Here is a 72089-nt window from a genome sequence, read left to right on the forward strand (position 1 = left end):
CCACATACTACCTTCAGGGCTCAAGAATATTTTGATTCATAGAGACACTAATCTATGTTAGAACTTTTAATTTTTGGTTGAACTTATGCAAGACATATAACTTGTAGAACTTATCAATGTACTCACTAAGGTTATTTTGTTTTAAAACAATTTAAGCTAAATGAGGCATGTTTGAATTATGTATGTTTTTGCATATTATATAAATGTAGACTTGCTTATTAAAATAGTTAATATATTAGTTAATTTAAAAAATAATTTAATAAATTATGCATGCAATTTGTATTAAAAAATTATTACAAAATAATTATTTTGCTTTTGTAACTAAAGAAAAAAACGTTACAAAATCAAGTTACATTTTGTAACAAAATTTTATGATAGGAAAAAATAGATTGTCACTAAAAATACCTTGAAGATCAAAATTTGTTACCACTTTTGTAACGACTTCTGGTTTTTTGTATCAGGACAATTTGTTACAAAATATCACTTTGAATTTTAACAGTTCCATTTTTTGTTACAAAAACTTTTTGTAACGGGACATACTACAACGGCCCCCTTTTTTTGTTACAAAATCTATTTGTTTCAAAATTTCGATTTTTTGTAACAATTTTTTTTGTTACAAATATTGCTTTTTCTTGTAGTGCCAGTTTTTGGACTTTCTGATGCTGATTCTTCCTATATTAAGCAAGGCCTCACTCCATATGAAGGGGAAAGCAATTAGGGTTAGATTTTAGTCATATAGTTCATTTTCTAGAGAAAGAAGCTCCTCATTCTCTCTAGAACCTAGGGTTTTTAGTTTAATTTCCTTATAATTGCTACTTTTAACTCTTGTTTTAATCTAGTCTCTTCTACCTTTCCTTGTTCTATTGCCTTAATTTCCTTGTTTATCTTGTTAATTTCTCATTTTAGTTGTCTTTTATGTTCATGCACAATCTTGTCACTTTAATTTACAATTAATGCAAATTTATGTTTCCATGTCATTTATTGCTTTCTTTAGTTGTTATTGTTATTTTCTTGCTTGGAAGTTGTAGCATTTATTATTTTTTGTTATTTTATCATGCCTTCTTTACATGCCCACCAAGTGTTTGACAAAATGCTTGGTTGGGTTTTTGCTTAGTTTTTCTCACTCTTGGTTGAGAAATTGTGTGATTTAGGTGAACTTGAGTGGTGGATGTCCATTCCACATTGTGTGTGGATTGTTAATTAATTTGGTTTCCCTTGACTCTATGTGACCCCTTAATGTTGACATAGGACTTAGGGATTGAAATTAACTATGCCTATTTGACTTATCTTCGATGTAAGGTTGACTAAGTAGGATTAACTCTTCATAATTATCATATGTTTGTGGTCAATGACTAGGATAGGTAGCCTTAGCTCTCAATTACTTGCCAAGAGGTTTTCTTGCATTTGAAGTTTTCTTTCCTTGCATTTAATTACTTTGACTTTTATTTCTTTGACTTTTAATTCCTTGCATGTTTTATTGTTTTGATGTTTAAATTTATGCATGTTTAATTTTCCCACTCTTGGTTGAGAAATTGGATGTTTTGGTGGAATTGAGTTGTGGATGTCCATTCCGCATTGTGTGAGAATAGTTAATTGGTTTGGTTTCCATTGACGCTAGTCTTTCACTAAGCAATTAGTGAGTTGACTAGGACTTATGGATTGAGATCAATTATGGCTTTTTGACAAATTCTCAAGGAGGATTGATTGATTTGGATTGATTCCACACAATTGCCATGTTTGTGGTCCATAACTAGGATAGGAATCATAAACTCCCCAATTCTTACCAAGAGTCCTTTAATTGATTTCCTTTAAATTCCTTGCATGCTTGTTTCAATTCCGTGCTATTTACATTTCTTGCTCTTGCTTTCATTCCCAATCCCCATGCTCTCTCTCTCTCTCTCTCTCTCTCTCTCTCTCTCTCTCTCTCTCTCTCTCTCTCTCTCTCTCTCTCTTTTATAGCCAATGACATTACATTTCATTGCAACTCCTAGGGAAGACGACCCGGGAGTTAAATACTCTCGGTTTATATTTTGTATTGTGACATTTATTATTTGATCGTGAGAATTCATTATTGGTTTGGACTATGTAACCAACTAATTGATGCTTGTTTTGATGATTGATTCCAAACCATACAAGAATTCTCACGTTGTCAACCACATTGCGAAACTAATGGAGGTTTATGTAGACGATATGTTGGTAAAAACACAAAGTGAGGAATCCTTGTTGCCCGACCTCACCAAAGTGTTCGACACCATAAGAAAGCATGGTATGAGACTTAATCCTGCAAAATGAACCTTTGCGGTAGAAGCTGGCAAATTCTTGGGCTTCATGTTCACGCAAAGAGGAAATGAGGTGAACCTAGATAAATGCCGGGCTATACTCGACATGAAAAATCCGACCTGCGTCAAAGAGGTACAACAGCTCAACGGAAGACTGGCAGCCCTGTCCAGGTTTCTAGCCGGGTCATCCATAAAATCTCTCCCCTTTTACGCCACATTAAGGAAAGGAAAGAGGTTTGAATGGAACACAGAGTGCGAGAAAGCCTTCCAAGATTTCAAAAAATTCTTGGGACAACCACCCATTCTTACTCGACCACGGGAAGGAGAAGCACTCATATTATACCTCGGTTTGCAAAGAATAATGAAAGGGTAAGGCCTTATGGGTATGTAAGCTAAGTGAAACAAAGGCCTCAATCATATAAGTGCATGCATACATTAAACAATGGAAATATAGAATCAAGCAAGACAAAGATCACAATTTTAGAGAGAAAAACACACACCAAAAATAAAATATTGGTTGGTAAAATGCAACCAATTCAAATAGGCTCAAAAATCTCACAGGTTTTGTATGTTCGAGCTCTAAACCATGTTCCAAATATAATATTTCTTTAAGCAAGTTTAACATTAAATTTTATTCAAATTAGTGAAATACTTTAAAAAAGTTTCTTGAAAAAGAAAATATTTCTTCAACCAAGTGGTAAAATATGCACAAAATCAAACAAATATGCAATCAAACATGTAAATGCAACAACTAACAAGGAAAATAAACCATTGGTGTTGAGATAGAAGAGTAACTAACCCATGGAGATTGATATCGACCTCCCCACACTTAAAGATTTCACCGTCCTCGGTGCATGCTAAGATGTACAAGTGGATGGGTGGCTCCAACTGATGCTTTTCTCTGAAGATTTTGCAGATGGACTTGTCTGTCTCCCCATGTAAACGTCTTTCGGTTCCCTTCCGGGTGGCCATCCTGAAAGAAAAAGGGAAGAAGAGTAACCCAGAAATAAAGATAAGAAAATAAATGAAGTATGGGTGGGTTAATGCCAAATGATAAGGGTCTCAATTACATGGTAGCTACAACATGCAAGTGAGAAAACAATAGAAGTACGTGGCATATCAATAGTGCAAACATTGCAACAAAGGGGAAGAAACAGCAAATATTGAAGGACAATATAAATATAAATGCATGTCAATACAAAAAGGAACACAGATATCATAAAAGATTGGCGTTGACAGATAAATATCATCCAACAGTGTAAAACAAGTCACTAAGCACCAAATAATACCAGAAAAGATATAATAGCTGAATAAGAACATTTAACACCAATGGAAAAATAAATTTAGAAAAGAAAAAAAATATGCGCAAAATTAAAATGCAATGAGTGAAAGTAGGCAAATAAATTAAATAAAATAGAATGGAAGTGGAGAAGGATGATGAAGAAAAAAAAAGTAGGAAAGAAAGAAGAAAGAAAAAAAGATAGAAGAAATTAGGATTAGAGAAGAAAAGATAAGATAATTGGCACTAATTTGGATAGGTTGTGCGACGCGGACGCGTGGGGTACGCGTTCGCACGAATTGCGCTTGTAGGATTCGACGCGAATGAGTCGGTCAGGCGGACGCGTGACTCGTTCTGTACTACTGGCGTGAGGGCAGCCTCGCGCCCGCACAACTCTCTGTTCAAAACTCATTGTTGCCAATTTTCGAGGTAATGCGTTCACTTGATGGACGCGATCGCGTGAATGGCCAAGATTGGAGGATGACGCGGACGCGTGGGGTACGCGTTCGCGTGGTAAGGCTTGTGCGTCTAGCTCCAGTCCAGCCCTACTCCAACACAACATTCGGCCATGCACCCCTTTTACGTCGATTTGTTGGAGCACGCGTTCGCGTGGGTGATGCGGATGCGTGGGAGGCTATTTTTCCAAATGACGCGGCCGTGTGGATCACGCGGACACGTGGGCATGTTTGTGCCTAAAGCGCGCCTCCAGCCACGCTTTCGCGTGACTTTCTGTTTACTTTCTTTTCTTCACAACGCACTGGTGACGCGGACGCGTCAACGACACTGCCGCGTCGCGTGCGTGTTTTTTTTTTTAATAATGTAGTATGCAGAATGCAGTGCTAATATGAATGTTATGCAAAACTCCAGGTTCAATACAATAAAATAAAATAAAACTCGAAAACAAATAAAAATAAATAAAAAATAAAAAAGGAACGATCATACCATGGTGGGTTGTCTCCCACCTAGCACTTTTAGTTAAAGTCCTTAAGTTGGACATTTGGTGAGCTCCTTGTCATGGAGGCTTGCACTTGAACTCATCCTGAAACTGCCACCAATGCTTGGACTTCCAATGGCCTCCGGGATCCCAAATCTTGTTTCTACACCCGTCTTCAAGTTGATTATCATGATTCCATCCGGGTGGTTCAGCCTTAGAATTCTCACTAAAGTGTCCAAACAACCTCCCAGACCCATTCAATTGAGCTCTACACCAACTTTTGCGTTTAAACTTAAAGCTTCCAACCATAATGAACCTTGCAGGACAATTCTTACCACTGACCATCTTCCTCTTACTCTTAATGCCACAAAGAGCTCTAAGTTGACCATCCGTCTCCAGTAGCCCATATTCAAGTGGGAAGGTAAAGGTCAAGGGTAGGAATTTTACCCACTTCAACGTTGTGTTGGACGGTAATGGCCTTGGGAGAGGTGTTTCTAATGAACTTGCAAGCTCCACTCCCTTGTGCTCTTCTCTAACAGCTTCCACCTCCTTGTAAGCTTCTTCAATTTCAACCTCTTCCTCTTGGTAGCTTTCTTCCAATTCAATCTCCTCTTCACTACTTTCCAAGGGCATGGGAGGTTGTGCTTCTTCTTCTTGAATCTCCATCTCTTGATTGACCTCTTCTAAGTCCTTAACCATGACATGCCTTGGAGGTTGTACACCCTCCTCAACATCAAATGCAACCGTCTTGGAAAGAGGCTCTATGTCTTGACTTTCCCATGGAGGTTCAGCATATCCCAAGTCTTTAACCACTTCTTCCTCTTCAATAATTACTGCTTTGTCCAGTAGTTTTAATATAAAATCGTACTCATCCTTGATGATTTTCTTTCCATGACAATTCCTTTCAACTACTCTTTCATCTTCAAGGGTCTCTCCTATCTCCACATTTTGGGCCTCCTCTTGCTCTAAGACAAAATCAGACTCCTCCTTGATGTCTTCCTTCACTGATTCTTCAACCACTCCTTCGACTTCAAGGGTCTTTACTACCTTCACCTTTAGGGCCTCCTCTAGCTCCTTATGAAGTATGGATTCGTGAAGATGATCCCTTCTCTCTTGTTCCATGTCAATAGCAACATTGGGATCATGTTGCTCTTGGATTGATGGATGTGGGTACTCTTCCATGGATGGTGGTGATGGGATGGAGAGATCATTCTGTGGTTGGAAAGGAAGTGCACCAGAGCTTGAGGGTTGATTGTTGAAGGTATTTGGTGATCCGATTTGGGCGACGAGAGCTTGTATAGTAGAGTTTAGATCGGTAAGTACTTTCTCCAAGGAGGTTTGGGGTGGATAGGAGGGTTCATTTGTTGGGAGAAAGGGTTCATGGTAGGAAGGTGGTTCATCTTGATAATGATAAAGAGATAGTGTATATTGAGGTGGTGGTTCATGAGAGTAGTTATGTTGGAATGGAGGTGGTTCTGTGTATGGTTCATTTGGCTCATAAGGTGGTTGGTATGGTGAATACGGGTTAAGGTCATGTGGAGGTGAATGGTGGAAAGGGGCTTGTGAGTATGGTAGTCCAAAGCTATTTTGAGGAGGTGGTTCATTGGCATATGATGAAGCTTGCTGGTAACTACAAGGGGGTCCACCATATCTATTGTCTTGGCATGCATTGTAGGATGGTCGTTGTCCATGGTATCTTGAAAGGTGATGTTGCCAAAAGGGTTGATCAGATCCTCGTGGCTCCTTCCATCTCGGATTGTTTTGACCTTGATGCATGTTCTTGTTATAATTTTTATTCCTTGCAACAGCATTGGGACCAAACTCAAAGCGATGGAGGTGAGAACTCATAATAGCAAATAAAAATTAAAAACAAAAATAAAAACAAATTTAAATTAAAAGGTTATTGAAATTTAAATTTTGAATTTGAAAATTAAATTTTGAATTTTGAATTTTAAATTTTGAAATTTGAATTTTGAAATTTGAGATTTGAAATTTTTAAATTTGAATTTTGAATTTTGAATTTTGAAATTTGAAATTTGAAAATTTTTAAATTTGAATTTTTTTAAATTTTGAAATTTGATTTTTGAAATAAGATAAGATAAGATTTTGAAAAAGATATGAATTTTGAAAAATATTTGAATTTTGAAATTTAAAACTAAGATAAGATAAGATAAAAATTTTAAAATAGAAATCTGAAATTTTTTTTTAATGCAAATTTCGAAAATTCAATTAAAATAAGGAGAAAATATATTTTTGAATTAAATGAGGAAAACAACTAAGAACAACTAAGAAAACAACTAAGAACAACTCGAAGGTCAAGATGAACACGAAGAACAATTTTTTTGAAAAAATTTTAATAACTAATTAAAAACCAATAACCTCTTAATTTATGAAAAAGCAAAAATAAAAACAAAAATAAAAACAAATAAACAAGCAATAAGCAAATATTTACAATAACCAGTAATATGGCACACGTTTGCAATTCCCCGGCAACGGCGCCATTTTGAAGAACTGAAGATTGATGGTTTAGAATTCAGAATAAATTCCCGTTGCAAGTATAGTTTCTAAACCGAGCAATTGACCTTTCTTACAAAAGTTTTGGTTGTCACAAGTAACAAACCCCTTTAAAATTGATAACCGAAGTATTCAAACCTCGGGTCGTCTTCTCAAGAAATTGCAGGGAGGTATGTTCTTATTATTGGTTATGAGTTTTGTAAATTAGGGGTTTTGAAAGTAAGGAGCAATTAATTTAAATGACAAGTAAAATAAATGAATAACTATAAAATAAACTCTTGGCAAAGTATGAAAATTCGGAAGTCCTATCCTAGTTACTCCTATGAGAATGGAAGTTAATCCCACTTAGTTAACCCTTATGAAAGCAAGGGAAAGTCAAGTGAACTAATTAGTTAGATTCCCAAGTCCTAGCCAACTCCTAAGGAAAGACTAGAGTTAGTGGAATACCAGTCAATTTAGCCGACATAACAACCAATCACGGATAGTTGATAACTCAAGAGCTTCCAGTTAATCAATTAAAGCCAATAACATAAAAAGTTAAATAAGAATCAATGATTTGAAATACCTCAATTGCATTAATAAGAGAAAATCAATTTAAACATAAAGAGTTCATAAGCCAATCTGGCAACATAAGTAATTAAAGAATAGCATTAAAATATCTGAAAGTAAAAGAGAAATATAAAGTAAAAGGAATATTGAACCTGATGAAGAGTTGAAATTCTAAATCCTTTAAGAGGAATCCTAATCCGAAAAACCTAAGAGAGAGGAGAGAACCTCTCTCTCTAAAAACTACATCTAAACTATGAAAAGTAAATTATGAGTTGATATGAGTTGTATGAATGCATTCCCCCACTTTATAGCCTCTAATCTATGTTTTTCGGGCCAAAAACTGGTTCAAAAACAGCCCAGAAATCGCCCCCAGCGTATTCTAGTACGTTCAGGTCGCGGCAAAGTGACGCGGAGGTGTCGTCCATGCGTTTGCGCGGATTGCACTTTTGTCAGGTCACGTGTCCGCGTAATCCACGCGTTCGCGTCGCCTGGCTTCGGGGCAGCTATGGCAAATTATATATCAAATCGAAGCTCCAGACGTTAGCTTTCCAACGCAACTGAAACCATCTCATTTGGACCTCTGTAGCTCAAGTTATGACCGTTTGAGTGTGAAGAGGTTAGGCTAGACAGCTTAGCAATTTCTTCAACTTCTTGTATTCCTTCCATTTTTGCATGCTTCCTTTCCATCCTCTAAGCCATTCCTGCCCTATAATCTCTGAAGTCACTTAACACACATATCAAGGCATCTAATGGTAATAAGAGAGGATTAATATTAGCAATTTAAAGGCCCAGGAAACATGTTTTCAATCATAGCACAGAATTAGGAAGGAAAATGTAAAACCATGCAAATAGTATGAATAAGTGGGTAAAGAGTTTATAAAAATCACTCAATTCAGCACAAGATAAACCATAAAATAGTGGTTTATCAACTATGCATGCCAAGTGTTTGTGAAAAAGCCCGTATGGCACCGTGCATTATTTTAAATTATTCTATCATACTACTTTAATGCCTGTCTTTCACAAAATCTCTTTTATATTTTATTAATTAAATATAATTATCAATACAAACAGATTATTAGTTTGAAAGACTTGGTAATCTAACTTGGACATTGAATGCTTGATCTATGCTACTCATGCCTTTACCGGCATGCCAATAAACATCTTGCATTTAATTGACATCATATGCACTTGCTATATCTCCTTTGATGAACTTTTCACATGTAGTCTAGACCATGTGTTAACGACATCCTTCTTTACCGTGCATTGATTATCACCCTTAATATTCGCTCCCTTGCTCAAACCCTTAGCTTTACATGTACTTACCTCTTTCCTTTTTTAGGATGGCCACCAAGAAAGGTAAAGAGAAAGCTACTCCCAAACCACCAGCAAGGAGAGGAACAAAAAGAGCATTAGTGGAAGAGCCTTCTTCAACAGCGGTGAAACCCTCAACAAAAAGAATGAAGAGGATCATCAAGGTCGATGAAAAAGAGAAAGCCTTCCCAGCAAAGGACACTGTGCGGTTCACTAACCGCTACTGTGAGCAGATGTTCTCCATCCTGGTAGCAAGGAACTATAACAATGAGCACCTTCTCATCCTCCCAACCCGCATTGCTGACATTGTTGAGCCCCGCATTGAGCGAAGACAATGGGAATTCCTACGGAGACAGCCACGACAAGTTAATCTATCATGGGTAGTTGAATTCTACTCCAATTTTTACTCACCAACCCTGCAGTCTGTTTATGTCCGTCAGAAGCAAGTCCCCATAACTGAAGAGGCCATCGAACAAGATTTAGATCTTCCCCCTGCTCCAGAAGGATTGGACGCATTTCAAGAAGTCTCACTCAAGCGCCAGACATACCAATTTAACTGGGACGCCGTTCTTAGAGTTATCACACAACCTAGCAGCATATGGATCTACGGATATAATGAGCGGATAATTTATACGCTTTCTGGCATTATTTTTAGTATGTTTTTGGTATATTTTAGTTAGTTTTTATTATGTTTTTATTAGTTTTTATTTAAAAATCACATTTCTGGGCTTTACTATGAGTTTGTGTATTTTTCTGTGATTTCAGGTATTTTCTGGCTGAAATTGAGGGACTTGAGCAAAAATCTGATTCAGAGGCTGAAAAAGGATTGTAGATGCTGTTGGATTCTGACCTCCCTGCACTCAAAGTGGCTTTTCTGGAGCTACAGAATCCCAATTGGCACGCTCTCAATTGCGTTGAAACGTAGACATTCTGGGCTTTCCAGAAATATATAATAGTCCATACTTTGCCCGAGATTTGATGGCCTAAACCGGCGTTCCAAGTCAGCATAGAAATTCTGGCGTCAAAACGCCAGAACTGGCATGAAAACTGGAGTTAAACGCTCAAACTGGCACAAAAGCTGGCGTTTGACTCCAAGAAAGGTCTCTACATGTGAAAGCTTCAATGCTCAGCCCAAGCACACACCAAGTGAGCCCCGGAAGTGGATTTTTACACTAACTATTCTAGCTTACTCATTTTCTGTAACCCTAGGTCACTAGTTTATTATAAAAACTACTTTTAGTGATTCATCTTGTACCTCATGACACTCTACACATTTCATATTGTATCTTCTACGGCATGAGTCTCTAAACCCCATGGTTGGGGGTGAGGAGCTCTGCTGTGTTTTGATGAATTAATACAATTACTACTGTTTTCCATTCAATCACGCTTGCTTCCATTCTAAGATATTCACTCGTACTTCAACTTGATGAATGTGATGATCTGTGACACTCATCACCATTCTCAACCTATGAACGCGTGCCTGACAACCACCTCCGTTCTACCTTAGACTGAGTGCTTATCTCTTAGCCTCCTAGTTCAGATCAGAGTCTTCGTGGTATAAGCTAGAATCAATTGGAAGCATTCTTGAGATCCGGAACGTCTAAACCTTGTCTGTGGTATTCTGAGTAGGATCTGGGATAGGATGACTGTGACGAGCTTCAAACTCACAAGTGCTTGGCGTAGTGACAGACGCAAAAGGATCAATGGATCCTATTCCAGCATGAGTGAGAACCGACAGATGATTAGCCATGCGGTGACAGCGCATTTGGACCATTTTCACTGAGAGGACGGATGGTAGCCATTGACAACGGTGATCCACCAACATACAGCTTGCCATGGAAGGAACCTTGCGTGTATGAAGAAGAAGACAGTAGGAAAGCAGAAATTTAGAAGACAGAGCATCTCCAAAACCTCAACCTGTTCTCCATTACTGCATAACAAGTATTTATTTCATGTTCTTTTACTTTTTACAATTAAATCTAAGAACTATTGATATCCTGACTAAGAGTTACAAGATAACCATAGCTTGCTTCAAGCCGACAATCTCCGTGGGATCGACCCTTACTCACGTAAGGTATTACTTGGACGACCCAGTGTACTTGCTGGTTAGTTGTACGGAATTACAAAGGTGTGATTGTGATTTCGTGCACCAGGATACCATCGTTCCTGACCTAAGGGCATATCGGCTTCAGCACTTACTTTGGATGCTCGGGTATGGGAACAAATCATGTCCCATTACGTCTTTCCGAGCACTCACGAGTCCTCCTTCACCGCAGACATGGCTGTTTTACTCTGGTGTATCCTTACAGAACAACACCTCAATTTACCAAGACACATTTGGCATGCTATGGGACACGTACAGATTGCGGGTAACTTACCCTTCCCCGCCTTGGTTTCAGATCTCGTCTCAGCAGTCAGAGTCTCCTACAGAGCTGGGGACACCAAGGCCATGATTCCACGAGATGATCAATACATCCCTAACGGGAAGTATATCAGACCTCCAGCAGCAACTATCAACCGGAGCACAGAACCAGCAAAAGATATTCCTTCTTCTTCCACACCACAAGCACCTTCAATAAACCAACTGCTTCACAAGATCCTTGAGAAGCTAGAACGGCTTGAATGGAAAGGAAAGCAAAGAGAGGGTCGTAACAAGCGCAGATTTACATACCTCAAGGAGCTACTTGTTGGTAACCAACCACCTAGAGAAGACCCAGACACCCCGGACTCCACTTTATTTACCAGCAAAGGGAGCCATGACGGTTCCGATGGTGGAGATGCTGCTACCAACCCCCCTTTGTTCCTGACAGATGGCACCGAGGACGATGCAAAGCTTTAAGTGTGGGGAGGTCGGTCAGTACCTGACTTCCAGAGGTAATTTCTTTTCCTTAAACACCAATAATACAGGATATTTAGTTAATTTTTCTGTTGTAGAATAGGATAGATTACATAGAAATAGGTTAATTGCATGCATGTTCTACTTGATTGAAAAAATAATAAGTTTCTTTTTAAGACCTTATTTTTTTTGAAAAATTTCATTAATTTAAAATAAATCTTTTGTGTTAAACTTGCTTGAAGTTGTATTTGGAACATAGTTTAAAAAGCTAAGAACACACAACCCGCGAGATTTTGAGCCTAATTACATGGTTACATTATTTAACCATAAATATTTTATTCCTGTGTGTTCACTTCTTTATGATTGTAATATTTATTTTGTTTCATCCTATATATCCAATGTTTAATGTATTTATATGGATGCACACGATTGAAGCCATTATTTGTTTAAGCTCACTTATCCCAAACAAGCCTACCCTTTAAATTACCTTTGTTAGCCACTTTGAGCGTTTTAAATCCCATTTGTTCTATATTTTACCACAGTACTAGCCTTAAGCAGAAAAACAATTAAATATCCCAATTGAATCTTTGGTTAGCTTAAGATAGAAATTGTGTGTTAATCAAGCATGGGAAAATTGTGGGAACATGGGTTAATAAGAGAATGTGTCATGATAAAATAATGGGAATTTGGGTACCTACTCATGTGAAACTACAAAAAAATTTTAAATCTATGTGCATTGATAAGCTATGTTTATTTTCCTAGTTAAAAAAAATAATATATATATATATATATATATATATAGTAGTAATTAAGTAAATAAATAAGGGGACAAAATTACCCCAATTCTAAATTAAGTTAAGTTCAAAGATCAATGCATATGTGATAAAAATTTAAGGAAAAGTTAATACATGAGTATATAATGCAAAAGTGAAAATTATGGGTAGCTAGGCATGATTCTAGAATTACATAGAGTATATGTATGTTAGATAAGAGCTTAGGTTAGTCAAAGATTCAATTTATAGCTCACTTAGCCATATGTATACCCTTACCCTTACCTTAGTCCCATTACAACCTTGAAAAAGACCTCATGATGTTGCATTAGTACATTAAATATTGTTGATTGATTAGGTAAAAAATAAAGTTTAGAAAGCATGATTAGAGAAGAGTAGAGTGATTACCCTATACACTTGAGAGACTAGAGTGAACATACACCATCAGTAAGGGTTCATTGCTTAATTCTATGTTCCCTGCTTTCATGAGCTGTCTTCTTACAATGTTACCTATTTTTACTATATAATTTGAATTACTGAAACCTAATTTATATTTGTCTTGAAGAGCTTATTTATTTTAACCAAGTAGACAAGAATCATATAGGTTGCATTGCATTGCATAACATGAGTTTTACATTTCCCTACTTATTTATTTTATCTCCTTAAGCTAAGCATGAGGACATGCTAATGTTTAAGTGTGGGGAGGTTGATAAACCATTATTTTATGATTTATATTGTGTTTAATTGAGTGGTTTTATCAAGTCTTTACCTACTTATTCATATGATTAGCATGATATTACAATTCCTTCCCAAAATTGTTCCATGGTTGAAAATTTTGCTTCCAAGAGATCTTTTAATTATACATTTTAATTCGCCTTTATCCCATTCGATGCCGTGATCCGTGTGTTAAGTGTTTCAGGCTTCATAGGGCAGGAATGGCTTAGAGAATGGAGAGGAAGCTTGCAAAAATGGAAGGAACACAAGAAACCAAGGAGATGACCAGCGAACAATGACGCGAGCGCATGGCCCGCGCGAGCGCGTGAAATGAAGAAATAACAGCGACGCGAATGCGTGCCTGACGCAAACGCGTGGATTGAAGTTTGCATGAATGACGCGAACACGTGGACGACGCAAACGCGTGGACGACTCGAACACGTGACAAGGAAAATCGCTGAATGGCGCGAACGCGTGACCTGCACGATCTGCAAAAATAACAGAATACGCTGGGGGCAATTTCGGGCCACATTTTGACCCAGTTTTCGGCCGAGAAACACAGATTAAAGCTAGGGAACATGTAGAAACTCAACACGCATCCACACACATTCAAATTCATTGAGATTAGGATTACTCTTAGTTTTAGATCTGAATCTAGATTAACTTTACATTAGTAGTTTATTCTTTTGTTTTGGATTTTTGGATGCTAAAGAATCATTACCTCCGTGAATACATCACTTTCGTTTGTTTTCTTATTCCTTTACTCTTTTCAGTTGATTATTGATCCTATTCAAATAAGTATGTTGCATTTTAAATTTATTAATATATAGAGTTACTTTTATTTTTAATTAATTTTAATTCTCTATTTTATTTTATTTCATTTAATTATGTCTTCTTATATATTTTATGAATAATAATTCCATGTCAATGGAGTAGAAAATTCCACTTGACATGGGAGTTGAATAAGAGGTGACACTTGAGTTGGAATGCTCAAGTGCTTAGTTAATTTGAACTTTGTTGGCTAATTCTATATCTACTAATGCTAGACCTTCCCAAGAGAAAGGACTATGATCTACGGATAAGAATCAGTCCAGTCACTTGACTTTCCTTTACTCAGTGAGGGTTAACTAAGTGAAAACAACAACCGCTTAACATTACACTTGAGAAGATTCCAACAACGATAGAACTTTCAATTAATCAACTCCCTAGTCAAGGCTTTTTATATTAATAATAATTCTTAGTTTTATAGCTTCAATTTATAATTATTTTAATTACTTATTATCCAATTCAAACCTTCTAGAAAATTTCTAATTGATAAATTAGCACTATTTCCTGCAACTCGTTGGGAGACGACCTGGGACTCATACTCCCAGTATCTTTAATTTTAATTTTCATGACAACCCCTTTTAAATTGAGAAGGCGGATCTTAGTTGGTTAAGAACTGTACTTGCAACGCATTTTGTTTATTAAATTTCTTATCTGGTCGATTTCCGACACCATCAGTCTCACTCCTTCTCAATCATGTAAGATAGATCTACGGTCGATTATGATTAATTAAACCCCAATCTCTTAGTGATTTAATTTCTCTTCACATAATCAATTGCCAATCTCTTGATCTAATTGCTCATGAGAAGAGGTGAAGTTCAGTTTCTAATCCAAAAGCCACACAACCTTCAAGTCCTCAACTCAAAGAGGTTACATCTCACATACCAACTAAGAGTATATTAATCAGGAGGATTATGAGACAAGAGCCTCAAACTGAATTCCATGATCCCTCTCTCGAGGCTCACATGAAATTCTAATAGACTCAGTCCCTCTATCGATGATGATTGAATCTTTGAAGCACAAAAGCTCTTTCTTAAAAAAAACAAACATGATTTCTAATTTTATACTACATAAATCCAAAGACCCCAATATTAGAGAGGTTACATGTCACAATACCAACTCTAAATCAAAATCAACTTCATTATGCCAAGAGAGCTCAAACAGAACCTTATGATCCCTCTTTCGAGGCTCACAATAGGATTCTAATAGATCCAAGGATCTTTGAAGAACAAAACTCTCTTGCAAGTATTCTAATATATATCCAAGTATGAAGATAGAATGAAGAAGAGAAGAAGAAATAAACATCAATTCATTCAAAATTGAAACAGAGATCCTATCCCAAATGCAGAGGAATTTAAATAGTCATTGCCCTCAAATGAACAAAACTAAATTGCATGAAACTAAAGTGCATGAAAATAGAAATTACGAATTCAAAACTGGAAATAAAAATTTAATATTCATAAATGAAAACTACAAACTAAAAACTAAGCTACTACAAAACAAGAAAAAGAAGAGAAATGGAAGAAGAGTGTATGAGGGGAGGGGTCCAAAGACCCACTCCCCTTGGAGTGTGTCAATTCACATAACTTCGAATTGGTCTTCACTCTCTCCCCCTTCCTTCAATTTTCCGTTCTTCTTTGTGTTCTCTCTCTATGAAAACTAATGCCTATATATAGGCTTTCCTAAAATACAAACTAAAATGAAAATCAAATTACAATTGAATGAAAATTCCTATTCTAGATGCTTCTTGTGGCCTTGATTGAGTGTGTTAATGGGCTCTGCTTGCTTAAGAGGCTAGGATGGACTTAGGATGCATTTGAACCAATATTCTGCTCCCAGGCTGGCGTAGCATTTTTTTGGAAAGCGTAGCGCTCGTGCACTCACGCGTACACGTCACCCACGCGTGCGCGCATCACTATTTTCAGCACTTGTCACGCGTACCCGTCACCCACGTGTACGCGTCATCTTCAGCGTTGACGTCAAAGGCCTAGCGTTAGTGTCAAAGGCTCTCTTCCACATGTACGTGTCACCCATGCGTACGCGTGGTCTTCAAAAATAACACTTTCGCGCATACGCTTTATCCATGCGTGCGTGTGGTCTTCAGCGCTTTTGAGAAAAGCGTAGCGTTGGAACCAAAGGCGCTCTTCCACGCGTACGTGTAGCCTTTCAAAAATACCACTTTCTCGCTGCCGCTTCATCCATGCGTCCGCATGCTCCTTCAAAAACATCGCCCTCACGCGTACGCGTCGCCAGCTAAATTTTCCCTCTTCGATATCGCAGGCGCTCTTGGAACAAACGTAGCGCCAAAGGCGCTCTTCCTGGAGATGCAAAACGCTTTTCTCAAAAGCGTAGCGCCAAAGGCGCTTTCCTGGTTCTTCTCTTCTCTGCTTCAGCCTTTACCTATCGTCAAGCAAATAAGTGCATCAAGGTAATATACAAGATGATCTTTATATACTAAGTGCGCTAATAATACTCAAAATTAAAACTTCACTTAGTGTGATCTATTTTATCATATTGATCCTGTATATTAGCTAAATTTAACCTATGCTTCAGATTTTATTTCATGCAGAGATATTTCATGCTATTACTTATTTATTAACAAAATTTTTATAAAAAACTAAACTAAAATCTACTAAAATAACAACTGAAAATAGGCAATGATGCACCCGCATCACAACACCAAACGTAAACCTTGCTTGTCACCAAGCAAGAAAAGAACTATACACAAAGAATTCTCTTTATGGGAATGCGCTGAGGAATTGCTTATGATGCTTTAATGAATGAAGTGACTAAGTGATAATAGGAGCTAACCTCAATTGTATGCTTATGCAAGGATTCCAGTGCTCATTAGTCCTTACATCTTGGAAGTCTTAGATCTTAGGAGTTTCATTTAGATGGTATTATGGAATCCTCTTTATAGATTATCACCTTGAAAAGCAGCACTTATTTATCTTGGCCTCGACTCTAGGTGTCATGTCTCAAAGCGGCCCTTTATGATAAGTTTTCAATCAATACTCCCAACCCAGTTGGGTTAAGGTATTAGGTGATGAAGCACCCCTTAGGATTTACTCGCTCAGGCCTCTCTCTTTGACACAATTCCACTACAAGCATTTAACTAGGATAATAACTCTTTGAGTTTTTGTATCCTTCTTTTTCTTCCTAGTAATTAAGCTCAGAGCCTTGGGCTTATTCTTTGTTTTTCTTTTTCTTTTGTTTCCTTTTATTAATGCTTCTTGGATCAATAGATTTTTGAGAATTTTCATAACACTTTTCCAAATTTTAATTCCTGTCTATGAGCTCCCATGCAAGTTTTCACAAACATGAAACTTCAATACACAATCACACAATCAGACCATTTCTCTTAATCTTTAGCTTGCCTCAAAATTGATAAAATTCCTCAACACTTTCCTTTCAAAAGAATGATTTGCATTTTAAGTGTAATGGGTGCAAGCAAATGCAAAAGCAAGGTGCAATGAGAAGGACTGAATCATGCTTATTACTAGAAGAAACTAAAACAGAATAGAAAACAGAATAGAGAACTTCAAAGCAAAGGACATTCATGATTGCATTTAAGCATACTGGGAGTAAATGAGAAGGAAAGGAACTTTACAACCTTTGTAGCTCATCTTCACCCTTGTTGTCCTTTCTTGCAGACTTTTTCCCTCCAATCACCATCTTAGAATGAGTGCTTTGCCGGCAAGCAACAAGTAGGAGTAGTGGTGCTAGGATTGTGAGTCACTCATGAATGTCAAAAAGAAACAAAATATAAGTAGTGAATGAATTTAAGCAAGCTTGGTTAAAGATAACACTGCAGGCCTAAGAAGCAAAAGGCATTATGATTGTACAAACAAGTGGTGTTGCTGGATACATTGCATAGAAAAATAAGTGGCATACCAAACTTAGTGTGACACTTTCTCTTGGAATTGATACAAGCATTCAAAAAGATTGAAAACAGATTATTGCGAGGCAACACCAAACTTAGAAAGTAATCATATGCCCATTTTATTTGAAAGAAAGTTAAGTAAAACAAACTGTTGTATTAATAGCACAATCACCAAGAGCCAGAGGTGTCATGAACAGGGGCTTCTTGGTGAGGCATTAACACAAACAGTCAAAGAGCATAGAAAACAAAGAACAAAAGCAATTAAATGAACAAGCCAAAACAAAAAAAATGTCTACTCTAGGTAATCAACCACCAGTAGATTGTCAATCACATTTAATCCTTGGCAACGGCGCCAAAAACTTGATACGTAAAAAATTAATTTTCATTTCACGTATTAACTACCGGCAAGTATACCGGGTCGTATCAAGTAGTAATACTCACAAGAGTGAGGTCGATCCCACAGAGATTGGTGGATTAAGCAATTTTAGTTAAATGGCACTCTAGTTAGACGAACAATCTGTGAATTCTTGGTGTATTCAACATGAAACTTGACATGAAAGTAAAAATGCAATGAAATAAATGAAAATGAATTGAAATAACTGAAAGTAAAAGAATGAAATAAATGACTGAAAATGTAAGAGCGGAAACTTAAAGTGCAAGAAAGTAAGAACTGAAATGTAAATAACTGAAGTGTAAATTGCAAGTAAGAGCAGAAATATAAATGGCAGGAATTATAAATTGCAGGAATGTAAAGAGGGAAATTGGGTAGTGGGTAATTAGAAAGGAACAGAAGTAAAGATTTATGATGGGTGAGATCACTAGGGATCAGAGATGTTGATTTCTCATGAATTAATGGTGATCAATTCCTTCTCAATCATGTGAATAGATCTATGACGGATTGTGAATAATTGGATCCCAATCTCTTGGTGATTCAATTTCTCTTATCACAAACAATTGCCAATCTCTTTATCTAATTGCTCATGAGAAGAGGTGAAGTTCAGTTTCTAATCCAAAAGCCACACAACCCTCAAGACCTTAACTCAAAGAGGTTACATCTCACATACCAACTAAGAGTGTATTGATCGGGAGGATTATGAGACAAGAGCCTCAAACTGAATTCCATGATCCCTCTCTCGAGGCTCACATGAAATTCTAATAGACTCAGTCCCTCTCTCGATGGTGATTGAATCTTTGAAGCACAAAAGCTCTTTCTTAGAAAAACAAATATGATTTCTAATTTCATACTACATAAATCCAAAGACCCCAATATTAAAGAGGTTACATGTCACAATACCAACTCTAAATCAAAATCAACTTCATTATGCCAAGAGAGCTCAAACAGAACCTTATGATCCCTCTCTCGAGGCTCACAATAGGATTCTAATAGATCCAAGGATCTTTGAAGAACAAAACTCTCTTTCAAGGATTCTAATAGATATCCAAGTATGAAGATAGAATGAAGAAGAGAAGAAATAAACATCAATTCAGTCAAAATTGAAACAGAGCTCCTGTCCCAAATACAGAGGAATTTAAATAGTCATTGCCCTCAAATGAATAAAACTAAATTGCATGAAACTAAAGTGCATGAAAATAGAGATTACGAATTCAAAACTGGAAATGAAAATTTAATATTCATAAATGAAAACTACAAACTAAAAACTAAGCTACTACAAAGGAAGAAAAAGAAGAGAAACAGAAGAAGAGTGTATGAGGGGAGGGGTCCGAAGACCCACTCCCCTTGGAGTGTGCCAATTCACATAACTTCGAATTGGTCTTCACTCTCTCCCCCTTCCTTCAATTTTCCGTTCTTCTGTGTGTTCTCTCTCTATGAAAACTAATGCCTATATATAGGCTTTCCTAAAATACAAACTAAAATGAAAAGCAAATTACAATTGAATGAAAATTCCTATTCTAGATGCTTCTTGTGGCCTTGATTGAGTGTCTGCTTGCTTAAGAGGTTAGGGTGGACTTGGGATGCATTTGAACCAATATTCTGCTCCTAGGCTGGCGTAGCGTCTTTCTGGAAGTGTAGCGCTCCTGCACTCACGCGTACGCGTCACCCACGTGTACGCGTCATCTTCAGCGTTGGCATCAAAGGTGTAGCGTTAGTGTCAAAGGCGCTCTTCCACGCATACGCGTCACCCATGCGTGCGTGTGGTCTTCAAAAATAACACTTTCATGCGTATGCTTTATCCATGCGTGCGCGTGGTCTTCAGCACTTTTGTGAAAAGTGTAGCATTGGCGCCAAAGGCGCTCTTCCACGCGTACGCGTCATCCACGCGTACGCGTTGCTGATAAACCCCGTTTTCAGGGTTTATCTTGTGTTGGATTTAGAGTATTTTGCTAACCTTTTCTCACATTTAGCCAATGATTTAGCATGATTTTGTGATCTCTCTCTTATTTGTGCCTAAGTGTAAAAAGCATGCTTTTTGGTCTTTGATTAGATAACTTTAACTTCTCCTTGATTCCATAAGATGCCTTGATGTGTTTGTTAGTAATCTCATGTTGGAAAAGGCTAGGAATGAATCAAGGGAGCAAGGAAGGAAAAATGCAAGTGGAGAATATCATGAAAAGCCCAAGAGTACGCGTACGCGCTTACGCGCACCTTGCGAAGTCGCCCATGGACGCGTACGCGTGCTGTGCGTGTACACGTCGGTGCTTATATATGATTTTTTTAATGAAAACGTGGCCAGCGAATTCTCAAGGCCTATGGGGCCCAATTCAAGCCAACTTTGGCGCCAAAACACTCAAAAGGACTAAGGATTGAGGGGAGAAGGGGGATCATCTATCATAACACACATTAGGCTAGTTTTAGTTTTAGTTTTAGAGAGAGAAGCTCTCACTTCTCTCTAGGATTAGAATTAGGATTAGGTTTAGTTCAATAATTTAGACCTAGGTTTCAATTCATACTTTCTTCTTCTTCTACCTCTCAATTCTATGTTGTTACATTCATTATTCTTCTATTGTTGTTATTACTTTCTTCTACTTTGTTTGTAGATCTACTCTTATTCATTCTATTTTCTCTTAATGCAATTTGAGGTAATTCATGTAGATCTTGTTTTCTTTGATTGTTGTTGTTAATTTCCTACATTCAATTGTTGCTAGATTCTATTCTTGATATCAATTTACTATGCTTTTCTTTTGTGCCTCCCAAGTGTTTGATGAAATGCTTCGTTGGACTTTAGTATAGATTTTATCACTCTTGGCTTTGGTAGAGTAATTAGTAACGCTTGAGTTATCTAATTCCTTTGTTGATCAATAATTAGAAGTTGCTAATTGATTTGGATATCACTAACGCTAGTCTTTCCCTTGGGAGTTGACTAGGACTTGTGGAATCAAGTTTATTCATCCACTTAATGTTCCTCCATTATAGAGGTTAACTAGGTGGTAGCAATGGACAATTCTTTATCACAATTGAGGAGGATAACTAGGATAGGACTTCTAATTCTCACAACCTTACCAAGAGCTTTCATAGTTATTAGTTTACTTTCATTGCCATTTACATTTCTTGTCTAAAATCTCAAAAACCCCAAATATAACTCATGACCAATAACAAGACACTTTATTGCAATTCCTAAGGAGAACGACCCGAGGTTCAATACTTCGGTTTATAAATTTAGGGTTTTGTTACTTGTGACAAACAATTTTTTGTATGAAAGGACTATTGTTGGTTTAGAAACTATATTGCAACGAGAATCCATTTGTGAATTCTAAACCACACAAAAGTCCAGTCATCAGTGGCCTTTCAAAAATACCACTTTCTCGCCGCCGCTTCATCCTTGCGTGCGCATGCTCCTTCAAAAATGTCACCCTCATGCGTACGCGTCGCCAACTAAATTTCCCCTCTCCGATATCGCAGGAGCTCTTGGAACAAACGTAGCGCCAAAGGTGCTTTCCTGGTTCTTCTCTTCTCTGCTTCAGCCTTTACCTATCATCAATCAAATAAGTGCATCAAGGTAATCTACAAGATGATCTTTATATACTAAGTGTGCTAATAATACTCAAAATCAAAACTTCACTTAGTGTGATCTATTTTGCCATATTTATCCTGTATATTAGCTAAAATTCACCTATGCTTGAGATTTTATTTCATACAGAGATATTTCATGCTATTACTTATTTTTTAACAAAATTTGTATGAAAACTAAACTAAAATATACTAAAATAACAACTAAAAATAGGCAATGATGCACCCGCATCACCCACGCCAATTGAAGCCATCAACGCAGATTTTATTTTTTATTTTGATTACAATTTTATTTTATTTATAAATAGGAAAAGATATTATTTAGTTTTATAAAATATAGTTTACATTAATTAGGATTAGATATAAAAGGGAAAAGAATCAGCCGTTCGGGCTCATCTCTTCTCTCAGACCTCATTCTGCAATTTACAGTTTTTCTGAATCCTAGTTTTCTCTCTGAACCCTGAGCAGCTAAACCTCCACTGTTAAGGTTAGGAGCTCTGTCTATTGTATGGATTGATACTATTATTTTTCTATTTTAATTCATGTACTGATTTCTATTTCAAGAATTGTTTTCGTTCTTTATCTTATGAATCTGGGTGGAACGGAAGTATGACCCGTGTTCTAATTGAGTTCTTGTAAAAGTTGGAAAAACTCTTTACTTGAACAACAGTTTGAAAATAATTTCTCCTAAATTTCTAATTATCTGGACTTAACGGGATACGTGATATATAATCCTCTTATATTTGGGTAATTAGGGTTTCTGTGGCATATAAACTAGAATTGAACTTAACCCTCTAATTGGAATCAAGTAACCAAGGAATTGGCGGTTGATGAAGGTTAAAGGAGACTAAAAAGGTCTAAGGAATTAGGGTTTAGTCACATATAGTTTTCCATGAATTGAATCTTGCATGATTAAAATAGTTGGTAAGAAAAGTCAACTCGAAAGATAGATATCTTTGAAACCTTAACTGTTTTCTCCCATATTATTCACACCAATTTACTGCTTGCATTCTGATTTTCTGAATTTACTGTTTGATGCAATTGAACTCCCAACACTCTTTTCTATTTGTATAACTAAGTAAATCACTCAATCATTGTTGCTTAGTCCATCAATCCTCGTAGGATCGACCCTCATTCACTTGAGGTACTACTTGGTACGACCCGGTGTACTTGCCGGTTAGTTTGTGGGTTATAAATTCCACACTAATTACCCGTATATCTACGAGGACCTGGTGCATCGTAGTTTCTATGTAGTGATAGTCGAGCCTCAAGTACGCATGTATCTATTACGTAGTCACCCTTTTCAGCACCCAACAAACACTCTCTACTTTGATTCTGATGCACCATATGAATTTTCACTATCGAGGCTTCACCCAGACGCAGCTCACCATTCTTTTTCAGATGGACCTGTACACCCTCATCCAGCACAACAAGGGGATCAGATAGTCCCTCAGCTTGTCCCAGCTGACGAGTATGTTCCCTTACCTCAGCCTGATGGGGATCTTCCTTCCAAATTGATTGCTACACTTTCATCGGAGGTGCCATCAAGAGATCAGTCAGGTCCTTTAGTAGAGGGACTAGAGCAAATGCCAGCAGACGGACCTGTGTTTGCTAATGGACCTATACACATGGATCAGTGTCGTGACAGCGGTACCCGAGATTCCTGTGAGATCATAGAGATATCTGATGATGACGAGGAGGACCCTGAGGAATATCTGGAGGTTGTGGAGATTTTGTCTTCTAACAGCGATGCTTGACTGCAGACAATTTGAAATATGGTAGCTCGTTTTGACGGCACTTTAGATTACCATCAATATTTTAGGTTTAGACTCTCACTTTTGATTAGACCCACAAAGAGGCTAGTATTTTGTTAGACTTGCTAGGCTTGTTCTAGCTCTAGACTAGGGGCTTCTTCTATGGGCCAGGCCCCAAAGTGTCTAGTGTTTATATATGTATGTTTTCGACAAAAGGGTGTATAAGAATGTATTAACTTGTTTTTTTTATGACGTCTCTGTATATATGTACATGATGTATATCATTATGACTACTTTTCTTATTGCTGTACTTTATTTTTTGTACTGTTATTCATGTATGTTAATTTATTTCTCCATATCCTTTTGTATAAAGAAAAAGTTTTCTCCGAAAAATTGAGTATGCGCTAACAAGATTACATGCTTACTACAAAATAATAATAATTATATCTAGAAAGCAAGTTGATAACACTCCATTTTCGATATGATTATGACGTACTAGGAATTAGGTCGTTACACCTTTGAAATAATCAGTAATCAATAAATAGCAACAGCAGAAACCAAAGTAAATCAATAAACCAAAAAAAATAAAGAACAAGCGAAGAAAAAGTGAGCACTGAGCCACTGACCTTTGAAGACGATGCTGACAGACCGTAGACGTTGACCAGATGACGGCGAGCAGCTGATGACGATGGATGGGCCGAGCTCGTGGAAGAAGAGAGCAGGGGTTGGACTTTGGAGACTTGGGGGGCAGTGGCTCGATGGATGGACGGCAGCAGTAACTCGACAAATAGATGGCGACAGAGACTCAAAGAAAGGCTAGGGTTAGAGAATGATGTGTTTGGGTTTCTGCTTGGCTTGAATGAGAGAGACTGAAAGGACCAAGTAATTTATTCAGTGATCAAAATGACTCCATCTCCTTCAAACCGGCCGATTTCCATTTCGGTCCAACTGGCTAGTTCTCGGCCGATTTAGCGGCTCGCCACCAGTTTTCTGCTCAACAATTTTTCAGAAGGCTAACCGGACTGTTATTATTGCCGGTTCACAATTAGACAGGTCGGACCAGCCAATCCGGTTCCGTTTTCAAAACCATGTTATTAAGTATAGTATGGTTATGTGTATCTAAACATGATCATTAAAGTATAGTCTGAGAGTTTGTTTATAATTTTTATGCCTTATGTATTTGATAAACCATGTTCAAGGTAAATTGTTCCGAAAATCTCTTAATACAATGTAGTAGTATAGATAATAGCTCTTGAAACATAAATCCTACATAAAAAGGATAACTCTAAATCATGCATAGAATACAACTCAACATAAGAAACACAACTCTAGTTACAACATAGAATACAATGTAAAGAACACACTATAACATGTAGTCACGAGTCTTTTGTGGGTGCATTCGGGCAACCCCGATGTGTGTATTCGACCTGCTTACACAAGCCATAATGCTTCTCCTTACGCTCAACAAGGCCTAACTCATTTCTAATGCATGTTGACAGCGGTTGAGTCTTAACCTTCCTTCGCGTTGTTGGCTTGGGTCGCAACTTTAGTTGCTATGCCAATCTAGCCACAACTTCTCATCTGCAATCAACAGTCAGTCCATCTTGTACACCTTGAACACTGAATCCATCCTATAAACAGGGTTGACATATCTACTCGACTCAATACTAGCTCTTGCGCATGCCATAATTACATGGAGACATGATAAATGCAATGACTAGAACATGCCATAGTCAAACGTCCGAGAGTTCAATTGAACATGATATGATATCTGACTCCACCCTTCAAGCTACTCAAGCTCCTCCACGCTGAACACCTGTGATCGTCTATCACAGTGTGCCACGTGCATATTCGATAAAAACTTTTGGCCACCTGCAAGTTGTGCTTGTGCTTCAAGACCCTTTCGTATCCACAACTATTGTAACCTCTTGCAAGTGGATTGGACAATCGCCACAACTGAAAAGTTTCTACTGCACTCAAAAGAACGTGAATGCACTCGGGAAGATTGGTGGTCATATGACTATATCTACGTCCCTCATCGCAGTGTTGCAACCAAAAGAATTTTTTAAAGGATTTTGCCCACTTAACTATCTCTTGAGACACATCACCTAAAGCACTCATGTACCCTTTCCATCTTGCCTGACTTGGTGAGTACACCGCATTTATAAGATATTGTTTCCCTTCTTGTGACTTAAAACGAGTCATGAAGTTGGCTGCCATGTGACGAATAAAGTAAGCATGATGAGCCATTGACAAACGCCATCCATTTCCTCGACATTTACCGCCACATGAATAGCTCATGAATAATTTATGTGTTAACCATGTTTGAAGTAAACTATTTCAGAAATATTTTAATACAATTTAGTAGTATAGATAATAGTTATTGAAGTATAAACCCAACATAAAAAGGACAAATCTAAAGCGTGCATAAAATACAACTCAACATAAGAAACATAACTCTAGTGACAATATATAATACAACGTAAAGAACACACTATAACATGTACCATTCCCATCCTGCTTGACTTGGTGAGTACACCGCATTTATAAGATACTGTTTTTCTTCCGCGGACTTAAAACGAGTCATGAAGTTGTATGCCATGTTACGGATAAAGTAGGTAAGATGACGCCACTAAGCATCGTGCTATCTAACTGGGTATGGTCAGTAAACAACATCGAAGCTTATGCCTAGGCATCTTTAATTACTTTTAGGTTTTTTTTTCATTAGTTTTCTTAGTTATAAGCAAAGTTCTTATATTTTTAGTAAAATTTTGATAACTAATCATATATTTAGAGATGTGTTAGAATAATTGTGTTTTCAGGATATAATTAAGCAAATCAGGATGAAATTTAGATGAAAACACAAGCACTCCCAGGAGAGGAAGACAAAGTGGACGCCCAGGGCCCAAATCCCAAGCCCAACACCCAAACACTAAGTTGGGCGCCCAAACCTCCAAGTTAGGTGCCAGAACACCAAGCTGGACGCCAGGATGCCAAGCCCAGCGCCAGCACACTCAAGCTCAGCGCCAATGTCCATTCCTCCTCCCAGGAAGCTTAAATTCAATCAAGATTCAAGATTTAAGTGATTAGTTAGCAACAAACTCCTTCTAGACAGATAAAATTTGGTTGTTAGGATTTAAATTATATTAGATTTGAATTTGAATAAAGTTAATTTATTCTTCTAGAAATATAAGAATTAGTTTTAGGATAAATTTGAATTTATTCTTGTTATCTTATCCTTCCAAAGATAAGATTATATTTAGTTTTTGAATTTGAATTCTAGTTAGGACTTAGGATATAAATAAGTCAACAAAGTTCATATCAAGATCATCTGGGAGAGAATCCAGGATCTAGGACCCTCGGATCCCGGTCATAATCTCTTTCATTAGTTTAGTTATTTTCTTTTCTACCATCAGAAACTAAAGCTTCATTGTTAAAGGTTAGGAGCTATGTTTTATTTTTATGGATTATTAATGCAAGTGTTTTCTTTATTTTAATTCATTTTTTCTATTTTTTCAAGAATGAGTTTCATTCTTCATCATTAATGGTTAGAAGTATTGAAAAATATTATAATTCTGTCTTGGATTCTGTTATTACTTTAAAAAATTTGATATTAAAATTAGCTTAAAACTTATCTTATAATCTTCAATTATTTAGAATTAGTTTTCGAATAAGTGACATTTAATTCAGCTAGGGATAATTTTTTATTATGTGGCTTTAAATCGAAACCGTACTTAATCTCTTCTCTTAATTAATTGTCCAAAGAATTGGTGATTAATTAAGAGAAATTAGATTGCCCAGAAATTGAAATTTAATTATAAATGATTTGTTGTAAAAATATTTTTGCATGAATCAAGGTAGAAAAAACACAAGTATTGTTTTTCTAATAATTAAACATCTCCGATGCCTTTAACATTTTCTATTCTTGATTACTTCCTATTTCTCTAAGTCTTCTCTCGCCCAATAATTAAAACAAAATCAATTCTCACTTATCTGTTCTTGCTTCCACTTCACGTTCCAACCTCCTCTTGTCAAAGTTTGATTGATCTAATTAGAGATTCAATTGGATGTTGCTTGCTTCAATCGTTGATTTTTGTAGGAACAATATCCACTCATCATGGTATTACTTGATGAAATTTGGTGCACTTGCCAATAATATGAGGGTATCAATTTTGGCTCATCAAGTTTTTGGCGCCGTTACCGGAGATTAATTGAGATTGACAACATATGTCCGATTGAATCACCAACTTAGATCATGTTTTATTTTATTTTGTTTTATTTTCTTTTTTTTTCTTTATTCTTATAATTCTTCTTTTCTTCTTTATTCCGCACGGTGCGTTTGATTTTCTTTTCGTTGTTTGTGTATGCAATGAGCAATAGAGTTGGACAGCATGGATATAATCCTAGCACTTAATATACACTTGTTTCAATGAATCTCCTCACTCACAAAATAAGTAAAATAAATGTACTTTATTATGTGTGACTTGTGTGGAGGAGTATATAGGAATGAAAGGTGTAAGCTATTCCAGTCCACCACTGAGCAAGTAAACTACATGGGATGTTTCTTAAGTATAAGGGATACCCATATTCCATTGAATAGAGGAGTCACCCTAATTTTGGTTGGAAAAATCAAGGACAACGACACTTCAATGCTCCATACCAACAACAAGTAAATTCAATGCAATTTCAGAATCTTCAGGATCCATCAACTCTTGAGATTGCTGTGGAAAGATTGTCTCAATTCAGTGTTAAATTTGTTCAGCAAACCTAAAATTTCATGCAAGAGACAAGAATAAACTTCAAAAACTACGAGAGTTCTATCAAGAATTTAGGGGTACAAGTGGAGCACATTGCCAAGCAATTGACAAAAATGTAAAAATATTCCCTCTCAAATAAAATAATGTCAAATTGCACGAAGAGATGCAAGAAAATCAATATAAGGGGTCCATATCTCAGTGAGCCAAAAGAAATCATAAAGGGTGATTTGATTGATTTATTGGTTCAAGAAGTCCTTAGTAAAGGGGTCCTAAAGAATTCTCCACGGCACTTAAATTTTGAAGAAAGGGAAGAGCCGGAGGATAAGAAAACTTTTTTGATGATTATAAAAACTTCATTAAATAAAGAAAAAGAAAAAGGGCTACTGCAAGTATTAAGGGAACATAAGACTGCCATTGGGTGGACAATCAGCAATCTGAAAAGAATAAATTCCACTATGTGCATGCACAAAATTTTACTGGAAGAAAATTCTAAACATGTGGTACAAGCATAAAGAAGGCTTAATCTAACAATAAAAAAGAGTTGTTCACAAAGAAGTAATAAAGTTGTGAAAGATAATCAAATTCGTGAGTATCTTTTTTTTTCTTTTCCATTAAATTCTTTTCTTTTAATTATTTGAAAAAAAAATAGTAACTTTTGCATGCATGATCATCTTTGTTTCTTTCCTTTTTATACATACCATTGTGTTATTTATCTCTCTCTTACCATTTTTTTTGTCATTTTTTCACTATTTTTTGTCCTTCTTATCCAAGCATACACATACATCCTCATACCACTTAAAATATTTAAACATAGAAATTTGACAAAACTTTAAGTTTGGTGTGGTGAACGGAAAAATAAGGACTTCCGAATACTAGAAGAACACACGAAGAAAGTCTAGAGACAAAAGACAAAATGGTAATTATGAGTAAAATTTGATAATTGTATTTTGTTTTAGTGGTTAGTTTTTCATTCATTTTTTTTCTTTTATTTTATCTTTGTTTTCTTTTTTTTTTTCTTTTTTATACATCATGTTTCTTTTTCAGTTTTTTCATTTTCTTTGTTTTTCTTTTAAATGCTTACTACTTACACTTGTCCTTTGTGTATTCCACTTATATAAAGGGAGTAGTTCTTTAATGAAAAGAATGAATAATAAACAAAAAAAGTCAAATTGAAACGTGGTGGTTATTATTGAAAGTGTGGTTATTTCTATGGACCCAAGTTATTCGAATGAATCTTGGGAAAAAGGAGATGAAATCTCCAAAAACAAAATTTTAGAGACATATGATGAGATTCAGCCATCCAAGATCTTGAAGTAGTATTCTCAAAAAAAATATGAAAAGATCGAAAAATCCAAATCAATAAGGCTCTGAGCACCAATGACTAGAGTCCAGTTATGTATCTGTGATGTTTATGTTTCAAGAAAAGACTTGGGCAAGTAAATCCAAGGGACGACTCATCACCCAATAACTTAGGCCAACTGGCTCAAAATTATCGATCGAAAATTCACATTAAAAAATTGTCTGAAAACAAAACATTTAGAGTCCAAAGAAGCTCGAGACATCGATGTCTTGATGAACAAAATCTTAGTTATGTGCTTGTAGTGTAACTATGCCAAAAAAAGGCTTGGGTAACTAGATCCGAGAAGTACTTTATCACCTAGTAACTTGGTCCAACTTGTCCAAAATTATCAATTGAAAATTCGCTAAAAGCTGCCTTAAAACAAAATACTTAGAATCAAGAACTTCAAATATTTTTTCTGGTTAAAAATTATAGAGTAAACTGCTTCAAGGATCATACAAGTCTAAAAAAGTTTTGATAATACAATCTGAAACTTAGTCTTTGAAATTCTTGATTCCTAAAATATACAAGATTCATCAAGATCCGATAAGTTCGTATGTAATCATGGAAATTATTGAAAATCTCACTTTGATTTGGACTTGAATTTACAAACCTCTTCAAATTATTTTTATTAAGAAAAACTATTTTATTATTTTTTTTTTTTTGCTTTTCTTGTCAATGTTGTGATGCATAAGCATCTTTAGTCGTTTTTAAGTTTCTTTTTTATTAGTTTTCTTAGTTTTAAATCAAAGTTCTTATGTTTTTAGTAAAGTTTGATAACTTATCATATGTTTGGAGTTGTGTTAGAATAATTGTGTTTTCACGATATAATTAATAAAATAACGATGAAATTCTGAAGAAAACACAAGCTCTCGGGAGAGGAAGAGAAAGTGATCGCCCAGCGTCCAAATCATCAAGCTGGATTCCCAAATCCCAAGCTCGGCGCCTAAACACTAAGTTGGGCACCAGAACACCAAGCTGGACGCTAGGATGCCAAGCCCAGCGCCAGAAGGCCAAGCTGGGCGTCAGAATCATGAAGCCCAGTGCCAACACACTCAAGCCTAGCGCCAATGTCCATTCCTCCTCCCAGAAAGCTTAAATTCAACTCAAGATTCAAGATTTAAGTGATTAGTTAGCAACGAACTCCTTCTAAAAAGATAAGATTTGATTGTTAAGATTTAAATTAAATTTGAATTTGAATAAAGTTATTATCTTATTCTTCTAGAAAGATAAGAACTAATTTTATGATAAATTTGAATTATTGTTTTTGTTATCTTATTCTTCTAAAGATAAGATTAGATTTAGTTAGGACTTAGGATATAAATAAGTGAACAAGAATCACATCTAGATAATTTAGGAGAGAATCTAGGATTTAGGATCCTTGAATCCCGATCATCATCTCTTCATTAGTTTAGTTATTCTTTTCTACCATGAATAACTAAACCTCCATTGTTAAAGGTTAGGAGCTCTATTTTATTTTTATGGATTAGTTATGCAAGTATTTTTTTTATTTTAATTCATACTTTTTTATGTTTTCAAGATTGAGTGTTGTTTTTCATCATTAATAGTTAGAAGTATTGAAAAATATTTTAATTTTGTCTTGAATTTTGTTATTACTTTAAAAAATTTAATATCAAAATTAGCTTGAAACTCATCTCATAATCTTCAATTAATTATTTAGAACTAGTTTTTGAAAAGTGAAATTTAATTCAACTAGGTATAATTTTTGAATATTACGTAGCTTTAAATTGAAACTGTGTTTAACTTTTTCTCTTAATTAATTAACCAAGAAATTGGTAATTAATTAAGTTCAGAGAAATTATATTTCCAAAAAATTAGAATTTAATTATAAATGATTTGCTGTGAAAAAATTTTTGCACGAGTCAAACTAGAAAAAACACAAATATTACTTTTTCTAATAATTAAACATCTCCGAAACCTTTATCATTTCTTATTCTTGATTTCTTCCTAAATCATTTCTTATTCTTGATTTCTTCCTAATTCTCTAAACCTTCTCTCGCCCAATAATTAGAACAAAATTAATTCTCACTTCTCTGTTTTTGCTTTCACTTCACGTTCCAACCTCCTCTTGCCAAGGTTTGATTCATCTAATTAGATATTCAAGTTGACGTTGCTTGCTTCAATCCGTTAATCCTCGTGAAAACGATATCCACTCACTACGGTATTATTTAATGCAATTTGGTACACTTACTAATAATACGATCGTATCAATTTTGGCTCATCAGGTGCCAAGCAAACATGTAACTCATCCCTAAAAAACAAAAACCACAAATGACTCAAAACATAAATGGTGACTAATTACTAACAAATAACTAAGATTTTGTCTAAGTGAAGCATATGCTCCACATATACCTAGTTAAGCTTTGCTTGCATTGATAATAGTACTTCAGATAATTAGAATCTACCACTCTGTACTCTGTAGCCCGCCAAATACTATTTCTTCACCGCATATGAATAGCTTCTCTACTCTTGAACCAGTGGCCCACTCAAAACTCAAAGCCCACGTCCATGTTGTATTCATCACCTACCCCATCGATGCCGCAAAGTGTATCCTCCTCCATCGTATCAAAGTCCAGTTTGTGGTAGTGCCTAAACACACTAGATAGGTCTGGCAGATGTAGACGGGCCAGCTCCACCGCCGCCAATATCAACGACTTGGATGTATAACTCCATGACTTGGTGTATTAGAAACCTCCCATGAGCCTCAAATATCAGCACACACATGTTCATCACCTACAACCTAGACAAGCTTGTACTTGAAGCCTCGATTTACCAAAGCAATAAGGTAGCAGTACCTAATTCTGGTAAAATATTTTGTTAACATTCCTTACTTATCTCGTCTTCTACAACGACAAGATATGTAGATAGGACGCGATAAATAATGTTTCTATATGTATAATTTTTATATTTATTTTATTTATTACAAAAAGACCCCATACATGTTGTAATTTTACATAGTTTCTGTATAGTAATAAGATTTGATTTTATATTGCCTTCAATGTAAGAAAAATTTTAATGTACCTCTAATTATATGGTGCTTCCTCAACAAAATATTACCTTTTATTCTCGCACTGTAATAATAATAATAATAATAATAATAATAATAATAATAATAATAATAGCAACAACTGCATAAAATATTTTTATATTATTCGTACATAAAAAATAAACTCGTAATAATATTCAAATTTTGACCAAGAGATTAAGGTGATTCTATAACCTTGTCCAACACAACCAATCATATTTTACTTCATTCCTCACCACCTTTAATCCAATCCTAATTCCTAACACTCACCTAAGATGCTACTTTATCACAATGATACCGTCAATAATTCCATAGTGCCACAACAAAATTGATAAACTCGTTCCGAGCTGCTTCTAGTTTTCATCACAACGAAGATACCGGTATTTCCTCATTATGAGTTATGAACAATCCAACCAAGTATTATATGAACGTCGTTTTAGAATAAGCAATGTCAATGTACATGGCGAGAAAAATATTTTTAAGTCTTTTATATTCTAATATAAATATAATGTACTTTAAGATGAATGAGGTAGAGAGAAAAAATGTTTACCCTTAAAATGGCTTGTGTTTAGTTTTATTTTAAAGATGATTTCCTTCCTTATTGAAAGACTATTCTCTAAATTTCCCTAACCCCACAAGCCATGAAATTACGACAAAAACAAAACTGTATGTAAACATACCTTTTCTTCCATGGCACAAAACATATCATTCAGCTATAGAAAATATCAGAATGCCAAGAAGCCAGATCACTAAAGCTCAAGCTGTGCCCTAAAATGGAAACTTCCTTCACAAATAAAGGGCGCCATGGGCGCTATAAATTACAATCAATCGTTTAACACTCTTTTATTGTCTTGTGTATGAAAACTAAGAACACTTCAAGCACTTCCAAGTTAGTGCCAAGCTACACCTAGAAATCTAGAAATGGAAATCAAGACAGGAAAATCAGGTAGACAGAAATAGAGAAGAGGAAACAAACCAAGAAACATGCTGGTTGATTCTGGACATATCTACATTCCACTAGAGAAATGTCGATTAGTCAGTAACCTATCAAAACTGTGCAACCCTGTCAATGCTAATGGGCATATTGAGTCAAACCAGGTTCTTATCAGCCACCAGCAGTGTATGCCACCAACCACAGGCAACATTTCTAGGTCGGCAACCGGCAATAAGAACTTGACAAGGGACATTTCGGTCAGTAGAATCTCCCAAACCAAGCTGGTGAAGATATATGATAATTAGAATTCATAAAGTTGAGAGACAAAAATAAGCTAAACTTTAAATAGGCAGTTAAAATACCTGGCCATATTTGTTCCATCCCCAAGTAAATAGGTGACCATCCTCTTCAAGTTAAAACAAAGGGAAAAATTTTAGGATGAACGTGTAATACATGACTCGGCTTATGATGAAACTAGTAAAGAGCAAACTTGAATTCTTAGACTTTACAAAAATTCTTTTACTTGTCCACAAAAATGACAGAATATATTTGAACCAAAATGAACGCTAATGTGAATGAAAGATATTTGCTAAGGACGAGACTAGGCATAGGCAACCTCTTGACTGGAGAAAGGGCATCATAGTTGAAATTTAAAAACTTGAAATGGGTGTGAACTTTCAATTACTAACGATTCAAAGAACAAATCTGATTGGAGTATCACATGGTCATCATTAATAGAGCACACACAAGGAAATACCTGTTAGCAAAGCACTATGACGAGCCCCACAAGAAACCATACTAGAATGCTTATTCTCAAAACGGGAAGGAAATACCTGTTAGCAAAGCACTATGACGAGCCCCACAAGAAACCATACTAGAATGCTTATTCTCAAAACGGGAAGCTTCCAACTGTTTAGGCAAGGTCTGAAATAGGAAAAATAAATGAGTTACACAATATGGTTACACTTGTAATTTTCATGATTTGGAACATCATTACAGATGGACTATATTCAGATAATTAACCTTCAAAGCTAACATTTGTACATCTAAAATGATAGCTGCATAAGGAAAACTTTTGGATAGAAACCAAAAATATCTATTAAGAGCACAAAGTTGAAACAAGCACAATCTGAATTATTCATTATTTGACCATAAGGACATACAGACTTGCCACATACGAGAATTCTTAAGAGTAGCATCTTTTTCTATACATATATATTATCAGAAATTGGTTGATCTCCAAATCTAATCCATTATATTAGAAATTATGATTAGGAATTACGATAGGATACTATGGTGCTGCCTTATGCATGTAGCCAACTCTTCCTGGAGTAAAAAGCTTAGTTATATTGTTATAATGTTGGAACTTGGTCATCAGAAGGTGCATCACTTCATCATACTTGTAACAGACAAGAGGGACATATATTATTTTCAAATAATTTAATCTTCCAGTCCTAAACTAATGCCAAATGCAAGCACTTCGCAAAAGAGATACTCATACAGCTAGCTTATAATTTACATATAAAATCATATGTTAAAATAACTTTGGGTCGTTGAACATATCAACAGAAGAAGCAGCAATGACAATAATCATGCATTGTCTCACTAGGTGAAGTGCTATCTAACACGTCTTTATGAGTATGTAGTTTTCTATTGAATTCTGTTTGTTGAGCATTATTGTAGAGAAAGCAAAACTCAGATAATTCAGTTAGAGATATGTACCTCAGGCTGATCACTACCAGTACCCAATTGTCCAAACTGATTCCCACCAAATGCATAAATATGACCATCTACAGTAACACACAATGTATGCCAAAGTCCCGCTGCAATTTTTTCCACAGTAGTACTCAATAAAGATGGAACTAGGGTTGGTCTCAGTTGATCAGCATTATTCCCTTGTCCACACTACATGAAGTTTAAATGTAAAATTGTCAAGAAATTCTGCATGGGCCACTCAAATGTCTCATAAGAATAAGAATCATACAAATCATTAAATGATAAAATATTTCTCCTCATGGTAGTTATTCTTTTGACTACAAATAAAGTTATAATATTCAAACCATAAGGATTGGATCACGGCATGAGAAGTGAAGCTACAACTCAAAACTCAAGATTGTATTTAGCTTGTATATCATGGTAGGTACGTACATAAAGCATCCACACTTCAAGCAATATATCAGGTACCTTTTCCACACTACAGGAATTTAAATGCAAAATGGTAAAGGGAATATTATAGATGAGCCATTAAAATGTCTTTTACGAAAACAAATCACTGAACGAGAAAACCATCCAAAGTAGTTACTATTTGAGTGGAAATGAATGTATATTATTCAAGGCCTAGGAACTGGGCAAGGCCAAGAGAAGGCATGTAACTACTCAAGATGAGCTTGTAGATAATAGAAGCTATGGATCTAAAGCATCAACGTTTCAAAATGAGCAATCAGATACGATTGGCACATGCTGGCCGCAGCAACAAAGAGTACACGGTCATATTGACAATGGTCTGAAACTTTCAACACACTTAAACAGCAAATTCAATATTTCCTACATCTGGAATCTTCCTTAACATAGTACTTTTGGGAATAAACTATAATAAAAATGTCAAGAAAAAAAAAAGAAGAAATCCAAATAGTTTCCCTACATAAAACTAAACAAAAACATTTAAGATATTCTTTGCCGGACTCCCGATGTCTGAAGCTTAAGTAGTAAACCCTATCCTAATTTATTGGTGGCATTGGTTTCATTGATAAGGTTATTTTGCATACCTTATATTCTTTCATACAGTTAGTTGTGTTATACCCTTACTTTCTTGCATACAGTTAGTTGTCTATATCTGTATCTCCTTCAACTTAATGGAACATAAGATTTCCCAAATCCACTTTATCATCTTATGCATTTTTTCCCTTCCTTCTAGAAAACAAAGAAACTTCAAATACTTAGTCTGTTCAACAATTCTGTGAATAGACAATTTTCTTTTTGGGTCATGGTCCAATATGGTCCATAACTATACTATTACATAGGGCAAACTACCAAAATTGCACTCGAATAATTTTGTCACTGACAAAAATACATTCGAATTTTCCTATCGACAAAAATGCCCTCAAATAATTTAAAAACGCGACAAAAATATTCAATATTAAATATGTATTTCTCAAAAAATGTTTTAGAGATCGAATTTTGATGCAATTTTTTGCAAGCATGATCAGAAAAATGAGATATTATCCTTAAAATTTGGTGATTTTTTGCTAAGTATATATTTTTTTGTGATTTTTTAAAACTATTATTGGTTGTTGACAAAAAAAAAATCACAAAAATAATATATACTTAGCGAAAGATCACCAAATTTTAAGGATAACAATATCTCATTTTTCTAATCATGCTTGCAAACAACCGCATCAAAATTCAATCTCTAAAGCAATATTTTGAGAATACTAATGTTGGACATTTTTGTCGCGTTTTTAAATTATTTCAGGGCATTTTTGTCAATAACAAAATTCGAGTGTATTTTTGTCAGCGACAAAATTATTCGGGTGCATTTTTGGTGGTTTACCCTACTACATAACTAACGGTAGGTTCTGCCACAATTTTTGAACAATCCCGGGGTTGAGATAATAACAAAGCCATTCCTCACTAGGCCGTGGCATCTATGTAAAAAAGTTGGATTGAAATGAATCTACCAACAGCACAATAAATAAAAATAAACAAAAACAAATTTGTCCCACAATCACTAGTTGGAGCTTTTTTATGTGTGCATTCTAACTTATTATTGTCAATACAATAAATGCCTTCCCTCTAGACAAAAAATGAACTAATAAAATATTAAAATGTATTTTAATAACAAGCTCACCTGACCATACAGGCCCCAGCCAAAAGTAAGGAGTGCCCCAGCATCTACACAAAAAAAATAAGAAAAAATCAGTTTACATATCAAAATGGTCCTTGGTTATAATTAGCTGGACTTCTGTCGACCATAATGACCATCTCGAGTTTAGTAACTAGCCTATAGTATTCTAAAAGTGAATTTGGCCTTCATAGCATATGATATAAATATTTAGTGCAGCTCATATAACAAAGATATACTTGTGCAAGACTACAAGAGAGCAATGAAATGTTGACCTGTCACAACAGCGCTATGCCGACCTCCACAAGCAATTTCCTTCACATAACTTCCAGGAACCTTTGATACTTGTGCCCCAGCGCCACTTCCTTGATGAGCAGTTGATGACCTATCTTTCCCAGAAGTGGACTCCATACAAGGTATAACGTGAGGAGATGACACCATCTTCACTCGAGAACCCAAACCTAGCTGTCCTTCACCTCCATAGCCCCAACCCCAAACCTGTCCCACATCTGAAAACTTTGGTGAAAACATGATGCATCAGGGGTCTTGCTTTACATCAAAAAACCTTCCATATCTTCATACTTCATAGAACCTACAAAACTATATGTTGTAACCACAAGAACAAACCAGCTACACCTAGAGGATCATAGGATCATAATCACTAGGTACAGATAGACACAAAGGGAATTACCTGACAGTGCTAGTGTATGCCTCCCACCAGCTGCTACAGAGGTAATCTTGACCCCAGGCCCAAGGGTAATAAGAGAAGGTGAAACAGTAAAGAATTCATCTCCAGATGCTGGACTGTCGGATTCCTGTCTCGCAAATGAGATTTTTCTTCTCTTAATAGCTTCCTCTCCAGCTTTCTTGTTGTCATGATGAGAGTCTGACCCACTACTTGTGTTTGAGCTTTGTGGGCTTCCTGTTTAACGTCTCAAATTCCATTAGCTACCTGAAATGATATCAGAGAACTCTCTTTGATGTTAAATTATTTTGATGCATATGTATGTGATGATTAGTACCTTGATCAGCTATTGATGAGCTTTGTTTCCCAGAAATATCCTTTTGCAGGCTTCCTGCAGCTATGAAATCAGTAATAACTTTACCAGAAGGCACACATTCTTTCCATCCCCATGCATAGACTTCACCTTCTTCTACAAATGGAGCATTAAATTCAATAGCAAGGTGTTAGTGTTATCTCTGGGCCATTACCTAAGGGTAAGCTATTTCAAGTCATTCTTTGAAACACTGAACGCTGAGTTAACTACAAACTAAAATTTTCCCACTAAGTGATTCTCCTTTCAAAGGTGAGTTAACAGACCCAGAAAATTAAATAAAAATTTAAAACCTTTTCAACAGTAATGGTATGTGTTGTTATATCGAAATCTTTTTTATGATCTAGTATTTGGCCTTTAAAACATAGGTTAAAATGTTTCCACCCGAAACATTGCCGTCCACTCAGACTTGGAGCTTATTGATTAAATATTAGAACAAAAGAATTACCAAAATACAAATATGTCTTCATAAAATATCAAATCTCTAGGCTAAACTAATTGATTTATTTTAAATGAGAACAACTACTATTATAAAGTCGGCAAAATCTTATGTCTCTTTAGATATTTTTACTGGTACCTTACTCAAATTGTTTGTTTTATTATTGAATTACTTATTTATTTGTAATTTTTTTTTTTTTTTGGTATAATATACTCCCAAACGAATGTCCTATTTTTCACAAAATTTCCATGCCCATACCAGTATCTAATATGGGCATAATAAGTAAATGGGGAGACATCAGACACTGAACTAAAAGGATAAAAATTGGAAATAACTTTCATTTCCTTCCAAGCTATTGTGTATGAACTTGACTAAAATCTTCAGCATGTAACGATAATGTTAAAATGAATTTCAAATATTTTATTTCTTCATCTTTCTTTCCATCTTTACTAATTCAACAAATAAAAATCTTATAAAATTGAGATCCTAGTTACTGCATGAAAATCTTAGTGTACTTCATTGAAAGACATTTTTATATAGTTTAATTTTCTTCGATTCAACCATTGATCTTATAGGAGTTAATACCCTAAAATTTGAGGTCGGACTTAAATTGACTCCCTAAAATGGCAACTGACCCAAATTAGACTCCAAAATTACAACAGTAACTCGCGTTAGCCCCTGAGCTCATCTCCGTCAATAGCATGTTGATTTGGCCCTTTAACTTGCCATCCTGGATAGAACAAAACGTCGTTTCATATTGGCACCCAATCTTGAACGAAATGACGTCGTTTCACACAAAACACATCTTTTTCTCACTAGTGATGGTCATAAAACGATATGCATTTTACCTCATTCGTGTGAAACGACATCATTTCATTGAAGATTGGGTGCCAATATAAAACGATGTTGATTTGTTTTATCCAGCGTGACAAATTAACATGCCAAATCAACATACCATTACGGCATTACCGGAAATGAGCTCAAGGGCTAACGCGCATTGTAAATTTGGAGGTCCAATTTGGATCAATTAAAGTCTTAGATGTCAATTTAAGTCCGAGGCCAGATTTCAGGAGGCCAAATTAAGTATTATATATTTATGTTTTCAAATTAATTCCACACTACTTTTTTTTATATACTACAGCGATGCCATTGACTATGATAAGCCCTTTAACTATTCTCTTATACGAAAGCAACCAAAAATTGCTGGGCTATATACTAAATCCCATTTAGTTAATCTGAAAAATTATGATCACAACCGTATCATAGCAGAATATCACTCTTTTATACTAATTCATAGTTTAAAAAAATTGAAATCCAAGCAATTAAACTAGAAATCAACATCCTTCTTCGTTCTTATTTCAGGCTCTCACTGGTAGTCCACTAAACTGATTCAAAGCTCAAATTAACAATCTCAAAAAATAATGACCTTTCAACATCTACAAGATAGGGGGAATTAGAAGCATTACCAGTGACCGAGGCGCAATGAGCCCAACCAGCAGCAGCCTTCAGCACTGCAGCATCAGTGGGGAGCTCAAAAGCTCCTGGAGTCTCCTTCAACCGACACATGCAACAAAACAAGTTGCAAAATCAATTCCAACACCGATTCAGACCTAAAAAATCAACTCAAAACAAGGACGCGAACTGCATTACCCCACGCTTCCCCGACGTCAAATAACTCTGGCTCTCATCATCCGCGGAGCCCCACGTCACCAGCTTCCCTTTCTCTGCAGCGAAAAAATGGAACCACAAAAAACACAAATCAACCAATTCAGATTTCATTCAACAACTGGAACTAATAGGGGGGAGGGGGAACACGTTCCAGGATCTGTTCCTAAAGGATTTAGATCTAGAACGTTCGCGAAACTATGTAACCGTTTTCGATCTGGATTCTAGTCATCGGAGAGTCAAGGGATTGAAGTATCGAACCTGAAATGGCCATGGCGAATCCACAACCGCCGCCACAAACGTCTTTCCAGGAATCTCCGGCGATGGAGGGATCAGAGAGGCTTACCGACGCCGGAGACAGTATCGGAGTTTTCTCCGGCGAGGCTCCGGGAAGGTAGCCCCACATGTACACCATTTTCTCCTTGCACTCTTCCTCCTTCTTCTCCTCCTCCACCTTCGTCTCTTCCGCCGCTCCTTCGTTTCCGTTCATCGCGAGAACCAACAAAAACAAAAATTTAAAAAAAAAAAGAAAACAAATCTCCAAACGAGAAGTATAAGCTCAAAACGCAGACAGAAGCAGAACACAGAGCTCTATCTGCAAAAAGAAGAAAAAAATAACAACAAAACGACGATGGGTGCTGGTCGTTGAAGCAAAACAGAGAAAAAGGAAAAGCTGAGAAAAAACACGGGGATAGGAAAGAGGAGGAGGAAGAAGAGAAAAGAGTTGAAAGTAGGCGTATCAATTACAAGGTTATAGCTGTGGCCACCTCGGATGATGACGTGGCATTTTGAACACGTGGCACAATCAGCACCGCACTTTGGATTTGCACATACTTGAAGTGGCGAGTATAGTGTGGAAGTTTCTGGAAGATAGGGGGACCTCTGACTAGAGCCCGAGGTGCCTCCATAGATCGACACGTATCTTCTTTTTCTATTTTTTTAATTAATCTGATAACAATATGTATATCATGATTCATATGCGCCTGGAATATTATTTAATAGAAAATTATATGGTACAGATCTAAATCTGTACAGATTTAAAGATTTGCTTACTTAAACCACACTTTTTAAAGTCACACTTTTCACTTAAAACCGTAGCTCTTCACAAAGAAAAGCGTCACCTAATGGAAAAAAGTAAATTAGAAGATTTAAGAGAAAAAATAATTAAGTTATCAAAATTAATAGATCAAAAATTAATGATTTTAACTAATGTTAACTGTAATGACACCGAATTCTTAAAATCAATACAAAATGATTTTTCTCAAAATCTTTATTTTACTATAAGCTTTATTGAAGGACTTCAAAAACCTGAAAAAACTTATTTTTCACACGGAATTTCTAAGAAATGTTATCATGGAAATGATTCCCCACATCTTTATCATACTTTTAACCCACAATTAAATTCTATAGTAGATATGCTTGAAGAAATACTAGTATCCATAAAATTTCAAAATATAATCAACATAACAGATTTAAAAGTAAAACCACCACTAAAATTATGAATATTGAAGAAAAATTAGAAGAAGTTACAATGCTTTTTAAACAATTAAAAATGGCTCAAGAAAATAATATTATGGAACAGGGATTTCAGATAGAAGAAGAAATAGTAAATTCTGAAAATATAGAAAATGAAGAACACATCCTAGATTATTCAAGTGACGAAGAACCAGCAATTCCAATACAAGTAAAAAATGAAGCTGGAACATCTAGGGATAATCAATCTCAATTTAAATGGGAAACAGGTTTTGATAATTATGCTTTTAAAAAGGGGTTTATAAATAAAGATTCAAAGTATACAAAAATACCATCAAAATACGTTCCTAAAATCCAGGAAATGGAAGGAGAAAGAATACTCGATCTAGACTGTAAAACGAATGAAAAAGAAATTTTCGAAAACTGGTTGAATTCCTTCTTATTAGAAGCCTTTACTAATCCAAAACTTAATGAATTATCTGGAAGAGACATTTGGAATTACATAGGGTTTCATACTAAAGGAGCTATAAGAGATTATATGACATCAATAGAAAACCAAATAATAGAAGAATTAGCAACAAAAATAACAGCTTATGATAAGATATTATATATAATGATGATTCTATATAAAGAAATTTTTGGAAAAAATATTATAGATCATAAACAAGAAGTCTATAATAAAGAATATCAAGAAGCAAAAAACCATTTAGCTAACATTCACATATATGATCTATGTAATGTGGAGTCTTATATATGTGAATATAGAATACATTATTACAAATTAAAAGAAGAAGATAAAAATCATTATCTTAATATGTATATAACAAAACTTCCATATCCTGCTAACGAATTTATTATGGGAAGATTTATAAGAGAAATAAATAGAGGAACAATTGAAAATAATTTTGGTGGAGCAACCTCTGCAATAAGAGAGGAAATAAAAGAACGTTGTATGCAAGAAGCAACTCAAAAAAGATTTGCAAATATAATTAGAATTTGCTGTCAGGATAATGAAGAGATACCTCAAAAATATGGTCTTAATAAAAATTTTCAAAGAAAAAGAAAGTATCAATTTAGAAAAAGAAAATACTATCCAAACTGGAGAAAAAAGAGGTATTTTAGAAAAAGAAATAACAATAAAAATAAGAGACAAAAAAGTGATTATTGCCCAAATAAAAAAGAAAATTGTAAATGTTGGTATTGCCAAGAAGAAGGACACTATGCAAATGAATGTCCGAAAAAGAAGGATAAAAAGGATCTTACTAAACAAATAGAAATCGCTAAGTCTTGTTTCATGGAACCTTTAGAAGAATCTGATGATAACTTAGACTATATTTTTGAATGTCTCGGAAACAGACTCAGAGACTGAGTAATAATGCTACATTTATTACTATAAAAATAACAGAAAAATTTATAAATGCTTTCATAGATTCTGGAGCAACACAATGCTTTGCTAGTTCAAATATAAAACTTGATTGGAAAAAATTAAAGAAACCATTAAGAGTTAGAATAGCTGACAAATCAATACATAAAATTGACCAAAAAGCAGAGATGGTTGAAATTTTTATTCAAAATTATAGGTTCATTGTTCCATCTATATACATGTTAGATTCTGGAATGGATTTTATCATAGGAAATAACTTTTTAAAGCTATATCATCCATTCATTCAAGAACTAACATATATAGTTTTAAAAGCTCCACACGATTCTTCAATAAATCAAAAATCAAAACGTATAAAAATACCGACTACTACTATAGATAAGATCTTAAAATTTAAAATATTTTCTATATTGGAGACATGTTATTTAAATTTATACTTTCAAATAAATATCCCAAAAAATAATCTTGAAATAAAGATAGAAGAACTTTTGAATGAAATTTGTGCTGAAAATCCTTTAGATATTAAAAATACAAATAACGAATTAGTAAGCATTAAATTAAAAGATCCGACAAAAGAGATAAATGTTCCAAATAAAATCCCTTATTCCGCAAGAGATAGAGAAGAGTTTTCATTAGAATGTAGAGATCTTTTGAAAAAAGGAATTATAAGATTAAGTAAAAGTCCTCATGCAGCTCCAGCCTTTTATGTCGAAAACAATAATGAAATTAAAAGGGGAAAACGAAGAATGGTTATTAACTATAAGAAGATGAATGAAGCAACTATTGGTGATGCTCATAAACTTCCAAGAAAAGATTCAATTTTAGAAAAAATCAAAGGAGCAACTTGGTTTTCATCTCTTGATGCAAAATCAGGATATTGGCAACTTCGTTTAGACGAAGAAACAAAGAAATTAACTGCTTTTACTTGTCCAACAAAAGAATCAACAAGTGTGTTGCTCTATGAATGGAATGTATTGCCATTCGGATTAAAACAAGCTCCAGGTATTTATCAAAGATTTATGGAAGAAAATCTAAAAGAGTTAAATGAATTTGTTTTAGTGTACATTGATGATATACTAATTTTTACAAAACAGGATAGAGAAGATCATCTTCAAAAATTATTAATAGTTTTAGAAAGATGTAAAGAAAAAGGATTAGTTCTTAGCAAAAAGAAAGCAAGAATAGCAAAACAAGAAATAGAGTTTCTTGGATTAATTTTATCCACTCAAGGAAAGCTAAAACTTCAGCCAAATGTCCTAGAAAAGGTAAATTTATTTCCTAATAAAATAGAAGATAGAAAACAATTACAAAGATTTTTAGGGTGTATAAATTATATTTCTGATCAAGGATTCTTAAAAAATATAACAGAATACACTAAAAGCTTATTTTCAAAAATAAGTACTAAAAAAGAATGGAAATGGGATGAAAAAGATAGTATGCAAATTCAAAAGATTAAAGAATTATGTGAAAAACTTCTAGAACTTTATATTCCAGAAGAAAATGACTACTTAATAGTAGAAACAGATGCTTCAGACATAACCTGGTCAGGATGTCTAAAAGCTAAGAAAGCTATAAAAAGTTTGGAGCAAGGAAAAGAATCACTAGATTCTAAAAATTCCCCAAAGGAATTACTTTGCAGGTATATTTCAGGGACTTTTACTCCAACAGAACAGAGATATACCACTCATGAAAAGGAAACTCTAGCAGCAATTAAATCTCTTAAAAAATGGAAAATTGATTTACTACCCAGAGAATTTACATTAAGGACAGATTCAAGCTACCTAACAGGTTTCATACGATATAATTTAAAAGTTGATTATAATCATGGACGATTGGTAAGATGGCAATTATTTTTGTTACAATATCCAATAAAAATTGAATATATTAAGGGTGACAAAAATGTTATTGCAGATACATTAACAAGAGAATGGAGTTCGTCTACAACGCATTAGATCAAGAAATTCAGAAATACGAAAAAGAACTCGAAAAATGCAAGCATTGTCAGCAAATAAGGACACAGATCCAATCCCTCAAGAAGGCCGTCGAAGCAATGAAATCAACACAACAACCAAAACCATCAGAGCTCAGCCAGCTAAGCGTGGTGGACAAATCAGGTGAAGAAAAAATTCCAGAAAATAAAACAATTGCTGAAATTATCAAAAAATCTACCCAAGATAAAAAATATTATGTAATTTATAATGGCCCCATGAAAGGAGTATATGATGCCTGGGAAAAAGCAGCACCATTTACACATCAATCAAGGATAATTCATAAAGGATGGTTTTTAACACTGGAAGAAGCAAAGGAATCTTTCAGGGAATATGAAGCTCTTCATCCAGAGCAAACCCTAAAAAGAGCAGATAAAGCTCCAATTCAAACCCAGAGAACAGGGATAATAAGAAACATTCCTACAAGGGCTGAAATCAAAGAAAAGAAAAGGGTCTGTAGATCAAATCTCAGAGAAACCCTTAATATAGTCCTGAACTGGACTGAAGAAAAAAGAGCAATTTTAGGATATTATCCTATTGCCAAAGAACAGCTAACAAAGCTGGTTATATTTCCAGATGCATCCCCATCGGACACCTATCAGTTTTTCCAGTATGGATTAATTGATACAATTTTAATTTTTAATGATCTAAAAATTATTAGTGAGTTTCCTGCAGGATTCGTTGATGCAGTGAAGAGATTTAAAAATATGATTGACAACGTAAATCCAAGGGATATATCCCTAAAATTTACGAACAGTCAACCTATTTTTAATGAAGAAGAAGAATGCTTGGTTCCAGCACACCAAGTAATATTCATGTCCGTCTTCCCAGGAAATTTTCAACCAATTGATCAAGTTCAAGATTTAACAATCTACAGTCATGAAGGAAGGCTAGCTAGCACACTAGCAAGGGTCTTCGAAAGAACTCAAAAGATAACAAGAAAATCTCACACAAGAATTAATTATAAAAGCAGAAATACTTTGCTTGTGTCTAGTAAAAGGAATGAAATTGAAGAAAGAGAGATGAGACTCTTAGTGGAATTTGAATCAGCATTCTACAACTTGTCTGGACTCTTAGAAAAGCTCCCTGAAGGGATAAAGAGGAATCTCTGCTATCTGATAAAAGAGAGAGAAGACCACAAGTGCCAGCTATGCGTCTCAGAGTTATCTGAAGAAAGCAATAATAAAACGGAATCAACCCACATGATAAAGGAAGAAGACAACGCATCTGAAGGACACATAATGAAAGAGGAAGACAGCACATCTGAAGCATCTCTCAACATTATTGCATAGTGACGTAAGCGCTTAGGTCATAGAGCACCAACAATGTAGCTGGTGCAAGATAATAAACAATGACGTAAGCAATGACGTCATAAGAAGGGTAAGGATGGGAATTGTCCATCAGACCCAACCATTATAAATAGGTTGCTTAGGCAATTGTAGAATCATCAGAAAATAGAAAGCAGGAGGCAAAGAGTACTCAAATGCTAGGAGAGCAAGGAGGAAGCTGCCGAGGCGATTCTATGATCTGAAGAAGAATTCCCATTAGGGAAAAATAGTTCTAAACTCCCCTCTGGAGTTAGTATTTACAATCTCCCCTCTGGAGATAAAAACACCTTATGTAAAATATATTAAATAAAGGAAGTTTTTCTCCAGAAAGGTATGTATTCATTCTAGTCTTTCAATTATGAATTATTTAGAAAGTTTAGAATTAACAGAAGAATCTGATTATTATAGATTAACTGCTTTATTAGATAATGAAAAACAGGCTGTTTTAAAAACAGAATTAAATCTCAAATCAAACGAAAATTTTAATAAACAAAACCTTTTAAAAGAAGTTTTTAATAGAAAAAATATAATATACTATGGAAAAATTCAACTTGAAGCCCCTATAAAGATAAAATCCGCCAATGGAGAACTTGAAATAGCTTTGATAAATGATGAAGAATTAAGTAAACAGATTGAGAAAATTAAGGATCAACAAAAAAGATCTAAAATTGGATGGATTCATATTAGTACTATACAAGTCTTAATCAAATCTACATATATGAAAGGAATTAATTCACCAATAAGCTTAGCAATCTGTGACAAAAGAATTACTGATGACCCAATAGATCAAATAATCGGAATTGTTCATGGAAACTTGGCAAACGTAAATGTTAAATTTAATGCCCATCTGGGATATGCTATACCTTTATCAACTGAAAATCTTGGAAGATCTATAAGTCTGGCTTATAAATTTCACAGAAAGAATCTAATGGAACAAGATGATGAACCATTTTCGATTACATATGCAATAAATTATGCTTTAACAAATAGCCATCATAGTATAATATTTAAAAACAGAGAAAGAATTTATGTCGATGAATTGTTTCAGAAAATTGTAAAAACAGAAATACCAAAATATAAAGCTATTGAAAACCCAGTTCTATTATTAAAAGAACCGTCAGAAAAATTAGTTTCATCGAATTTTCAAATTAGAGAATCTAAAATTAATAGCCCTTTAAGTCTATCTAAGTTGAAGATTAAAGAAGAAAATTCTGAAATAAAAGAATTAACAAAAAAGGTCGAAAAATTAAATGAAACCCTAAACACTAAATTATGACCATAAATAAAGAAGAAATATATGTAACTTATCAAGACAAGAAACAAGAGCTCTTTGAAAGAGAAAATCGTTTGAATTATTTACAGTTTTCTGAAATAAATCAAAGAGCATTTGAAGCTCTAAAAATAATCTATGACAAGTTAAAAAGAGAAGTTGAAGAGCTAGAAAAATTAATAGAATCTCTAGAAAATAGTGATGAATCAATAATAGAGTTTGCAGAAATTTTAAAATAAATAATGAAGCATAAAAAGATTGAAAAACCAGAAAATAAAAAGAAAAAGGGCAGAAAAATTAAAAAGTAAAATAAAAGAGTATAAAAGGGAATTAAAAAACCTTCAGATCGAAATTGATGACCTTATAATAAAAAGGATAGAAATAAGAATAAATATAAACAAGTTGGAATTAAACTTAAAAAATTTATAAATGCCTGGAAAACCATATTATGACTTAAAAGAATTAAAACTGTTGAAAGAAAAAATGGAAAATGAAGTTGAAAAATTAAGAAGGTATTTAGAAACAACAGAAAGTGTAGAAATAAAAGAAGTTTTTGAGGATTTAAGAAATTATATTAAAGAAAAAGACAAACAGATAAAAGATTTTATATACAATAATCCATGCAAAAAAGAATATTATAAACTAAAATAAGATTGAAAACTATAAAAATGAAATTACAATATACAAGGACTAGTAAAAAGGATTGCAAAATTGGCAAAATTGGTATCAGAGCCTAGTTAACGATTAAGGGTAACACTTTCTCTTTAAGCAACACTTTTAGTGATACACTTTTAAACCAAATAAAAACAAAAATCTGTAAATCTGTACCAAAGTGCATCTGTACACTAGATGGACCCTTATTTAATTACAAATTGCAGAAACTTTATTGTATAAGCACTTTATAATTTATAATATTATATAATATAATAATAATGGTAGTAGTTTTTTTTCCTTTATTTTTGGACAATAATAATAGTTAACAACTAAAGTTAGAGACTCTTTTATTTAAATTAAAAAAATTCTTAATTACAACTTTAACCAAAAATAAGTTTTAAGAATTTAAACAATACCTTTTTATTTAAATAAAATAAATTAATTATTTATTCAAATAAATTAATTTATAGAATTTTATTATTTTAAATATTTAATTATAATTTTGCTAGCACAAAAAATAAAAATGAAAATTATGATATTTGCACTAATATTGACATTTGACAGCGAAAACAGCGCTAAATTATTTTTGCATTTTCGCTGTTGCTGTCAGCCAAAAATATATAGGAAAGAGAAAATTATTATTAATCACACCCACTTTTTTTTTCTCTCTTTTTTTTTGTTTTTGTTAGAGTGACAACATAAGTACATAACACATGATAATTTTTGTTTTTTATGTCAGCAAAATTATAATTAAATATTTAAAAATGAAACATTCTATAAATCGATTTATTTGAATAAATAATTAATTTAAAAAAATTTTGGGACAGTAATTTTTAATATTTTTTATTATTATTTAATTAAAATAAATATTAAATTATTTTAAACAAATAAATTTTATTAATTTATAATACAAATTTTAAAATATATGAGTATAAATTATATTAATTCATGTATATAAATTTTAATAAATATATATAAATTATATATTTTTAATATATAAAATTTTTATAAATATAAATAATTTTTATTAAAAATAATAATATTTATTGGTCATATAATATTATTTATTAATTTATTTTATTTAAATATAAAAAAAGGCCTTTAAACAATACGTTACATTTCATAGGCAAACATGCGAAAATGAATATCATGTGTTTTCGTAGACAAAATAATCGAAATAGTACATCTGTTCCCATTTTTTTCTTTTTAGTGACTACATCCGTTCCCATTTAGCCTTTGTAGATGCAATTTAATAACATACAATTTACTTTAGTGCAACCGTGTGGATAATTTTTAGAGAAACTTTTGGAGATCAACATTTTTAGTATTTTTAGTTATTATTTAGCTAATATAAATATTAAATTATAATTTTATTAATTTATGTGTGTAAATTTTAAAAAATATGAGTATAAATTATATTAATTTATAAATATAAATTGTATTAATTTATCTGTACAAAATTTTACTAAATATAAGTGTAAATTATATATTTTTTGTGTACAAAATATTTGTAAATATGGATATAAATTATTATTAGTTAAGTGTTGGTCAAAAAATGTAATATTTATTGGTCATATAATATTACTCTAAATTTTATGTTAGTCTCATTTTAGTTTTGATTATGCAATTTATGCAATATGTTGTTTATTTCATTTTTGATAGGCAAAGAGTCAAATTTTGTTAGACAAATAAAAATTTGCACGAAGGACCACATAATACACTCCTCTTCTATTTGGAGGAGGTTGGCTTCTTCTATATCTACTACAAAAAAACGAGCACAGTATCAGCGAAATTATTATTGAATTTATCCCATAAAAATTACTGTCGAATTTAGAATCGACAGTAACTAGTGAAATTCAAAATCTTAAAAATATTACCATCGGATCAAGATTTTTGACGATAAATTAATGGAAAATATTTGGTGAGAAAAAGCAATTAAATGGTGTGGATATCACCATCGGAATTTCCATCAGAAATTTCAATGTAACCAACTAATACAAAACGCACCGTTTATTAAAAGAAGGTTTAATAACTTTATTGGTCCCTATAGTTTCACCAAACTTACAATTAGATTTTTACACCTTTTTCTTTTCAATTGAGTCCCTATACTGCTTTTAGTTTTGTAATTAGGTTCTTTTCATGTCAAAAATGTTAAAATTAATGAAATATTTCTTCCAAAAAATATGTGGTTAAAGATCTAATTAGGTTCTTAATTGTGGATACCTTTAATTTGTGGAAAAATATTCAGTTAACTCTAACATTTTTTACACTAAGAAGCACCTCGTTACAAAATTAAAAGTAGTGTAGGGACCTAATTGAAAGGAAAAAAGGTATAGAGACCTAATTACAAACTTAGTGAAATTGTAGGGACCAATAAAGTAATTAAACCTTAAAAGAATGCTCCTTACAATTGGATATTTTCGATCGAAATTTCGACGTAGATAGGGATTAATTTGTATTGTGCCTTTCTCTCCTCTCACTTCTACATCACCAAAAATTCAAAGGTCTCCTCCCTCCACTCTCTCCATCCACCATCATTCGCCCATCCCCATCTTGTGTGCACCATTGTCATCTTCCTTCCACTCTGATCATTGTTGTCGTCGAAGAACGTCCATCAAGAGCCTTCCTACTTCCTCTATTGTATTCCGTTTCGACTCCCTCCTCTCTCTTTTCCGTTTGCGTAAGTCAGAGACTTTCACTTTACAACATGATGCTATTTATGGATATCAAAAGGTGGCATCCTAAGATAAACATGTTTCACATGTCGTGGGGTAAGTACACAATCACCTTTGAGAACGTCGTGTTTTATCCCAGTCTAGCCACAGAGGAGAGATAGTTGGCAGATGCAATCAAGATTTTCAAATGTGGTATAGCTACGACACACGGAACTATTTTTCAGTTTATTTTGTATTAAATTGAGTGGATTTTATCCATTATTCTCACACTTATGCATATAATTCGCATGTTTTACATTTTCCTTCCTAATTTTGTGCTATGATTGAAAACATGCTTCTTTGGCCTTAAATTTGCTAATTTTAACCCTCTCTTATTACCATTCGATGCCGTCATAGGTGTATTAAGTGTTTTCAGGTTTTATAGCACAGGAATGGCTTAGAGGATGGAAAGCAAGCATGCAAAATTGGAAGGAACACAAGAAATTAAGGATTTCAGAATCTGGTAGCGATGTGCACGCGTGGCTGACGCTTACGCATGGCTAGTGAAAAGTCTAGCGATGCGTACGCGTGACGAGCGTCACGTGCTGCATTAAACAGAATTTGTTGAGGGCAATTTCTGGGCTGCTTTTGACCCAGTTTCAGGCCCAAAAATACAGATTAGAGGCTGCAGAGTGGAGCTGAAAGGGGAAATCATTCACTTCTCATTCACACTTTAGGTTTAGATGTAGAATTCTAGAGAGAGAGGCTCTCTCCTCTCTCTAGGGTTTAAGGTTTCTACTTGGTAGCACGAATCCCCACACTTTCGTACTGTTGTACCAGCAATTGCACAGGGTCATCCAAGTAATACCTGAGCGAGTCAGGGTCGATTCCACGAGGATTGTTGGCTTGAAGCAAGCTATAGTTATCTTGCAGGTCTTTGTCAGACAGATCAGAAGGTTGTTGGAGGAGTTGTCAAACTTGCATTAAAGGAATATCATATGTAATACTCTGTAAATAAAAAGGAATCAATAATAGGGATATGTTGAAGGATTGGAATTGCTTTGTCTTTCTGAATTAACTCTGGTATTACTGTTTTCTTTGCTTGTGAGTGATCTTTTCTATGGCAGGTTGTATGTGATCAATGCCATGGGCCGTGGTCATTGATCTCCTCTGCTACAGATTGAACGCCATTGGCCGTGGTCATCCAATATGATGAAGGGTGAAGCGCTTAGCAATTCATTCTCTGGGCGATCCAACTCAAAACGCCACAGACAAGGTCAAATCTTCCAGATCAGAGAGTGCTGCTTCTTAGGATTCTAGCCTATTGATGAGCGGATATTTTATACGCTTTTTGGGGTTAATTTCATATAGTTTTGAGTATGTTTTAGTTAGTTTTTAGTCTATTTTCATTAGTTTTTTAGGAAAAATTCATATTTCTGGACTTTACTATGAGTTGTGTGTTTTTCTGTAATTTCAGGTATTTTTCTGGCTGAAATTGAAGGAGCTGAGCAAAAATCTGATTCAGGCTGAAAAAGGACTGCTGATGCTGTTGGATTCTGACCTCCCTGCACTCAAAGTGGATTTTCTGGAGCTACAAAACTCGAAATGGTATGCTTCCAATTGCGTTGGAAATTAGACATCCAGGGCTTTCCAGCAATATATAATAGTTCATACTTTGCACAAGGATAGACGACGTAAACTGGCGTTCAACGCCAGTTCTCTGCCCAATTCTGGCGTCCAGCGCCAAAAAAGGATCAAAAGCTGGAGTTGAACGCCCAAACTGGCACAAAAACTGGCGTTCAACTCCACAAATGGCCTCTGCACGTGGATTGCTTAATTCTCAGCCCCAGCACACACCAAGTGGGCCCCAGAAGTGGATCTCTGCATCATCCATCATAGTTTACTCATTTTTTGTAAACCTAGGCTACTAGTTTAGTATTTAAACAACTTTTAGAGACTTATTTTGCATCTCATGACATTTTAGATCTAAACTTTGTACTCTTTGACGGCATGAGTCTCTAAACTCCATTGTTGGGGGGTGAGGAGCTCTGCTGTGTCTCGATGAATTAATGCAAGTAATTCTGTTTTCCATTCAAACACGCTTGTTCCTATCTAAGATGTTCATTCGCGCTTAACTGTGATGAAGGTGATGATCCGTGACATTCATCACCTTCCTCAAACCATGAACGTGTGCCTGACAACCACCTCCGTTCTATATCCGATTGAATGAGTGTCTCTTAGATTCCTTAATCAGAATCTCCGTGGTATAAGCTAGAACTGATGGCGGCATTCATGAGAATCCGGAAAGTCTAAACCTTGTCTGTGGTATTCCGAGTAGGATTCAATGATCGAATGACTGTGACGAGCTTCAAACTCGCGAGTGCTGGGCGTTAGTGACAGACGCAAAAGGATGAAGAATCCTATTCCAGTATGATCGAGAACTGACAGATGATTAGCCGTGCTGTGACAGAGCATGTGAGCATATTCTTCACTGAGAGGATGGGATGTAGCCATTGACGACGGTGATCCCCTACATACAGCTTGCCATAGGAGGACGTGCGTGCGTGAATTAGAAGATAGAGGAAAGCAGAGATTCAGAAGACAAAGCATCTCCAAAACTCCAACATATTCTCCATTACTGCATAACAAGTAACCTTTAATTTATGCTCTCTTGGTTATTCGCAATTCAACTGATAAACATAATTGACTTCCTGACTAAGGTTTACAAGATAACCATAGATTGCTTCAAACCAACAATCTATTCGACCCTTACTCACGTAAGGTATTACTTGGACGACCCAGTGCACTTGCTGGTTAGTGGTACGAGTTGTGAAAAGTGTGATTCATAATTCGTGCACCAAGTTTTTGGCGCCGTTGCCGGAGATTGTTCGAGTTTGGACAACTAACGGTTTATTTTGTTGCTTAGATTAGGAAAAAATTCTCTTTTTGTTTAGAGTCTCTTTTTATTGTTGTGTTAGAATCTTAGAATCCTTATTTTCTTTTTAAAAATCTTTTTCAAAAAAAAAATAATTTTTCTATTAAATCCTGTGCCAAACTTTAAGTTTGGTGTTTTCTTGTTGATTTTTCTGTGTTTTTCGAAAATTTATTTTGGTTTTCTAAAAATTTTAAGTTTGGTGTTCCTTGGTGTTTCCCCCCCCCCCCCAAAATTTTCGAAAATAAGAAACCTCAGATCTAAAAATTTTAAATCCTATGTTGTCTTATTGTTTTTCTCTCTCCTTTAAAAATTCAGATTTTTATTTCAAAATTTAAAACCTTTTTCAAAAATCATCATATCTTTTTCAAAATCTCCTAACCACTTTCTCTCTCCTCACTTTTTCGAAAATCTTTTACTCATTTTTATTTATTTTATTTTGATTTATTTTATTTTCGAAATAAATTAATAAATAAATAAATAAAAATATTTTCTCTATTTTACATCATCTCCCCTTTCTCCATCATGGACCTAAGTGGAAATGAACAGTCCAGGAGGACTCTGGGGTCATATTCTAACCCCTCTACTGCTTCATATGGGAGTAGTATCTGCATACCCTCCATTGGAGTCAGTAGCTTTGAGTTGAATCCTCAGCTCATTATCATGGTGCAGCAAAACTGCCAGTATTCCGGTCTTCCACAGGAAGAACCTACAGAGTTTCTGGCACAATTTTTACAAATTGCTGACACAGTACATGATAAGGAAATAGATCAGGATGTCTACAGACTATTACTGTTTCCATTTGCTGTAAAAGATCAAGCTAAGAGGTGGTTAAATAACCAACCTAAGGCCAGCATAAAGACATGGAAACAGCTGACAGAAAAATTCCTGAATCAATATTTTCCTCCAAAAAGGATGACACAGCTAAGGCTAGACATCCAAGGCTTTAAACAAGGAGATAATGAATCTCTTTATGATGCCTGGGAGAGATACAGAGAGATGCTACAAAAATGTCCCTCTGAAATGTTTTCAGAGTGGGTTCAGTTAGACATCTTCTACTATGGGCTTGCAGAAGGAGCTTAGATGTCTCTAGATTACTCAGCTGGTGGATCTATCCACATGAGAAAGACAATTGAAGAGGCTCAAGAGCTCATTGATACAGTTGCTAGGAATCAGCATCTGTACCTAAGCAGCAACCCTTCCATGAATGAAGAGGTTAAAACAGTAACTGCTGAACTCAGTCCTGTAAAACAAGCTGCTGAATTCAATCAGCAATTGGACTTTCTAACAAAGCAGCTAGCCGAATTTAAAGACAGGTTACAAGAGACAAGGATGGCTAATATACATATGGACGAACAGTTTAAGCAAACAAAGCAGCAGCTGTCAAGGCAAATAGCAGAAGAATGCCAAGCAGTTCAACTAAGAAGTGGGAAAACATTAAATACCCCACCTCAAGGCAGCAAAAAGCTAAGAAATGAGCAAACCACCCAAAATTCACCTGAGGACAGTAAGAGCCCAGGGAAAAGTAATTCTGGAACTGAAACGCCAGAAAATTGGTGGAAGGCTGGCGCTGAACGCCCAGACCATGCTCAGGACTGGCGTTCAACGCCAGAAACAAGGCAGGACTGGCGTTCAACGCCAGAAATGGGCAAGGATCTGGCGTTGAACGCCCAAAATGGGCAAGATCTGGCGCTGAACGCCCAAAATGGGCACAGTTCTGGCGTTCAGACGCCAGGAGCAGACAAGGAGCTGGCGTCCAGTTTCACTCCAGCTTCTAACTCTGGCACTCAATTGCCAGTGAGGGATCAGACACACACAAATGCTGATAACAACCCCTCTAAGAAGGCTTCTTCAACCACTTCTGTAGACAATAAACCTGCAGCAACTAAGGTTGAAGAATATAAAGCCAAGATACTTTATCCTCAAAAACTCCGGAAAGAGGAGCAGGATAAGCAGTTTGCTCGCTTTGCAGATTATCTCAGGACTCTTGAAATAAAGATTCCATTTGCAGAAGCACTTAAGCAAATACCTTCTTATGCCGAGTTCATGAAAGAGATCTTGAGTCATAAAAAGGATTGGAGAGAAACAGAAAGAGTTCTCCTCACTGAAGAATGCAGTGCAGTCATTCTGAAGAGCTTTCCTGAAAAGCTTAAAGACCCTGGGATTTTTCTGATACCATGCATATTAGAAGGTAATTGCACCAAGACAGCTTTATGCGATCTTGGGGCAAGCATCAACCTAATACCTGCATCCACTATCAGGAAGCTTGGCTTAACTGAAGAAGTTAAATACCCGGATATGTCTCCAACTTGCTGATGGTTCCACTAAATACCCATCAGGCGTGATTGAGGACATGATTGTCAGAGTTGGGCCATTCGCCTTTCTCACTGACTTTGTTGTGCTGGAAATGGAGGAGCACAAGAGTGCTACTCTCATTCTAGGAAGACCCTTCCTAGCAACTGGACGATCCCTCATTGACGTCCAACAGGGGGAAATAACCTTGAGAGTCAATGATGATGAGTTCAAGTTGAACGCTGTCAAAGCCATGCAGCATCCAGACACATCAACAGACTGCATAAAAGTTGATCTTATTGACTCTTTGGTAGAAGAGATCAACATGGCTGAGAGTCTCGAATCAGAGTTGGAAGACATCTTTAAAGATGTTCAGCCTGATTTGGAGGATTCAGAGGACATGAAAGAGCCTCTAAACTTTCTTCTGAAAGAGGAAAAACCTCCTAAACCCGAGCTCAAGCCATTACCACCATCCTTGAAATATGCGTTTCTGGGAGAAGGTGACACTTTTCCAGTGATCATAAGCTCTGCTTTAAATTCACAGGAAAAGGAGGCACTTATTCAAGTGCTAAGGACACACAAGACAGCTCTTGGGTGGTCCATAGGTGACCTTAAGGGCATAAGCCCAGCTAGATGCATGCACAAAATCTTATTGGAGGATAATGCCAAACCAGTGGTGCAACCACAGAGGTGGCTAAATCCAGCCATGAAAGAAGTGGTGCAGAAAGAGGTCACCAAATTACTGGAGGCTGGGATTATTTATCCTATTTCTGATAGCCCCTGGGTGAGCCCTGTTCAAGTCGTCCCAAAAAAGGGAGGCATGACAGTGATTCATAATGAAAAAAATGAACTGGTTCCTACAAGAACAGTTACAGGGTGGCACATGTGTATTGACTACAGAAGGCTCAATACAGCCACCAGAAAGGATAATTTTCCTTTACCATTCATAGACCAGATGCTAGAAAGACTAGCAGGTCATGATTATTACTGCTTTTTGGATGGCTACTCAGGCTATAACCAGATTGCAGTAGATCCCCAGGATCAAGAGAAAACAGCATTCACATGTCCATCCGGAGTGTTTGCTTATAGAAGGATGCCATTTGGGCTATGTAATGCGCCTGCAACCTTCCAGAGATGCATGCTCTCTATTTTCTCTGATATGGTGGAAAAATTTCTGGAAGTCTTCATGGATGACTTCTCAGTATATGGAGACTCATTCAGCTCCTGCCTTGATCACCTGAAACTTGTTCTGAAAAGATGCCAAGAGACCAACCTAGTTTTAAACTGGGAAAAGTGTCACTTCATGGTGACTGAAGGAATTGTTCTTGGGCATAAAATCTCAAACAAGGGAATAGAGGTGGATCAAGCAAAAATAGAGGTAATTGAAAAATTACCACCACCTGCCAATGTTAAGGCAATCAGAAGCTTTCTGGGGCATGCAGGATTCTATAGGAGGTTTATAAAGGATTTTTCAAAAATCGCAAAACCTCTAAGAAATCTGCTAGCTGCTGACACGCCATTTGTGTTTGACACAGAGTGCCTGCAGGCGTTTGAAACGCTGAAAGCTAAGCTGGTCACAGCACCAGTCATTTCTGCACCAGACTGGACGTTACCATTTGAGCTAATGTGTGATGCCAGTGATCACGCCATTGGTGCAGTATTGGGACAGAGGCATGACAAGCTTCTGCACGTCATTTATTATGCTAGTCGCGTTCTAAATGATGCCCAGAAAAACTACACAACTACAGAAAAAGAATTACTTGCAGTGGTTTACGCCATTGACAAGTTCAGATCATACTTAGTAGGATCAAAAGTGATTGCGTATACTGACCATGCTGCTCTTAAATATCTACTCACAAAGCAGGATTCAAAACCCAGGCTCATCAGATGGGTATTGCTTCTGCAAGAGTTTGATATAGAAATAAGAGACAGAAAAGGGACAGAGAACCAAGTGGCTGATCATCTGTCCCGGATAGAGCCAGTGGAAGGGACGTCCCTCCCCTTTCTTGAGATCTCTGAGACGTTTCCTGATGAGCATTTATTTGCCATTCAGGAAGCACCATGGTTTGCCGATATTGCAAACTATAAAGCTGCAAGGTTTATACCCAAGGAGTACAACAGAATACAGAAGAAAAAATTAATTACTGATGCAAAGTACTACTTGTGGGATGAACCTTATCTCTTTAAGAGATGTGCAGACGGAATTATCCGTAGGTGTGTGCCTAGAGAAGAAGCACAGAGGATCCTGTGGCATTGCCACGGATCTCAATATGGAGGCCATTTCGGAGGTGAGCGAACAGCCACCAAGGTCCTCCAATGTGGCTTCTATTGGCCCACACTCTATAAAGATTCCCGAGAGTTTGTACGTAACTGTGACAGCTGCCAAAGAGCTGGCAATCTGCCTCATGGTTACGCCATGCCTCAACAAGGAATCTTGGAAATTGAGTTGTTCGACGTATGGGGAATTGACTTCATGGGACCTTTCCCACCATCATACTCAAACACTTATATTCTGGTGGCAGTTGACTATGTATCAAAATGGGTTGAGGCTATTGCCACACCCAACAATGATACTAAAACAGTGCTGAAGTTCCTCCAGAAACATATCTTTAGCAGATTTGGTGTCCCTAGAGTACTAATCAGTGATGGGGGCACTCACTTCTGCAATAAACAGCTTTACTCTGCCATGGTTCGGTATGGAATTCGCCACAAGGTGGCCACTCCATATCATCCACAAACCAATGGGCAAGCTGAAGTCTCTAATAGAGAATTAAAGAGAATCCTGGAACGGACAGTAAATACCCGTAGAAAGGATTGGGCACGGAGCTTGGATGATGCTCTGTGGGCTTACAGGACAGCATTCAAGACCCCTATAGGGACCTCTCCATACCAACTCGTGTTTGGTAAGGCATGTCACCTGCCCGTGGAACTGGAACATAAGGCCTACTGGGCAACCAGATTCCTAAACTTTGATGCCAAACTAGCAGGAGAAAAACGATTACTCCAGCTAAATGAGTTAGAGGAATTCAGATTCACAGCTTTCGAAAACGCCAAGCTTTATAAAGAAAAATCGAAAAAGTGGCATGACAGAAAGCTGTCATCTAGAATCTTTGAACCAGGACAGAAGGTTCTGTTGTTTAACTCTAGACTCAGGCTATTTCCCAGGAAACTGAAATCCCGGTGGAGGGGACCATACGTGATTACAAGTGTATCACCATATGGTTATGTGGAGCTTCAAGATATTGATTCTGATAAGAAGTTCATTGTCAATAGACAGAGAATCAAGCATTATCTTGAAGGCAACATTGAGCAAGAATGCTCAAGGCTGAAGCTAGATTAAAAGCTCAGCAAGGTCCAGCTAAAGACAATAAAGAAGCGCTTGCTGGGAGGCAACCCAGCCATGGGGCAACAATCCTCTAAGCATTTTGCCCTATTTTATTTTTATTTTTATTTTTATTTGTTTACATAAAGTTCACTGACACTAAGGTGAGGAATCATTTACAGAAGACCTCGGCACACAAAACAGAGAAAAAGAGCTCACTGGCAAGAAAACGCCAGTAAAAGTGTATTTTGGGCGTTCAACGCCCAAAATGGGCATCCACTGGGCGTTGAACGCCAGTAATGGTAGCAATCTGGGCGTTCAATGCCAGAAATGGGCACCCACTGGGCGTTGAACGCCAGTAATGGCAGCAGCTGGGCGTTGAACGCCCAGGAGAGCAGCATTTGGGCGCTGAACGCCCAAAACAGGCAGTGTTTGGGCGTTCAAATGCCAGGATAGCAAGGAGGAGCCAAATTCATTTTTCCACACGTATTTCCATTCTAATTTCAAATTTTATGTTTCAATGCATGATTTTTACATGAACATGTTAAGAACCCTGATTTCTAAAATCCTTAATTTCTAAAAATCCCTCTTTCCAAATTCAATCCAACTCTTTTCAAATCTTTTCTGAAAACAAATCTATCTTTTTCACTCTAAAATCTTTTCAACTAATCCATATCTTTTTCAAATCTCCATATTATCTTTTTCAAAATTCAGATTTATCTTTTTCAAAAATCTATCATATCTCTTCAAAATTAAACTATATCTTCTATCTTATCTTTTTCAACTCAATCTTTTTATCTTTTCTTTTCCAATTTTTCGAAAACCCACCCCCCATCCCTTTAAATTTGGGTTCGGCCTCCCTCCTCCTCCATCAACAATTGCACCTAGCTTTCCTTCTATCCCTCTCCTTTCTTTTCTTTTGCTTGAGGACAAGCAAACCTCTAAGTTTGGTGTGTTTATCCGAGATCACTAAGATCATGGCTCCTAAAGGAAAACAACCCACTCCAAGAGGCAAGAAAGAGAGCGTTCCAAAACCACTTTGGAATCAAGGGAAGTTCTTATCTAAAGAACATTCAGACCATTATCTTAAAATAATGGGTCTGAGATCAGTGATCCCAGAAGTTAGATTCGATCTGAAAGAAGATGAATATCCGGAGATCCAGGAGCAAATTCGAATCAGGAACTGGGAAGTCCTAGCTAATCCTGAAACGAAAGTGGGAAGGAACATGGTCCAGGAGTTCTATGCTAATATGTGACAAACTGACAAGCAGAAACTATCTGGAACTGCCTTCTATGACTATCGGACCATGGTAAGAGGAAAGATTGTTCATACCCACCCTGACAGAATCAGGGAGATCTTAAAGCTACCTCAGCTAAAGGATGATCCAGACTCCTTCAACAGGAGGATGATGAGAGCAGACATTGGCCTGGATAAGATTCTAGATGACACATGTATCCCTGGAGCCAGGTGGACCACCAACACAAAGGGTGTCCCAAATCAACTCAAGAGAGAGGATCTCAAACCAGTCGCCAGAGGATGGCTAGACTTCATTGGGCATTCTCTGTTGCCTACTAGCAACCGTTCTGAAGTCACAGTTAAAAGAGCAGTGATGATCCATTGCATCATGATGGGAAAGGAAGTGGAGGTTCATCAGCTGATTTCAGCTGAACTCTACAAAATTGCTAACAAAAATTCTAAAGAGGCCAGGTTGGCTTATCCAAGCGTGATTTCTCTGCTCTGCAAGGATGCTGGAGTAAGGATGGGAATAACTGAGTATATCTCAATTGAGAAGCCAATCACCAAAGCATCAATGGAAAAACAACAAGCACAGGATGATCCCATCAAGAAGAGAGCACAGGAATTCCTCCCAGAGATCCCTCAATCTGAATACTGGGAGTATCTTGAGACGTCTGTTACCAAGATACGGGAAGCTATGGAGCAAATAATAAAAGAACAGAAGGAACACAGTCAAATGCTGACCTATATGTTTAAAGAACAAGAGGAGCAAGGGCGTGACTTAAGGGAATTGAAGCGCCAAAAGTCTTCTCTTGTAGGACCAAGCACCCTAAGGATCAGAGGAACCCCCGTACCCCCAGAATAAAGGTTGTTAATTTCCAATTTCTGCCTTAACTCTGTGACAGTGTCCTTATAGAAGTTTACCTTAGGAGTCATATAATAGTAATTAGTATCTATTTTGATTTTATCTCCAATTAAGCTATAGTTTATTTTTTCTCATCATCAGCAAACATGAATAAAGTAGTAGATCTTTTGAATAAGAGGCAATAAAATTTCGAGTTTTAATAAGAGAAATTCTAATTAGTTAAATGTGGTGGCAATGCTTTCTGTCTTCTGAATGAATGCTTGAACAGTGCATATGTCTTTTGAATTTGTTGTTTAAGACTGTTAAATATGTTGGCTCTTGAAAGAATGATGAACATGAGACATGTTATTGATAATCTGAAAAATCATAAAAATGATTCTTGAAGCAAGAAAAAGCAGCAAAGAACAAAGCTTGCAGAAAAAAAAAGAGAGAAAAAGCAAACAGAAAAAGCCAAAAGCTCTTAAAACCAAAAGGCAAGGGCAAATAAAAAGGATCCCAAGGCTTTGAGCATCAGTGGATAGGAGGGCCTAAAGGACTAAAATCCTGGTCTAAGCGGCTAAACCAAGCTGTCCCTAACCATGTGCTTGTGGCTTGAAGGTGTCAAGTGAAAACTTGAGACTGAGCGGTTAAAATCAAGGTCCAAGGCAAAAAGAAGAGTGTGCCTAAGAACCCTGGACACCTCTAATTGGGGGCTTTAGCAAAGCTGAGCCACAATCTGAAAAGGTTCACCCAATTATGTGTCTGTGGCATTTATGTATCCGGTGGTAATATTGGAAAACAAAGTGCTTAGGGCCACGGCCAAGACTCATAAAATAGCTGTGTTCAAGAATCATCACACTGAAATAGGAGAATCAATAACACTATCTGAATTCTAAGTTCCTATAGATGCCAATCACTCTGAGCTTCAATGGATAAAGTGAGATGCCAAAACTGTTCAGAAGCAAAAAGCTACTAGTCCCGCTCATCTAATTAGAATCTGAGCTTCAATCAAAAACTCTGAGATATTATTGCTTCTCAACCTATTAGTCTTCTATTTTATTTGTCTAGTTGCTTGAGGACAAGCAACAGTTTAAGTTTGGTGTTGTGATGAGCGGATATTTTATACGCTTTTTGGGGTTAATTTCATATAGTTTTGAGTATGTTTTAGTTAGTTTTTAGTCTATTTTCATTAGTTTTTTAGGAAAAATTCATATTTCTGGACTTTACTATGAGTTGTGTGTTTTTCTGTAATTTCAGGTATTTTTCTGGCTGAAATTGAAGGAGCTGAGCAAAAATCTGATTCAGGCTGAAAAAAGACTGCTGATGCTGTTGGATTCTGACCTCCCTGCACTCAAAGTGGATTTTCTGGAGCTACAGAACTCGAAATGGTATGCTTCCAATTGCGTTGGAAATTAGATATCCAGGGCTTTCCAGCAATATATAATAGTCCATACTTTGCACAAGGATAGACGACGTAAACTGGCGTTCAACGCCAGTTCTCTGCCCAATTCTGGCGTCCAGCGCCAGAAAAGGATCAAAAGCTGGAGTTGAACGCCCAAACTGGCACAAAAACTGGCGTTCAACTCCACAAATGGCCTCTGCACGTGGATTGCTTAATTCTCAGCCCCAGCACACACCAAGTGGGCCCCAGAAGTGGATCTCTGCATCATCCATCATAGTTTACTCATTTTTTGTAAACCTAGGCTACTAGTTTAGTATTTAAACAACTTTTAGAGACTTATTTTGCATCTCATGACATTTTAGATCTAAACTTTGTACTCTTTGACGGCATGAGTCTCTAAACTCCATTGTTGGGGGGTGAGGAGCTCTGCTGTGTCTCGATGAATTAATGCAAGTAATTCTGTTTTCCATTCAAACACGCTTGTTCCTATCTAAGATGTTCATTCGCGCTTAACTGTGATGAAGGTGATGATCCGTGACATTCATCACCTTCCTCAAACCATGAACGTGTGCCTGACAACCACCTCCGTTCTATATCCGATTGAATGAGTGTCTCTTAGATTCCTTAATCAGAATCTCCGTGGTATAAGCTAGAACTGATGGCGGCATTCATGAGAATCCGGAAAGTCTAAACCTTGTCTGTGGTATTCCGAGTAGGATTCAATGATCGAATGACTGTGACGAGCTTCAAACTCGCGAGTGCTGGGCGTTAGTGACAGACGCAAAAGGATGAAGAATCCTATTCCAGTATGATCGAGAACTGACAGATGATTAGCCGTGCTGTGACAGAGCATGTGAGCATATTCTTCACTGAGAGGATGGGATGTAGCCATTGACGACGGTGATCCCCTACATACAGCTTGTCATAGGAGGACGTGCGTGCGTGAATTAGAAGATAGAGGAAAGCAGAGATTCAGAAGACAAAGCATCTCCAAAACTCCAACATATTCTCCATTACTGCATAACAAGTAACCTTTAATTTATGCTCTCTTGGTTATTCGCAATTCAACTGATAAACATAATTGACTTCCTGACTAAGGTTTACAAGATAACCATAGATTGCTTCAAACCAACAATCTCCGTGGGATTCGACCCTTACTCACGTAAGGTATTACTTGGACGACCCAGTGCACTTGCTGGTTAGTGGTACGAGTTGTGAAAAGTGTGATTCATAATTCGTGCACCACCTATACCACAGAGACCCTAATTTCCCCAGAAATTGGCTGAACTGGTGTCTCGAGAAGTCCCCAACGTAGTCGTGGATTAGCTGTCTAAGAGATGTATAAACATAGTTGTTGGCTCATGCTTTCTAGTCACTTATTCAGACGAACCCAAGTAGATGCGGGTGTTTGTCAGGCACATTCGTCTTAATGTGATTAACAGAGCTGATTGTCTGATCATCCTATTTACCACGATGAAGATCGAGTAAACATCTTAGAAATAAATTAACCACAGATCGAAGAAGAAACAGTAATACCTTTATTAATTTATAGGACTCAACAGGGCTCCTCCCCTCAACCTAAGAGGTTTAGAAACTCATACTGAAAGTAAAAATACAAAGTAAAACATGTATAAATCCCTTAAATACTAAACAATGACTAGTAAGGGTAAAACAGTCTTTTTAGTGCTAAAATCTACTTCTGGGGCCCACTTGGTGAGTGTTTGGGCTGAGCTTCGATGAGATCCACGTGCTATGAGGTCTCTTGGGCATGGAATGCCAGTTAGGGGGTCCTCTATGGGCGTTTGGACGTTGGGCTCTGCTCTTTGGGGGCTGGACGCTTGGAAGGGGACAAGAAGCTGGCATTGGACTCCAGTTTTGGGCCTTCCAATCCGAAGCAAAGTATAAACTATTATATATTGCTAGAAAGCTCTAGAAGTCAGCTTTTCATAGCCGTTAAGAGTGCCCCATTTGGACTTTTGTAACTCCAGAAAAGCTCTTCCAAGTGCATGGAGGTCAGATCCAGACAGTATCTGCAGTGCTTTCTCTGTCTCTGAATCAGACTTCTGCTCCATCTCCTCAATTTCAGCCATAAATTACCTAAAATTGCACAAAAATGCAAAAACTCATATTAGAATCTAAAAATGTGAATTTAACACTAAAACCTATAAAAACTAAAAACTAAATAAAACATATTAAAAACTATATGAAAATGATGCCAAAGGGCGTATAAAATATCTGCTCATCACAACACCTAACTTAAACTGTTGCTTGTCCCCAAGCAACTAAAAACACAGTAGGATAGAAAGAAAATTAAGATACAAATAAATTTCAAAGTTTCCAATGAAGCTTAGTTACAATCAGATGAGCGAGACTTAGTAGCTTTTTGCTTCTGAATAGTTTTGGCATCTCACTATCCATTGGAACTTAGAATGGTTGACATCTTTAGAAACTTAGAATCCATATGATATTATTGACTCTCCTAGTTCAGTTCTTTTTTATTCTTGAACACAGCTTTCAGAGTCTTGGTCGTGACCCTAAGCACCTTGTTTTCCAGTATTACCACCGGATACAATAATGCCACATACACTTTAACTGGGTGAACCTTTTCAGATTGTGACTCAGCTTTGCTAGAGTCCCCAGATAGAGGTGTCCAGAGTTCTTAAGCACACTCTTTTTGCTTTGGACCACGACTTTAACCGCTCAGTCTCAAGCTTTTCACTTGACACCTTCATGCCACAAGCATATGGTTAGGGACAGTTTGGTTGAGCCGCTTAGGCCAGGATTTTATTCCTTTAGGCCCTTTTATCTATTAATGTTCAAAACCTTGGATCCTTTTACCCTTGCCTTTTGGTTTAAAGAGTTATTGGCTTTTTCAGTCTGCCCTCCTTTTCCTGCATTTTTGGGCAGTAATGGATTTTTCTTTTTATTTATATTTTTTTTCGCCATTTTTTCTTTCTTTCTTTTTCGCATGCATATGCAATTTTTTTTCTTTTGCAACATGCTTTTTCTTTTTTATTTTTCTGCTTTTTCTTGCTTCAAGAATCAATTTTTAGATTTTTCAGATTATCAATAATATTTTTCCTTTTTTCTTATTCTTTTAAGAGCCAACATTCTAAAATTTCATTTTCAAATATGCACTGTTTAGTCATACATTCAGAAAACAAAAGCAATGCCACCACATCAACATAATTAAACTATTCTTATTTTAAACTTGAAATTCATGCATCTCTCAATTCTTTTCAAATAAAATTTTCTTTTAAGCAAGGTGAGAGATATATGGAACATTTTACAACTTTAAGACATCAATACAAATGCAAATGCAACAAGAACAAGAAAACAGATAGTATAACATAACAAAAAATAGAAAAAAATAACAGGAAAAAGGTGTAAAGAGAACGAATCCACCTTTTAATGGTGGCGGCTAGTGCTCCTCCTTGAGGATCCAATGTGATGCTTGATCTCTCTAATGTCACTCATTTGCCGTTGTTGAGGCGACTGCACAGGCTCATGTGCATCCTTTCTAGTTTGCTCCATCCTCTTCTTGTGGGGGCAAATACCTTTCCCTTCCTCTTCCTTGAGGTTTCACCAGTCTTTAGTGCCATACTTAGGAGTGGTAGAAGTCAAAGGGCAAAACTCGTCCTCGAGCAAATATGAACAATGAGGAAGAATAGGGTAGAAGAAGGTGGGGAAGGTGGAACTTCTGTAGGACCTACTAGTCCTGAGAGGCTTGGGAATTCAAATTCCCTGCCTTATGCACTGGCGTTTGAACGCCTAGGGGCTGCTCCCTGGCTGGCGTTTAACGCCAGCAATACTGCCCATTTGGGGCATTGGACGCCCAGCCAGAGCTCCCTGGTTGGCGTTTAACTTCAACAACACTCCATCCAGAGTGTTCTATTTTCACTGCTGAAGAATTTTGTCTCTGTTATGACTGCTGCACATGATTATAAACCTAAAAACAAAACTTTAAAGGAAAAATAAAATTAAGAAATAAAAATAATTAATTATGGTTGGGTTGCCTCCCAACAAGCGCTTCTTTAATGTCATTAGCTTAATGGACAACTCCTTTCAAGGAGGAAGATAGTCACAGAGAAATAAATCCTTACTCCTTACTGGGAGCTTCCTTCCTGTGCTCTCACAGAATAACGTAATACGCTCAAGAGACAGGATTTTGTTCGTTGCCCGAGGCACGGTTGGGCATGCAGCAATATGCTGGTTTCCCTTTTTGTCACTTTTCTCTTCCATGGTGAATACCATGATGAGATAAGTGAATACCACCATCTTTCATGGTGAAAAGTCCCTTAGTAGGGATATTTTTGTTTTTCCAATCCCTAGGCATCTTCCTTTTAGGGCCTTCCTGCTTGGTGGATAGTGTACATCCAACACCAAACTTACGTTTGGTCTTCGGAGGGATTGAATTAGTTCCATTCAAGGGAGGAGGCTTGGATGCTGAATCCTTTATGCAAGTGCCTCCCTTGTCAGGGGGTAATGGAGGGTCAAGAACCTTGAACACCATCCAGTCCTTATGCAAGGTAATCCTTGCTTGTTGTGCCTCTTGGATTCCCAGCTTCTCCATTATAAAGAGTGGCATGAGGTTTATACTTGACCCTAGGTCACACAGAGCCTTCTCAAAGGTCATGGTGCCTATGCAAGGAATCAGAAAAGCGTCCAGGATCTGGAAGCTTCTGAGGTAGCTTCTGCTGAACCAAAGCATTGAGTTCTTTGGAAAGCAATAGAGGTTCTTTCTCCAAAGGCTTTGTACCAAATAGCTTGGCATTCAGCTTCATAAGAGCTCCTAGGTACCGAGCAACTTGCTCTTTCCTAGTGTCTTCATCCTCATTCGAGGACGAGTAGTCATCAGAACTCATACAATGCAAAAGTGCATGCAAAGGAACCTCAATGGTCTTTATGGTTTTCTTTGGTTCTGGGCTAGAGGTTTCTTGAGTGGGACTTAAGCACTCAAAGGGTGTACATTCACTGGCGTACAACGCCAGCTCTGATAGCTCTTTGGGCGTTGAACGCCCTTGCTGTGCACCCTTACTGGCGTTCAACGCCAGCTTCCCTGGCTGTGTGGGCGTTGAACGCCCAGTGAGGGGTTCTTCACTCGCGTTCAGCGCCAGAGATCCTGACTATTTAGGCGTTGAACGCCAAGCCAGTGCTCCTTGGCTGACATTCAATGCCAGCTCTGCTGCCAGGATGGGCATTGAACGCCCAGTGAGGGCTTCCTCACTGGCGTTCAGTGCCTTCCCAGTCTATCTAGATTAGGCCTCTGCCTCAGTGGAAGGTATCAGATTTAAACTTAAGCCAAAATCATAGAGGGCTTTGTCAAAAATGATCTTTCCAGTAGTCCATAGGATCTGAAAGGTCCCTGGATCTAGCATCTTCCTTGGTAGCTCATGTTGAATTAGGATACTGTACTTCTTAGTAAGTATCTCTATTTCATCTCCCCTTAGGTCCTTCTTTTCAAAAGGAATGTCTTTTAGACAGGCCGTATAGGGGGTCCTTTTTTTCAATACCTTTGCAATAGAGATATTGACTTACATCTCCTTAAGGGATGCTGGGAAATGAGCCAACTGCTCATCTGCCGATTCTTTCTGCACGCCTAGGAAAGATAGCTCTTGAGACTCTTTCACCTCTGCAAGGGCGTGCTCTGTGGTAATCACAGGCTCCTCTTGCACACCGAGAGAAGATTCAACTCGAGGTTCCTTCTCCTCTGTAGGGGCGTGCTCAATGGCATTCTCAGGATCCTTCTGGTCTATGATTGCCTTAAGTCTCTCAGTAGCATGCTCCTGAGGTTCGGCCTTCTTGGTACTATTGAGGGCCAGACACTCTTCACTTGGATTCACTTCTGTGGCTCTGGGAAGAGTGTTAAGGTGTCTCTGCAGTTTCTAAGGAAGGTTCCTCTAAATGACTGCATTGCACTCCTTAGTAAGAGCTACTGTCTCTACTTCTCTCCAATCCTTCTTATGACTCAAAATGTCCTTCATGAACTTAGCATAAGAAGGTATCTGTTCAAGAGCCTCTGCAAAAGGGATCTTGATCTCTAATATTCTGAGATAATCCGCAAAGCGGACAAACTATTTATTTTTTTCCTCATGACATAGTCTCTGAGGAAATGGCATCTTAGCCTTATACTCATCAATCTTGGTTGATGAAGGCTAAGTGTCGTGTGTGTTGGAAGGGGGGTTATTACCTTACTTAGGAGGGTTGTTGTCAGTGAGTGACTGACCTTCGCCCAAGCTGCTGTCCCCTTCCTGGCGTTTAACGCTAGGGACACTGCCCCCTTGTAGGCGTTCAACACCCAGGGTGCTGCCTCTTTGGGTGTTTGAACGCCCAGTCTCTGCCCTGTCTTGGCGTTCAACACCAAGAGTGATACTGATAGACGACCAATTTGCATAGGTTAGGAATTTGATTATTAAAATAGAATTGGCATTGTAAGTATAGTCCTAACCCAACAAATTGACCATCAATCAAATGTTATCACAATACAAAATAAATTATAACCGAGAGTATTTAACTCCCGGGTCATTCTTCCCTAGGAGTTGCAATGAAAAGTAATGTCATTGGCTATGAAGGAGAGCATGAGGAATTGGGAAAGCAAGCAGGCAAGAAATGTAAATAGCAAGGAATTGAAACAAGCATGCAAGGAATTGAAAAGAAAGCAATTAAAGGACTCTTGGCAAGAAGTGGGTAATCTAGGTTTTCTATCCTAGTTGTGGACCACAAACATGGCAATTGTGTGGAATCAATCCAAATCAATAAATCCTCCTTGAGAATTAGTCAAAAAGCCATAATTGATCTCAATCCATAAGTCCTAGTCAACTCACTAATTACTTAGTGAAAGACTAGCGTCAATGGAAACCAAACTAATTAACTATTCTCGCACAATGCGAAATGAACATCCACAACTCAATTCCACCCAAACACCCAATTTCTCAACCAAGTGTGTGAAAACTAAACATGCAAGAATTTAAACATCAAAGCAATAAAAGTCAAAGAAATTAAAGGAAACTTAAAGTGCAAGAAAACCTCTTGGCAAGCAATTGAGAGCTAAGGCTACCTATCCTAGCCATTGACCACAAACACATGATGATTATGAAGAGTTAATCCTACTTAGTCAACCTTACATCGAAGATAAGTCAAATAGGCATAGTTAATTTCAATCCCTAAGTCCTATGTCAACACTAAGGGGTCACATAGAGTCAAGGAAAACTAAATCAACTAACTCACTCTAATATATCAAACAAGAATGGACATCAATAACTCAAGGATCACCAAAGTCATCAATTTCAAGCCAAGAGTGGAGAAAAACTAAGTGAAAACTAAGCCAAGCATTTTATCAAACACTTGGTGTGCATGAGAATAAAATAATATTAAAATGTATTAAAATAAATTCTAAAACTACCAAAGCAAGAAAATCATAACAACAACTAAAGAAAGCAATAACTGACATGGAAACATAAATTTGCATTAAATGTAAATTAAAGTAACAAGAGTGTCATAACATAAAAATGGCAAAATAGAAGAAATAACAAGAGAAGTGAAGAAGAACAAAGAAGCAATAACAATAAATGATAAGGAAAAGTAAATAGAAACAAGAATTAAAAGTAGAAATTACAAGAAATTAAACTAAAGAACCCTAATTCTAGAGAGAGTGAGGAGTTTCTCTCTCTAGAGAACAACCTACATAATGCTAATCTAACCCTAATTTCTCCCGCCCTTCACATGAAGTAAGGCCTTCCTTCATATAGCACTCAATCAGCATCAGAAAGCCCAAAAATTGGGCCCTGGAGGCCCAGAAATCGCCCCCAGCAATTTGTAATAAATGAATCATGCGCTGGGACGTGTGCGGACGCACACACACACATACTGATTTTCTTCTTGTGCGTACGCACAGGGAGTTGTGCGCACGCACACATGGTTTTGTGGCTTTTGTGCGTACGCACAGGGGGTTGTACGCACGCACACTCCAATGTGTGCTTCTCCTTTGTTTTTTCATGCTTTCTCCTTTTGTACATGCTTTCTTCCACTTTTGCCTTGCCAAACTTGCCTTTAGGACCTAAAATCACTCATCAAACATGTCATGGCATCGAATGGCATAAAAGTGGAATTAAAATAACTAATTTAAGCACAAAAATGCATGTTTTCACATTTAGGCACAATCTAGAGAGGAAACACAAAAGCATGCTATTTGGATGAATAAATGTGGGTTTATATGATAAAATCCACTCAAATCAAAGCAAAGTATATCATCAAATATGGACTCATCAGATACCTCCCTGGGCATTTGAACGCCCAGAATTATCTTGTGCAAAGACCTGAGTTCCCTTCTTATTGTACTGAGGTTGGGTGTTTAAGGATTTCCCACTCCTCAGTTGAATAACCTGGCTTTCTTCTGTTATCTATTTAGATAACTGCTGCCTTATTTGACTTAGTTGGGCTTCTATATTCTTGTTAGAAGCCTGAATTTCTCCCAAAGCCTCTTGCAGTTCCAGTAGTTGCTGGGCAAGAGCGTGCAGTTGCTGAGTCAATGGGCCATCCTGTTCTGGAGGGTTAGGTTCAGTAGACACTGTCTTAACCTCTCCTTTATGGAAGTCTCAGCAGATGAGTACTGATGTACTACT

At 36.3% G+C, this 72089-nt stretch overlaps 1 protein-coding gene across 4 annotated transcripts; it reads right to left on the reverse strand.

Moving 5' to 3' along the window:
- Positions 1-33519: 33519 nt before the first annotated feature.
- LOC112743531 (ultraviolet-B receptor UVR8) lies at positions 33520-41417 on the reverse strand. Of its 4 annotated transcripts, none has more exons than XR_003172008.3 (11): positions 40953-41417; positions 40677-40750; positions 40493-40577; positions 38555-38686; positions 38224-38454; positions 37808-38041; positions 37539-37582; positions 35414-35596; positions 34449-34615; positions 34054-34097; positions 33520-33972 (listed from the first exon to the last, which is right to left on the reverse strand). XR_003172008.3 is itself a non-coding variant. In XM_025792778.3 (11 exons), the coding sequence occupies exons 1-11, from the start codon at positions 41179-41181 to the stop codon at positions 33847-33849; spliced, it is 1470 nt and encodes a 489-aa protein (XP_025648563.1). In that variant the 5' UTR covers positions 41182-41417; the 3' UTR covers positions 33520-33846. The 4 variants fall into 4 exon arrangements, 2 of the variants coding, with proteins under 2 accessions (XP_025648563.1, XP_025648562.1); XR_011871004.1 differs by having other exon boundaries at positions 34525-35090; XM_025792778.3 differs by having other exon boundaries at positions 34525-34615; positions 38555-38683.
- Between the last annotated feature and the right edge of the window lie 30672 nt (positions 41418-72089).

Source organism: Arachis hypogaea, chromosome 14 (assembly GCF_003086295.3).
Source record: "Arachis hypogaea cultivar Tifrunner chromosome 14, arahy.Tifrunner.gnm2.J5K5, whole genome shotgun sequence".
Lineage (NCBI taxonomy): Eukaryota > Viridiplantae > Streptophyta > Magnoliopsida > Fabales > Fabaceae > Arachis > Arachis hypogaea.

Coding starts and splice junctions, on each gene's coding strand:
- LOC112743531 (XM_025792777.3), bottom strand. CDS start 41,181: ATGAACGGAAACGAAGGAGCGGCGGAAGAGACGAAGGTGGAGGAGGAG. Junction 40,578..40,676: donor TGACGTCGGGGAAGCGTGGG/GTAATGCAGTTC, acceptor TGTCGGTTGAAG/GAGACTCCAGGAGCTTTTGA. Junction 34,098..34,524: donor TCATAGTGCTTTGCTAACAG/GTATTTCCTTCC, acceptor TTTAACTTGAAG/AGGATGGTCACCTATTTACT.